Genomic DNA, 65,996 nt, shown 5'->3' with positions numbered 1-65,996 from the left:
AAGGTGGTTGCTTTTGCTTCCTGAAACAAGTACGAGGGCCTAGGATGGGCAATGCCAGGCTGTGCTTCCAGCTCCCCAACAGATGGGCATCTCCACATGCATTGTGTCCCATCTCCACAGCAACAGCAGCAAGGGGAAACCACACAGGGACCCCCTGCCTGCAGCTCCTCACATCCCCCCACCCCACACAAGGCATGTGCTGAGCTGTTGAGACAATGCAGTGATACTCCTGGGGTGTGAAATGATTAAATGTTGGGTTTTGAGGAAAACAAACAAACAAACAAACAAAAAAACCCACAAACGAAGCAAGGAATAATATGAGAACAGTCTTGCAGCAATTGCTGGTGGCCACACTGTGGCCGAGCTGTGCACGGGGCGTGTGCCTGCACAGACACCCAGACCATGCTCACACTGTGTTCAGGTCCTGTGGGAAACAGCTGCCTACTCAGGACATGTGCACACACGTGTGGTTGCCCGTGGTGCCGGGATCCCCAGGACCCAGCACGTGTGTGTGAGCAGCGCCAGGTGGGCAGCAGGGTCCCCAGAACCACCAGGGGTTCTGCTCTGCCCCCAGACCTGCTGGGCTTGATCCCAGGAAGGATCAGGGCATTATGCTCCAGGGGAGTGCTGGGATCCGTGTCCCTTAACCCTGCAAGAACAACCCAGGTGATAAGAAAGTGATTTCCTTGCTCAGAGTCTGCTGCTAGCAAAACCATGCTTCTTGGCCTCCTCCCAATCCTGCCCTTCTGTCTGTGCTTGCTGCCCCTGCCCTCCATTGCCATCATCCCTGTGGCTGGTCCTGCTTCCTTGCTTTTACACACATCCCACTGAGCCACCAGGGATGATCCCAGACCCTGAGATGCTGCTGGTGTGGTGGGTAATCCTGCATCTTCTGGATGAGGACAAATCCTCCCCTGGCAAAGCCAAGGTCTGGCCTCCAAGACAGGCAGGGCTGCTGCTGTCTGGACTCCATGGCAAAGTCCCACTGGTGGTCTCTGGGCAGCCAGGAAGCTGGGATGTGCCACTGTCCTCCAGGGACACCTGAGGTGCCCAGAAATCACAGAAAGTGAGAGGTTGGAAGGGACCTTGAAAGATCATCTCGTCCAACCCCCCAGAGCATCACTGCTCCTGAGGGCTGCATCCCGAGCATCTCTCCCCGCCTGGCACTGCCAGGTCTGCTGGCACTGGTGCACGTGAGAAGATACTTCACCCTCCAGTCAAATCAGCTCAAACAAAGCAGTGTGCTTCGAGGAGTGAGGGAAAGACCCTGCATGGGGAGAGAACCACTTTTGTGGGCACACAAAGACCCTCTTCAATGGCCTGGAAAGATGAGCAGTGTGTGCAGCCAGTGCTGAAAGTAGGGCGGGGACAAAAGCAGTGAGAGCCCTCCAGACAGAAAGGTCTTTGTGAGGCACCACTGCTCCCCAGGCACAGCCTGGGACATGGGGCTGGGCTTCCCAGAGCCAAGTCACCCCAGAGCCACCTGGACAAGGTCTCCATGGATGGCCTAGCACCTGGGAAGCACAGGGATGCCCAGTGGGTCTGGGTCTACTGGTGGTGGGACCCACAGTGACAGCCCCCCTGGGCTCTCACACCCATCCTGGTGGGAGGCCACCTGTGCCCCAGGGCACTGAGCCTCTGTTTTGGGTCTGATACCACATTCACTGTGCAGGAGCTGCCAGAGGTCACAGGTTTCCAGCCCCCTTCATCCTTGGAGTCACCATCAGTGGTATGCAATCTGCTCAGCTCTTCCCACAGCTTCTTCACCTATTAATACCTCAATCAGAGAAGATCTTCCACCAGGGAGGCCACCACCTTCCACCAGCCCATGGAGAGGCATCTGACACAGCTGCAGCCAGCTCCACAAAACTGATGGAAATGATGCCCCAGTCCTGTTCCCTTCCAGGAAAAGGAAGCTACCTATAGAAGGTAGCTCCAGCTCTGGGGCAGCTTGTCTCCCAGCCCCAACCCCTGCAGAGCAGGAAGAGGACTGAGGTTTCCATCAGGAGCGTTCCCCGTTCATCCTCTGAGGAAGGACCACAGGTCTCAGGCAGCTGGAGAAGCCAAGCCTGGAAGCTGATCTCTGCTTGGAGGGCACAGCAGGGTGGACAAGCTCTCCTGCCAACAGCCAGGGCCTCACCCCTTGTTTTCAACTTTATGTAAGCAGGGAACTCAACCCTGCTCTGGGACATGGTGAAATTAGATCCGTACGGAAACAATTAGAAAGGGGAGGGATAAGGAAGAAGCTTTGCTTTGTTGGCACAACTCTCTGCCCAAAGAAGAAAACAGAGCCCATGAGCCATCCCAGATGTATTTCTGCTGGGTGAAAACAACCCCTGAGTGAAGGAAAGGCATGAGTGGAGACTGACTCCCAGGAGATGGGTTCTGGGGGCAGCTCACCCTACACCCAGCTTTGCTTACGGGTGAAACAGTCAGGTCCTGCCTCACCAAGACAAGAGCTTCTCCTCACCAGGGAAGCTCTTCCCACTGGGTTGAAGACCACCCACCCTTACTTCAAAGCCAAGGCAGTGTCAGGATGACCCGCTGGGACCCCTCTGCCAAGACCAGGGCCATACTCCAGAGCCAGGGCTGCCCACTCAATGTGTCACCTCTAACCTGGCACCGTGTTCTCTCTGCAGGACAGGGGAGGAGACAAGGTCATTGATGCAGCTCGAGGTTGCATCAAACACCCAACCACATACGGCCCTGTTCTGGGCCAGCCTCACTGCTCAGCCCAGTGCCTGGCAGAGCCACCATGCTGGATGAAGGTGCCGTAAAAAAACTTGCCCAGCATCCACATTTTTGGTTGTTTCTTGTTTTTCCCTGTTGCCCCACAGAGAGGTTTACATAGGGCTGAGTTCAGAGCATGTCGTGCTGGGATGGGGCTGATGGGAGGGCACGGTGTGGCCACAGCCACGAGCCCAGCGCAACCGCCCGGCGAGCTCCTGGCCCCACCGCAGCTCTGCTGCTCCTCAGGGATGTTTTGTAACTGCAGGGCTTGTTGACAGGGAATGCTCACCACCAGAGCTGCTGGAGAAAAGCACCCCGTGGGCATGGCGTGTTCCAAAATCCCCCAGACCATGAGTCAGCTCACAAAGGTGGAGCCTGGGTGAGTGTCTTCAGGGGTGATTGCAGGGTTACAGCACCAGTGGGAGGTTCCACCCTCTGCTTGGGCCTTGTGAGAAGACCTTTGGTCATTCCTGTGGGTAGGTGTCTGTGGACACATGAGTGGTGCTGGTGCTGCCTCTGCCTGCAGCACAGACCCCTCAGACCATGGGTTCACACCAGCCCCCAGGCCAGCCTTCAGCATCCTCCCCTCTGCTCATTCCTCACCCTCCAGCCACAGGTCCTGCATGAGACCTGGGCCAAATCCTGACCCTGCTCAGGCTGTCGCCAGGGCAGCCGTGCAGGAAAAGAACCAAAGCAAGCAGCTCATTCCTCGGGTGCCCATGCAGAGGCAGCCACACTCTCCAGCTCCCTGCCCTACTCCCCAGCAGGATGAGACTTCAGTATCAGGACCAGACCCTCATCCCTACTAGGGGCAGGAGGTCCAGTGGTCAGACAAGAGCTCTGTCAGGACACAGGGGTGGTGGCCGTGCCCCTCACCCTGGTCAAACCTGGGATCCTGATGCAAGGACACAGTGAACTTGCTCTGCTGGCAACTTTTGCTGTGTCTTTCATCAGCCAAATGCCTGTTCCAGGTCTGCAGCTTTCATCAGCAAAGGTCTTCAGAGCAGGAGTCCCATGAGGTGAATACCTGGAATGTGCTGGGAACAGCTAATCCCGGGTTTGTCCTTCCCCACGGGGGAGGAGGAGCAGGGCAGGTGAGATGGAGCTGCAGTTCCTCCATGCTCCAGCCCTGCTACAGATCACCTGAGGGACCATGCCTGTGCCTACAGCCATCCAAACCAGAGACTGGTGGTTTTTCCCCTTCTCTCTTTCAATGGGAAGGGATCTCTGCCAACCCCCTGGAGTACTGTTGCCCAGTGTGTCCCTGACATTGCTATTTGGTACCTCCAATGGAGCACTCAGGGCCCCTGGTTGGCTGTCCCTGGTTGAAGCATGTTCTCAGCCAGTGCTCAGCAGGGTGGGAAGTGGCATGGGGACAGGGGATCTGGGACCTGCCAACCCTCCTGAGCTCCAGGAAGACATCAAGGAGCTCCTATGCAGCAGCACCGGGCTCAGGCTGAAAACCCTGGCGAGACATGAATGGCTCGAGCCAGCACGGGAGACCAGGAATCCATAACCAGAGGGCAGAGGATCAGACTCAGGGGTAGCCAGAGCCAGCTCAAACCACCCCAGTCTACTCATGAAACACAGCCTGGCACCCACGCAAGGAGATGTGCCCATGTCTGACCCAGGTTGCTTCCTGTGACAGGCAACACCCTGACACGTCCTCACCCCTCCACCTGCAGCCCTGTGCTCACCAACTCTGAGCTCCTCAAGAGCTCACAGCCCACTCCAAAGTGCCCTGAAATACCCCAAACCCTCTCTCTGGGACCAGCAGCCCAGCTTTTGGGCTTCATGGGGTGACCAGAGACACCACCTGCCCCAGGCTGGGCTGCCCAGCAGGGCCATCCGGATCAGTGTCATGACCACTTCAGCTTTTTCAGGTGGCTGTTTCCATTCCCTACCCAGCTCCCCACCAAGTGTGGATTGTTACTGGGCAGGAAATGATGGATTCCTGCTTTATTTCCAAATCTGAACTTTGTTTTTTCTTGCATGCCTTTTGTTTTTGTTGTTCTGGATGTGGAAAGTTCCCAGGGTTTGCCTATCTTGGAGACCAGGCGGGGAAGTGAAAGCAAACAGTGTGCTCAGCAGAGTGCAGGGACCCTGGAGGAGATGGAAGTGTGAAGCACAAACCAACCCTGAGCACTTCCCACGCCTGCCAGCCAGCCCTTGGCCCGGCCTTTTGCAACGATCTGGTGTCTCTCAGTTCCTCATTCCCAACTCACTGTTTCTCAGCCTCAACCAGAGCAATCTGCCCTCAGCCTGATCAATTCTCTGAGTCAATTCTCAGCCTGGCCTGGCCTCATGTGACACACACACAGGAGGAGAAAGCTGAGGTGGCCCCCAGAGAGACACGGACACCGTTGGCCTCTGTCTGCCCCAGGGGACAATCTCCAAACTCCATCTTGCCCTTCCCTCTCTGACCTGCCTTAACACCATACTAGCAGTTCTCCAGCACAAGGACCACCCAAACACCCTTGCACCTTTCTCAGTCCTCGGGACAGTTCCAAGCCTTGCCCTGACACTCATCTGCTGCTTCTCCTCTCCTCCCACCCTTGGTGGACATGTGCTGGTGTGGTCAGGGGAAACATCGGACTCTTTTTAAACAACCAAACATGGTGTCCTGCTTTCACTCGAGCTGCCTGAGGGACCCCTTGACATTGCACTGGAGATCAGGAGAACATTCCTTTCCTTGCTCGGGGGGTGGATGCAAACTTTGGTGCGTCCCCCATTTCTCCAGCAGGTACCTGCCAGGACCACGAGGAGCAAGGGGCTTCCCTGGGAAGTGGAGGAGGATTCAAAAGACAGATCCAAATGGGCAAAATGTAGAAAAAAAGGACTGCAGAGGCAGATGCCTTCTCCCTCCACCAGCCTTTCACAAATGGTGACAATTTAAGATGGGAAATGAAGTGGTGAGGACTAGTCCCAGAGCAGCCTGGGGCGAACTGATGGGTCCTCCTCCCCCATAAAGAACCATCCCGCAGCCTCTGGGACCCTCCATGGGAACTCTTCCATCCAGGCAGCTCTTCCAAGGTCTCGTCCGCCCCATGACCCCTATGGCAGAGCAGGAGGTGGGGGGCACATACCTCATTACCCAGCCCTCCTGGGGAGCTCTGAGCCCCCGAGTCCCACAGCTGTGCCCGAGGCAGCCCGGACCTGGGGCTCGCTGCTCACCAGCCCGGATAATTATAGCTCAGCTGTTTATATACCCCAGCCCTCTGCGGCAGGAAGGAAGGCTGGAGGACTCACTGCACAGCCGGGCTCCCCACCCCTTTCCCACTTCCCCCTCCCACCTGCACCCCTGCCTGCAGATTCGGCACTCCTGAGAAGGCACCGCTGCACCGCCTTGTTTATTCAGAACAGGGTACGGCCCACAGCTTCCCGTTTCTACCACGATCCCACCTGCGGGACCCTGCTCTGCACTCTCCGCTGCTGCTCAGCTCCGGGCACGGCTTCCCCCTTTCTGTGCCATTTGTGGTCACCTCTTGCATCCCTCAAGCTAGCAGCTTCTTGGTCCCACAGGTTACCTGGGGACACGGAGGCTTGACCCTGTCCCTGTGCATGGCTGAGCCCTGGGGTCCTCCCCAGGCTGAGGGCTCCAGCCCATCCCCAGAGCCAGGTGTTGCTCTGAAGCACCCAGGGGTGCAGGGTCACTGCTCTCCTTTCTGCGGGCTTGCTGCAGCCCCCCTGTACCAGCCCTTCCACCTGCCCCTGCATCCCAACACACAGCATGGGCACGGGAGGGCTGAGCAGAGGGAAAGGGAACCCCCTTGGAACCCCAGAGGGGTGCTTAGGACTCTGTCCTGTCCAGGTGGCACTCACAGGGTGCACAGCCCCGGGGGGAAAGGAAGCAGAGCCCCTCGCTCACCCTGTGGGGAGGGCCACACGGGATGGTCCAGCACGGCTTGTCTGGCTGAGGGATGGGGACAGTGACAGGGACAGGGACAGGAACAGGTTGTGCCTGCTCAGCGCTGCCGGGCTGAGCCGGCTGCGGCCGAGCCAGCGCTGTGTTTGTTGGGGCTGTTAGATAACTTAGAAAGCAGAAGCTGGAAGGGTTGGCGGCTGAACAGTTTGTTCTTTCCGACTTCCTCACACTGCTGCTTCAGACCGCGATGCCTGGCGGGGCCCGGCGGCCAGATGCTGAAACCACAGCCCAGATGGGCTGCTGTGTCCCCACTCCCTGTCCCGCAGAGTGCCACCAAAGCCCCTCCAGGAGATCTGTGCCCAGCTCTGCCTTCCCCTCCCCGTGCTCCCTTGCTGCCAGAGAGGGGACCAGGACAGTGGGCAGCCCCTCAGTGGGCTGCACCCAGAGGCTGTGTGCCCCCTGTTATCTGCCCCACACGTCCTGCTTCCACCAGCCTTTCCACTGGAGCCCCACGGATTGCTCAGGCCATGGAGGGCGTGGGTTGGGACACATCCCCGGGGGGGCTGTAAAGGTGAGGGCAGGCTCTGCAGCAGCCATGGGGTTTGTCTCCACCTTGGACAGGGTGTCCTGGAGAGTCGAGCAACCTCAGTCACTTAACACTGGGTGCATGGGCAACCACAGAGATCAGAGACAAGAAAGCTCCAGGCTCATTGCACTTCCAAGTGGTCTCAACAACCTGTCAACCTGCTTGAGATAAGGGCAGGTCCAAGCTCCAGCTCTGCTTTGCATTCCCTCACCAACAGCACAGCCTCCATCGCTTGATAACATCAGCTCACTCGTGACTTCCACCCCTGGAAAACTGCAAATCCTGAGCTTTGTTGCAGCTTTGAGAAGCTCAGAAGGAGCCAGAACTTGCTGCAAGAGAGACGCCCACATTGGCCCTTGGCCAGCTCGAACCTTCCAGACCATTCCTCTGAGCTGGATCCTCCCCAGACCTCTTTGTGAGGGCACTGCAATCCTTCCCGCATCACAAGAGCCAAACAGTCCCAAGCAGCCAGGGCCAAGAAAGATGGGCTGGGTGTTTTGGTTTGTTTTTTGTTTTTTTTCTTCCTTTATCAGGATCTTGCTGAGGTCGGCTGTGTGCTTGGCAAGTGGGTCATGTTTGTGCAGTGGTTTGTAAATGCAATTCCTTATGTAAGTGCTGAGCTTGCTGCTGCTGAGGCTGTGCTGGATGAGCCTCCCCATGCGCATGTACACGGTGCTGCCAGTCCACCCGTGCTGGGATTGGGGAACCAGGGATGTGCACCCCTATGGGTGCTTCAGCACCCTCCTGGCTCCCCATCGGGGTGCATGGTGTGTGCAGCTCCCGGGGTGCTCAGGGCAGTGCTCAGCCTCCGAGGTGGAGCAGCTCTCGCCCCTGCCACAGTGACTGTGCCTGGTCCAGTAACCTATCTCTCAAAGGTCTCTGGCTGATGCTGGGCTTGCAGCCCAGCTGCCTGTTTTTATTACTGATTGTCCTTATCATCCTGAGGAGAGAACAGCGTGTCCCAAGGATCCAGGGGCACAACAGAACCTGCTGCAATTTCTGAGGCTTTTTTGCCCAAGTTCTCGCTCTTGGGACACCAGGATGGCAGCAGAGGGATGTCCAAGAGACAGCAAAAGAGAGGAAGAAAGGGAGGAAAGAAAAAGAAACAGAAAGAAAAACAGAAAGAGGAAGCAAAAGAAAAGGAGAGTGAAATCAAGAGGGAGAGTGAAAGGAAAGGAAAGGAAAGGAAAGGAAAGGAAAGGAAAGGAAAGGAAAGGAAAGGAAAGGAAAGGAAAGGAAAGGAAAGAGGAAAGGAAAGGGAAAGGGGAAATCTCAGTTGTCCCAGGGCCTTCACCCTCAGCATCCTGACCACAGCAGCAGACCTGTGATCCCCCCATGTCTTCACTCTCCTGGCTGGCATTTTCTCCTTTGCCCGTTGATGGAGGAGGAACACAAGCAGCTCCTGGAGGAAGCTCAGCCTTCATTTATTGAAAACTTTGTACATACATGTTGGGAGCACAGTGGTATCGTAGGGCAGATGGAGTGAGCTGCATCTCCAGGACATTAGCTGGTCAAATTAAATTGAATTTTAGCATGCTAATTACCGTACATCAGACAGCATGTGATGGAGCACAGTCTTCATACTACAAACCTGCTGGTCTTGGAGACATTTCTGATATGCCACAAGACACATCAGGGTAGATCTGAGCCAGCCAGCCTGGGGAGGCCTGCCAAGGGTCACCTGGTGCACCCCAGGACATATGCAAACAGGACCAGCATCACTGCACAGCAAGTCCCTAGGACAGGGACTGGACCAGAGCAAGGCTCATTTAAGCTTGGCCCATGCTCTTGGAAACAGGAAGCTAATGGGCAGTTCCTCACCAGGACACATGAACATCCTCCCATGGTGAGATGGGGATGGCTGGGTCACCCTGGGGATGGTAGCACCCCAGATCTGCACTGCAGAGTGCCACCATGCTCAAGGAGACCAAACCACCCCTTGGTTTCCCTTGTGCCCTCCCATGGTGGGGGCCAGACAGGGCAGCTGGGACACCGGCAAGGAAATCTTTACCTTGCTGGGGACAGTCCCCCAGCAGGGTCAGACATGCTTGCTGGAGAGGAGTGGAAAATTCCTCTCCCTGTGCAGGCACTCCCTGCAGCCCGGGTACATTGGCTGTCATCTAGCAGGACTTGGCATGCCCCGGAGTGTTTATCAACACCATTTCGCAAGGGCCATGGCACAGCTTGGCAGGAGCACCCAAGCTGCTTGGGCAACCAGCTCTGCTGAAAGCCACTGCTCTTGGGAAACCATCCTGCAGCTTGGCCCGGACAGTGGGGCACAGCTGGGAGTCCAGTGATGGATGTCACTATGGAAGTGGCCTTCAGCACCTAATGGCCATCAGCATTTGCTCCTCCTTTCTGGCCTCCTGATTTCAAGGCTGAGATTTCTCTGAGCTTCATCTGCTGGCCATGTCAGTCCTGTGGACCCTTTCCCCCTGCTCCTTGCAGCACAGAGATGGTCTGCCCCTGTACTCAGCGCTCAGTGCTGAGTGAGGTGAGGCCACACCTCGAGTACTGTGTCCAGTTCTGGGCCCCTCAGTTTAAGAAGGATATCGAGGTCCTGGAGCAGGTCTAAAGGAGGCAAGTAGGCTGGTGAAGGGACTCAAGCACAGATCCTACGAGGAGAGGCTGAGGGAGCTGGGGGTGTTCAGCCTGGAGAAGAGGAGGCTCAGGGGAGACCTCATCGCTCTCTACAACTCCCTGAAAGGAGGTTGAAGCCAGGGGGGGTTGGTCTCTTTTCCCAGGCAACTCTCAGCAAGACAAGAGGGCACAAAGGGTCTCAAGTTGTGCCAGGGGAGGTTTAGGTTGGATATTAGAAAGAATTTCTTCATGGAGAGGGTGATCAGACATTGGAATGGGCTGCCCAGGGAAGTAGTGGATTCCCCATCCCTGGAGATATTTAAAAAGAGACTGGATGTGGCACTCAGTGCCATGGACTGGGAACTGCAGCAGTAGTGGATCAAGGGTTGGACTTGATGATCTCTGAGGTCCCTTCCAACCTAGCCAATTCTATGATTTTATGTTTCTATGATTCTATGATTCTATTGCTAGGTACCCATCACCCACTACCAAAACTTTGGAGCTTAGCACCAGTCCCACCAGTTTCTTCCAGCCTCCCTACCTACCCATCCTTAGCTGTGTCATTGAGCTGTTAACCTCCACACACTGGGATGCTCCATTTCGTCTGACTCCCCCAGCATGTCCACACAGTACAGCACCATCTTCCAAGGCACTATTCAACTCTTGGCTCCAAAAAGTAGATCCCAGCTCTACTGTCCATTCCTGGTCACATCTGCATCCAGAGCTCCCTGTAATCCTCCTAGCCCCTCTCTGTGGCTTTCGTTTCACCTGGCAGGGTTGTCCAAGGGATTGTCTGCTTCATTCCATGACATGCTGCTCCATCCCCGCAGGGGAAATGGCTGAGGGAGGGGAGTTTCCCCACTCTCTCCAAGGTGTTTGGAAGTATCAGCAGGAACTGCAAGCAGAGCAGCCCTGGTAAGCAGTGTTAGCCCTGCCGTTTCCCAGGATGGTGCTAGAGGTGGCTCCCCCCATGGTGATTGTCATGACTGGCAGGTGGTCACCAGAAGGCTGTTGAGGAGGGACAGCATCAGGAACAACATACACTGATGGAGACATCCTGGAGCCCAGGAAATTTCTTTGTTGTTCCTGAAATCTTAACATGTACCCAAAAACTCTGTACAGGTGGGAAAGGAGTAGCAGGTTTTGGGGTGGGAAACAAGCCCCAGGGGTGAAGAAGCAAAGCATGTTCCCACAGCCCCTCAAAGGGCCCAGCAGCTCCCCTCGGCACCACGGGGCTGAAGGGCAGCAGCCCCCCAGCAGCCAGAGCCCCTCCTAGTGGAGCCCAGGGACCAAGGGTGGTGGCTCCTGGGGCTGGGGACCATCCTGAGAAGGCCAGCAGGCTCCTAAGTTTAGCACTGCACAGACCCCTCCTCAGATCTCCCAGCAGCTGGAGCTGCAGCAGCGCAGGCTTCCTGCCCAGGGGCCAAGGGGCCAGGCTGGCGTAAACACTGCCTGTGCTCAAGGTCTCGGGGTGAACACCGCGTTCTCTGGCTCCGTGCTGCGGGAACAGCTGCAGCCCTGCGGGACAGGGGCTGGGGATGCCAAAGAGCGGTGGCGGAGCGACCTCCCGTGGCACAGCCCCGGCCCCGGGGCGCTCAGCACTGCGGCTGCAGACCCGCACCCATCCCGAGACCCAGCCAAAGGCAGAGGAGAAGGCACCGGCCACGCAGGGACCCCCCTGCTCGGGATGGTGGGTCCGTGAGAGGGGGGGTTCCTGCAGCAGCCGCATTCCCCGCGTGTCCGTGGGAGCGGCGGGAGCAGGGAGCTGGGTGCCCTTACAGCCTGGCTGGAAGGAAGAGCAACCTGCAGCAGCAGGCACGGGCTCGGGGAGCTGAGGGAAGGATTCCTCTTTCCGAGGGCTGTTAGCAGCACTTAAACAAACCACGGAGTGACTAAATCAGATATCGCCTTGTCTGTCTCAGCTGTGGCTTGCTCCAGTTTTTATTTCCAAGAGAAGTAGCCCGGAGTGTGCCGCCGTGCCCGAGGGTCCCGGGGGCTCCAGCTCCTGACTAGGGCTGTGGGGAGCCTGCAGGCACAGCCCCCGCTTCTGCGGCAGCCCCGAGGGGGAGGAGGAGCTGAATCACATCCCCTGCTCCTGTGGGGACCGCAGAGTATGGAGATTCCCAAGAGGAGCGGAGTGCCTTTCCCGCCATGTCCCAAGGGAATGCAGGGTCATTGGTAGGCAGCGGGTGCTCCTCCAAATGCAGTAATGAGCAATAAATGCTCCAAACGAGCAGTAGATGCCTCACGGGTCCCCTTCAGGCTCTGCCGCTTCGCCTCGGACATTGTGCCCCCTCTGCGTGTCCAAGGAGCCACCAAGTGTCACCCGAGGAGCCCCCGAGTGCGAATCCAGGTACCACTGGCTGCCTCCTCCTGCAATGCCAGGACCCGCGATTGACACCCAGAGCCAGGGGCAGGATCCTGTCCCAAAAGCACCTGCCCAGCACCGGCCCTGCTCCCGCAGGCTCCCGAGCAAGCAGCGGATGGAAACGCGGAGCGCAGCATCCCTCAGTAGCGGGTCTGGTTAAGAGCAGGAGCAGGGGAACTTTAAGCTCGGATGGCTTTTGGTGCTTTTTTTCTGGAATCAGCCGGGAAATCAGCATCTCAGTTGCTGCTTTTAAATCCGAACCTTTCACCCTCCCTCCCCTCTCGCCCCACTCCAGCGTGGTTCTACACAAATCCCAGCTTTCTCCAGAAGCCTGAAGTGTAAGATTTAAATTACTTATTGTGCAAAGGAAAGACTCGTGCTGTCGGGCTCTTTTTTTTCTTTTAATTTCCAACAGGATCCAGTACAGCTCTTGCCAGGACATGGCACTGCCGAGCATCAGGAGCCTCTGTGCCCCCTGGAGCTCTTCTGCCCCCTCTGTTCGTGGTTCCCTGGCCAGTTGGTGGTTACAACATCCCCAGGCACAGCCAGTAGAACCACTCCAGCTTTCCCTACATCCTTTCTCATCTCCCATGGCTTTTTTTTTTTTTTAAGCCGTTGGTAATAATGAAACAACTGGGTTAATGGCAGGCATAGATTCCGGGAGCCTGATCCCGAGTCATGTTTTCCTTCTCACCAGCTGGTGTTCCTCAGGATCAAGCAGGGGGATAGGTTTGGATGTAGGAGCTTTTCTCCCTCTTTCCAACCTCCTTCTTCTTGGCTGCTTTTTTTTTTTTTTTTTTTTTTTTTTTTTTTTTAAATCAGGTTGGACTTAAGAGGCTTGTTAGTGTTCATGTGAGGTGGTGGTTGCTCAATTGGTTCTGATAACTGAAAAGCAGCCACAATAATTTTGACCTTAGGCTTCCAGATCTCAGCACTATTTCTAGAGCACCTCCTATCCCCCTTTTTTTTCCCGTTTATTGGATTTTTTTTTTTATTTTGTTTTGTTTTTTTTTTTTGGAAATGAAGCTCCACTGGTCTGCCAGTCTGCCATGAGCTTCAGTAGCTGCTCTTTTGTCTCAGCTCCCAGAGTATGACAGAGCACAAGCTGGTACCTGGGGCAGGGTGGGTACCCAGCCCAGTGAGCGGGGTTGTGGCAGCTCTCACCAAGCACACAGCAGCTGAACTGGGGAGAATTTCAAGGATTTTTTTCTCAAAAGCTGAAAGACAAAGACTAAGGCACTGAGGGAGGGTCTGAATCTACAGACCCAGCAAACCAAAGATGCAACTGGCCCAACACTACCAGATTTCACAAGGCAGGTTTTCACAAGCCCTGACTCAGTTTTTCTCTGTGCTGGCGATTTTGGGTCTCTGTTGAGCGTGTCTGAGCACTGATGCAGGTGTGAGGAAAGGTGAGGGCAGGTACACAAACCCTCCCAACCTGTATCTGTTGCAATCAGAGCACAGTGAGACACTTAGATATTGTGGGGGAAAAGGCAAAGGCTACATAAGGACCCAGATGAGGCCACGGCTGTTCCAGCAATGCCAGGGGAAGGAAAAAGCAACTTTGAACACTGTCAGCCACAAGGGCAGCTTTCCTAGGACAAAGGAAGATAAATCCAAGGTGGAAAGTTTCCTTTCCTTCTCTCCGCCCTCTGCAACAGACAGAGAAAAACAGCTGTGTCTGGTAGGAGTTTTTAAACATGAACTGTTATCAAGATGGCTTAATCCTGGTATGTTCAGCTCAGGTTTTCAGAGGTCAACCCAACACCCTCCCAGCGCATGTACACTGCAGGTTGTTATTATAAACGCTGACTCGTCGACTTCGCAGTCATAAAAGATTCTCACAAGGAATTTATCCCTTCGTCTCCCTTGCTTTTCGCTGACAATATAATTGCCGAGTAAGTGGTTACGAAGAGGCGGCAGAAGGCCAGCTCGAGCGTTGCTTACATACTGGCCTCAAAACGCGCGATGCTCTTCCGCACTATCAGTGACTGCTGTCACTGTTGTCTCGGCGGTTGGGGATTACCCGGTGCTCTTGCATCTCCCGTAGTCACCGACCGAAAGCGCCGGTTTGGGGGGAACCCTCGCACCTCCCCGCCCGCCCCTCGCAGGACAACACACGGCGGTGGGCGGCGGGCGGTTGCTACGGCGACGCGAGCGGCGCGCGCGTTCTGTCGTCACTTCCGCGGGCGGTGCGGGTCAGAGCGGGCCATGGCGCTGTCGCGCGCGGAGCGGTTCGTGGCGCTGGTGCTGCGGGTGCTGTCTCGCGCCTGCCTGGCGCTCCTGGCGCTCGCGACCCCCGCAGCCCCGCGCGCTGTCCCCGCGCCGCGCCGCGCGCTCCTCCTGCTGCCCGCCAGGCGGCTCGCGGCCCGGCTGCGCGCGCGGAAGGTGCGACCACCGGGGCCGGGGGGGGAGGGGAGGGGGAGAGAGAGAGGGAGAGAGAGAGAGAGAGAGAGAGGGGGGGGGGCAGCGGGCGGGGGGCGGCAGGGTCGGTAACCGAGGGTCGCCCCGCGCCATCCCCGCTGCAGGTGACGTGCAGGGAGGTGGTGGAGGCGTACGTGGAGCGGATCCGGGAGGTGAACCCCCTCATCAACGCCGTGGTGAAGGACAGGTGAGCGGGGCGCACGGCGGCATCGCGGCTGCGTCCTGACCGGGGGGGGCAGCGGTTTGGCAGATGCAAAGTGCAGGGGGCAGAAGCAAAGAGCTGAGGGGCGGGGATCGCAGTTCCCCCGACCCCCGCTACCTGCCCGCTCCCCCGGGCTGGAGGCAATCCCCACAGCTGCCCCGGTCGGTGCTGTGCAGGTTCGAGGAGGCCCTGCAGGAAGCCCAGCAGGTCGACAAGCTGCTCGCAGAGAGCCCCGGCGATGAGTACCTGGAGGAGAAGTTCCCGTTGCTGGGGGTGCCCGTCACCGTCAAGGAGGCCTTTGCCCTGCATGGTGGGTTTGCTCCTCTTCAGACTTGTAGCCCGTGAATTGCGACGTGCTACCCGTGCTGGCCCTGACACCTCCCTCCATCTCTCCACCCCGATGCCCCAGGGATGCCCAACACCTCTGGCTTGGTGAACCGCCGCAACGTGGTGGCCACCTCAGATGCAGCAGTGGTGTCCCGACTGAAGCAGGCTGGTGCCATCCCGCTGGGGGTGACCAACTGCAGCGAGTTGTGTATGTGGTATGAGTCCAGCAACAGGGTCTACGGCCGGACCAACAACCCCTATGACCTGCAGAGGATTGCGGGTGGCAGCTCAGGTGAGCTCAGCGTGGTTCTGCACGAGCAGCGGTTTAAAGTGCAGCAAGGAGGGTGTTCCCAAGTCCTCTGTGCCCTGCTTCAGGTTGTTTATGAGCTCCTGCAGAGCTCACAGGGGCAGCTCCATGGACTCTTTGGAGGTGCTGCTGCTTTGCAGGTCCTGAATGCTGTTACAGCCAGTATCACCACAGCTCACTCTGTGTTCAAGCAGCAGTGCTGGTGTGGCACTTCAGCTGGACAATCCCTTTGGCTGACCCTTCCCAGCTGTCCCCCAGATGTGACTAAAGCCGGGGCTGCTTCCACCCCACCTATGAGACAGGGGAAGTGGTTGCTGTGAGATGCTCCTGCTTTGCTGCATGGCTTGCAATCTTGTGGGTCTGTGCTGTGCTTCCCCCCTCACAGGTGGGGAGGGCAGTGTCCTGGCTGCTGCCTGCTCCGTCATCGGCGTGGGCTCCGACATTGGTGGCAGCATCCGGATGCCGGCCTTCTTCAACGGCGTCTTTGGCCATAAACCTACCACGGGTAAGGCAGCCGTGGGGATCTCCTGCCCAGCAGAAGGGCCAGGAGGTGGAACGTGGGTGTGGGAGGAACCTGTTTGAGATGCTGCTGGGTTTGTCTCTGGTGGGATGGCTGCGAGGGGACAGGCAACTTCTTGCACGGGACAAGCCTGCAGCTGAGCCTGGCGGAGGCGGGAGGTTCCTGCCCGGGATTGCATCCTCAGCGTGGGATGGTTTCCTGAGGTCTGGATCTGCTGCCAGGCTGTTTCTAGGCAGCTGGTGTCCCAGCCTCAGTGCTCTTCCTCCTTGCCCCACCCCGTGTCTCCCGGTGCTGTCAGGGTGTCACCCGTCTCTCTTGCTGTGCCTGCAGGGGTGGTGCCCAATGAGGGGCAGTTCCCCAACGCTCAAGGGGTGAGGACCAACTTCCTGTGCACAGGGCCCATGTGCCGCTATGCAGAGGACCTGGAGCCCGTGCTGAGGGTCATGGCTGGCCCTGGGGTCAACAAGTAAGTCCCTTCCACTCCTTCAAGCTGCTGACTTGGTCTCAGCTCCTTCCTGGCTGCAGTCCCATCGGGTGTACACAACAAGGCTGCTCCACTCAGCTTGCTCGTTCCTGGTTTTCTTCCTGCACCCTGCCTCTAGCAGGACTCACAGCCAGCTCTGTCCTTCCCACCCATGGTGCTGGGGACCTGAGCTGCTCCAGCACAGTCTGTCCCTGGAGTTTTCCTCTCTCTGAGCTTTATGTGTGCTTTTCCTGTTGCTGGATGATGATTTTTCCATCCTGTCCCACGGCCCCGCTCAGTCTCTTCCCAGGCCTCTGCTCCCAACCAGCCATTGATGTGCCTGTACCCAGGGGGCAGAGTGGGCAGGGCTGGGTTCTTGCTGTCACCCACAAACAGCTGTTCTCTCTGCTTTTTTTTTTTTTTCTCCATGGCTCTGTGGTGCAATCCCAACCTTGGACATTGCCTGTGCCAGTAATTACAAGGTGCATCTGGAGAGATGATTTCCCCAACAGAAGCAAATACCCAGAGCTAGCTGGGACGGGCAGAGCAGGCGAGCAGCTGGATGGGTTGTGGGCAGCAGCTGTCTTGTGTCTTCAGAGACTCTCCTTGTGGGTAGAACAGAGTGTCATGAGGGTGTGAAAGCAGCTCTGGCAGCCAATGAGCCAGGAACATAGTTGTGAGCAAAGCACTGTTCCTTTCCCAGGCTGAAGCTGAATGAAAAGGTGTCACTGGAGAAAATAAAATTTCACTGCATGGATCATGATGGCGGGTCCATTTTTGTGTCACCTGTGGACAAGGAGATCTTGCAGGCCCAAAAGAAGGTAGGAAGGAAGGGGAGGCTGGCTCTCACTGGAGTGAGCCTTGAGGTTAAACCTGGGGAAAGGATGAAGGAGCTCCCACTGCTCAGGGCATCATGTTGGGGACCCTCTGTGTGGCAGCAGAGAGAAGCTGTTTCTGGGCTCTCTCTTGTCCTCTGCAGAAAAAAAACCTTTCTTGCTCTTCCCTTCAGGTGGTGGAGTACCTCGAAAGCGAGCTGGGGGTCCAGGTTCAGCATGTGGCCATCCACAAGATGAAGTATTCTTTCCAGATCTGGTCAGCCATGATGTCATCCAAGGACAGTGATGGGCAGGTGTGTCAGACTGAGCTGCCGTAGCCACGAGTTTGGGGCCAGCCATGGAGAATGGGGCTCTTCAGACCTGCCCAGGGGTTTCCTCTGTTCTGCTTGTTCCCACAGTCCCCCATTCATCTCTCCCCAAAGCTGCACAGTCTCTTCTCCCTCATTTTCCCAAGAGAAGACAATATGGCTCCCAGCAGAGGGTCAACACAGTTTAGGGTGGGAGGGGCCATTTTTAGCACATTGTCCTTTTTTGTGTGAGTTGTTAAACCAGCTGGGCAGGCAGCATCCTCCATCCTGCCTCTCCTGACTCCATGGGGTGGGATCTGTGCCCGTGAGGGTGCCAGGACCGGGGCAGTGGATTAGCAGCTTTCCAGCAGCAGGCCTGCCTGGTTTTTTTGTCCTTGAGTGGTCACCACTGTCCCATGCTCTGTGCATGAACGGTAGCAAAAATAAATTGTCAAGAGTGTTACAGCTCCTGTATTCCACCACACAGGCAGTGGTGAAAAATAAAGGCCACCTGTAGAGGGAGGACTTTACCCCCCCTGCCCCCCCTGCCTTTCTTTTCCTAATCACAGAGCTGTATGACAGCACTAAATGCCACCAGGAGAAGACATTACCTGGAGTGTGTCTGTTGCAGGAGGCACAACAGTTCACAGACCTGCTGGGGGATCATGGGAAGCCGGTGTGGCCACTCTGGGAGCTGTTCAAGTGGCTCGTGGGGATGTCCTCCCACACTCTCCCAGCTATTGGTAAGGCTGGGGGGAGCACTGGGGCATGCAGAGGTGGTGGTGGGGTGAGTTGTTAAATTAAAATAGTGCCCACCAAGGGACTTGGGAGCCTGCATGGAGCAGCGTCAGGGTGATGTTGATAATGACACTCGGTGCCTTCAAGGCAAAAGTTCAAGGGGGAGTTGGCTGGATCCTGGTTAATGGATTGGAGAGGTGCAGAGAATGGGAGCTGCAGGCAGGGTGTGCTCCTGCTGTGAGTACTGCCAGGGCTGCTGGGGCTCAGAAGGAGCCAGCCAGGGCTCTGCACAGATCCCCTTTCCTAGCAGCAGATACCAGAGTCCCCTAATTAGTGCTGCTGTCTAATGAGCGCCTGAGGCTGCTTCCCAAACTCTGCTCGATCCCACTGGCTGGAAGATCTCCTTGAAGGGATGGGCAAGCTAAAAGCCTTTCCCTTGTCAAAGCTGGGGTGATGTAGTGGTGGGGAGGGGGACTCGGGGGTACCACAATGAGCAGGGGGTTGTGTTTTCCAGCATGCTTAACCTGTCACTCCATCTTCTGTCCCTGCCTGTGCCCTTTCCCTGCAGCCCTGGGGCTGACGGAGAAGGTGATGAAGCTCAATCCTGGTGGGAATGCCAAGCTTGTGAGCATGGGGAAGAGCCTGCAGAAGGAGCTGGAGGCACTGCTGGGGCCAGATGGAGTGCTTCTCTATCCTTCACACCCCACTGTAGCCCCCAGGCACAACTCCCCCATATGCATGCCCTTCAACTTTGCCTACACAGGTGAGCAGCTCTGACTCCTGCTGGGGTACAGGTGGGGGTCTCAGGGGAGTGAGGGGGGGTCTGAGGGATGCCCTCACCCTGGGAGCCAGGGTGCTTTGTCAGTGGGCTTTGCAGCACAGAGGGGTATGATATGGAGCACTCTAGGATATGGAGTGAGGATTAGGGTCCTGCTTTAAAACTGGCAGTGTTTGTACCTGCTGCCCACAGTAGGGCAGGTTTGGTGGGCACGACTGATCCTGGAGGTGGTGGTGTCACCCTGTCCCTGAGGGACATTCTGGGGTAGCTACAGCTGTCCCTGGGGTTTGGAAAGGCCCTTGAGGTCTACTGTATCCTCTGGGGTACAGTCTGGGGCTCTCAACATGGCTTTCCTGCAGCTTGGGCCCCTGGATGCCAGCGATGTCTCTGGAGTGGGACAGCAGAGTGGGGATGTGTCCCCATGGCTGCACTTGCTCTGATGCCACCTCCTCCTCTCTTACAGCCATCTTCAATGTGCTGGGGCTGCCAGTGACACAGTGCCCGCTGGGCCTGAGCTCTGAGGGTTTGCCCCTGGGCATCCAGCTGATCGCAGCCTCCTACAACGACCACCTGACTCTGGCAGTGGCCCGCTACTTGGAAAAGGCCTTTGGAGGATGGGTCTTACCTGGCAAAATTTAGCCTGTGCTCCCAGCCCTGCGGGACAGGGATGGTGGTGCCCTGTGAGGCAGTGGCAGATGCTGATGCCCGATGCCCTCCTGGCACCGTCTGCTGCTTCTGCCCCTAGCCTGGCAGCCAGCGGCGGTGCCTCCAACCCCTGGGCAAGCCAGGATGTGGCTGCTGGAGTCATCTCCCCTTGGCAGCACCAGCCAGGAGCCGGGCCTGCCCTCCCCGTGGCCCTGCAGGCTGCATCCTGCCCACAACAAGCACACCCATCTTGTCCTGGGCACAGGGATGGCTGCTGCTCTGCCACGCTTGCTGCTCTGAAGAGGCTGGGGAAGGTCGGGAAGAGTCGGGAAGGGTATCTGGGGACACAGCACAGGGTCCTCCCCACCTCCTGACCGAAAAGGGGAGAGGGGCAGAGGGTGTTGGTGGCATCCATGGCTCATCCTGCCATTGGGGTGCCCTGGGGTGGGTGGTGCTGGGCTCAGCAGGAGAGCAGGAGCTTGGAGAGCTCTGCAGGCCCTCCACTGTGTACTGAGACTGCTGAAGCATCTCCTGCCTGGGTCGTCCCCTTTTTCCCAGGGGTCACCCACCCAACCTGGTGGTCAGCAGCCCCTGCACCCCCCTCCCAAGTGGGTGCAGCCATAAGTGTAGGCAGCTGCCTGTCCTGGGGCAGGCATAAGGTGTCCTTGGTGAGGGAGGCATTAAAATCCATCCATTTTGCTGCCGGCTGATTGTCCCTGTTGCTGACAGCTGACGCCTCTCTGGCTGCAGGGAGATGTTCCCTCAGCCATGGGATGTGCAGGGCACGGGTGCCAGGGCTGTAGTGCCAATGTTGGCCAGGGGGAAACGTCCCAGTTGCGTCGGGGGGGGGTGTCCTGGCTTCTGTCTGTCCTGCCACGTGTTTCCCCTGGTTCCTGCCTGATCCCTGTGCTGCTGACAGTCCCTGTGGGTGATACACAGGTGGGGAGGTGGGGAGCATCCGTGATGCTGGGGCTGGCATCTCACTGCTCACTCACAGAGGGCACTGCTGAGCCGGCAAGGGTGTCTGGAGGCACCCGAAATGAGGAAGAAGGTAAAATAATGCTGGCCTCAAAAAACCACCGAAGGTGTGCCGTCAGCATCTCCAGCCAGCTCCCAGTGTGGTGGCACAGAGGACGGGGCTCTTCCCAGCTGCAGGGAGCCTGGGAGTGGGACAGCCCCAGCAATGCTTCCAGAGAAGGCTCCGTGAGGCTGAGGGGCTGCTGAGCTGCTGGTAGTGTCTGGTGGAACACGGTGAGCTCAGCCAGTGCTGCTGTGGTGGCTCCAGGCAGTTCCTGGTGCCGTGGGGCTGGATGAGCAGCTGCGAGGACCAAGGTAGGGGGGACCTGGAGGCTCTGGGGTGATGTGGCCGCGGGGGAAGCAGAGGAGAAGGCCGTTTGGTTGCTGCCGGGGTGGCTGCCAAACTGCTTTTTGAGAGACCACAAACAGGAGGGCTTGTTGGTACCCCAGGGTACCCCAGGTACCCCAGGGAGCCAACTTGCTGCTCTGCACTTCTAGGAGTCTGGGAAGAGTCCTAGGAACCCTTTTCCTTTCAGGGAAAATCTCCTGCCTGCTTTGCCTGGCTGGTGGCAGAGCCAGGAGGGCTTGTGCTGGTGTCAGGATGGGAAGATGCCCTAAACCCACAGCCTGCACTTGCCTCTGGCATCCCAGAGGTTTCACCTCAGAACTTGGAGCCCATGGTTTGCAGGTGCCTCTCTCTGCTTGTTTCCAGTTCTGAATGCTTGCAAAGGAACAGAAAACCTGAGGAAAGCAGGTTATACAGACCTGCCAAGGCAGCTGCATTAGTAATGTTAATGCAGAGACTATAAAACAGGAAGAGCAAGAGGCAACAGAAGCAGTGAACCAGCCTTAGGGGTGTCCAGTCCAGACAGGGATGTGGTCACACCTGTCCACCTCAGGAGGTGGCTCTGGGTCACCCTCTTTGCTACAGGAAGCAATCCCACGACCAGGAGGTCAGTGTTGGCCTCACATCCCTTGCACCTCTCTTGCCCAGAGAGAAGGTTACCTCCACAGCCAGCAGGAGCAGGGAAAAGGTTCCCTGGTAGCCAAGCGGTGGGTCAAAGCTGAGGTAAGGAGCTGCTGGCCAGGGTTTGGAGGGAGAAAGGAAGGAAGATGTGTGGAGGTGAAACTGTGATACTGGCTCAGAGTCCCTCTGAGCTGTGCAGGGTTGTGGCCCCGGGTCACACAGCCCCTGGTCCCTTCTCAGGACACCCCAGATGTGGAGCACCCCGACCTGTGCCAGTCTGAGTTGGGGCCAGGCTTGTCCTGGTGACACAGTGACACCTCTCTGCCTGTAAGGCAGGGAGACCCAGCTGGAGGTGGGTGCAGAGGAAAGTCTCAGCGGTACGTGGCAGCTCTCTGCTGTCTCCATGGGCCACCCCATCCCCGAGGGCACCTGCCCCGCTGTCGCCTCCCCGCTCCTGGGGGCAACAGGGAGTCCCAATGTCACGGCTGGACACAGCCTCCCTGTGCAGGGGTGCCTGCCTGCAGCGGCTGCCACTGGCAACAGCTTTGTGGGAAAACAAAAATACTTCCTCTCCTCCCAGGTCCCCGCTGTCATTCGTGTTTGCGGTGGCAGAACCGGTCCGGCAGGCGGGTCCCAGGACGGCAGCGCAGGGCTGCGGCAGGTGGCCGGGGCACGGCGGGATGAGCCCTGCCTTCAGCCTGCTCCTCGCCCTGGCCGGCTGCACTCTGCTCCGGGGTAAGTCCGGGGGTGGCTGCGCTGGAGGGGAAGCGTGGGGGTAACTCCTCCCGAGGAGGTGCCTGCAGGGAGGAGGAGACCAAGTGGCCTTCAAGGTGTGATGGGAAAGACGCCCCCAAGGGCGCCGTCGACCACCTCGAGGTGTCGATGCCGTTCCCAGGTGCTCCACGGTGCGTGAGAGCTTGGTAGAATGCGGATGCTGGGCACGGCCCTGGCAGGGAGTCAGTGTTTGCCTCCCTGGGCCTGAATCTGGGGATGGTACGGTGAGGGGGAGGCCCCACAATGTCTCGGCAAAGCAGGGAGACCCACGCAGCACGGTGACCAGCAGAGCCCCTCTGCTACCCACCCTTCCCAGGAAAGCTGTTGCCTCCGCGGGACGTGAGGCTGGAGGCACAAAATTTCCACGTCCACCTGAGGTGGGAGCCTGGCCCTGATGCACCAAGTGGTGCCATGTACCAGGTGGAGTGGAGGAGAAGGTGAGCAGGGCAGGAGGAGGGGGCAGAGGGGGCTCGTCCCCCTGGCACTGGGCTGCTGTAGATGTAGGAAGGTGCCAAAAGGAAGAAATTTCTCTGTTTTCTCCCGGTGCAGAAACTCTCGCTGGATCAAGGCACATGCCTGCTGGGGGAACAGCACCAGCTCCTCCTGGGCTTGTGAGCTGCATTTTGTCAACATCTATGATATCTACTGGGCAAGGGTGAGAGCAGTGGCCAGAGGCAAGCTGTCCAAGTGGGCCAGTTCCAGCGAGCTGCAGCCCTACAGAGATAGTAAGGACCAAGGAGCTTCTTCAGATGGGCTCCTGCTCTTCCTGGGGGGCAATGGGGATAGAGGTGCTTGGAGAGGTCTGGTGGGATACAGTGGTGAATCATATGAAGATACTTTTAAGAAAAGTGGTAGGAGCCCCAAATGGAGGCAAGGGCTGGGGGCGAAGCTTCTGGAGAAGGAAGGGCTGGGGGAAGAAGGGCTTAATTTTCTTCCTGTTTTTTGTTTGTTTGTTTTTTTCCTCCTCCCTACAGCAGTCGTGGGCCCTCCTACATTGTCCTGGCTGCTCCAGGGCCAAATCCTCAGTGTAAATATCATCACCCCACTCACTCCATACCGAAGCAGAGCTGGCACTTACAGGAGAGTTGACCGAGTGCTGCGGAAGCTGTGGTACCGGCTGCACCTGCACGAAGGGGAGGTGCTGGTCCAGGAGGTAAGTGGTGGGCTGGGCATGGCTCAGAATTCACCAGACTCTCAAAGGCTCTCCTGGAGCAGCAGTGCCAGGTGGTGTTAGGTGCTTTGCACTCCTGATGCTGGGCTGGCAGATCTCTTTACTCTTCTAGCCTGTGTGAATAAGAGAATCCTGTAACAATTTCTATTCAGATGAAAGCATGCAGCAGATTACTGATTTAAAGAGATTTGATGATTTAACAAGATGCTCTGGGACCTTGACACTTCCTGGGGTGAAGAACTTGGTGCTGAGGGGCCAGGAGGGAGTGTTTATGCCCCACACCCCTGGGCAGGTGGGGTGCTGAGGCTGCATGGGGGAGTGGAGCAGTGCACAAACCCCAGCTCCAGCCTCTCTGGCCACACATCCCCTCTGCTTCTAGGTGTCCTGCAAGTGGAGTGGGGAGGGGGCACAGTGTACTGTGGGGCCCTTGAAGACCAGCACCCACTACTGCATCCGGACAGTGGCTGTGGACATGGCCAGGCAGAGCCGGGAGGCTGAGCAGTGCATGGTGACTCCACCAGACCCCACAAGTGAGAACTCTTAGGTCCTGCTTGTGGCACTTCCCCTTAACACCCTGCAGGGAGCTTCCTTAGGGAGATGCTCTCACAATCCACATTGGGCTTGCCCAGCATTTCTTCTGTGAACATCCCAGCCTGCAGTGGGGGCTCTGGGGAGGCAAGCTGGGGCGATGCTGGCTGGGGTCCTTCCGCCTCTCAGCCTGTTGTGACCTCCTGGCAGGCTTTCCCTGGTTCATCGTCCTGCTGAGTGTCATCTTCCCACTGCTGATCCTGGCTGGGCTCTGCTTCATCCAGCTGCAAGTCTTCCCCAGCTCCTCGGAGACACACCTCCCAAAAACACTTGTGAGTGATGCTGGTGGGATGCACCCACCAGCCCATGGATCACACAGGACGGGGTCTTGGGCAGTGTGTAGCCTGCAAGCACAGCCTTGGTGCCTCCTGTTTTAGGTGGTGGCTTTTGCTTGACTGCATGTCCATCTATCACAGCACAGCCCACCACTCTCAGGCCAGTGGGAGCTGACTGCCGGTTGCCTGTTTCCCAGCAGGCTCTCCTGAACCAGGAGCTGAGTGTCACCAGGGAGGTGCCCACCCTTGAGCTCCAGGAAGACTCACTGTCCCTGTTCCTGCCATCCATGTCCACATCCTGCAGGCCACCTGTAGCTGAGGAGCCAGCACCAACAGTCCAGCTGCTTCTCGGAGGAAGCCTTCACCAGGATGCAAGTGGCTACTGTGCCAATGGGTTTGGGCCAGGCTGTCACAAGGGAAGTAACCCCTCCTGTACCCACAGCCAGGCAGGCCATGCCTTAGGTTCCCAGCTCCCATTGCAGCTGGAGAAGAATGGGGAGGCAGATGGGGATGATGTGCTGGAGCAGCCAGCGGGATCGGGCAAAGACAGCTGCACAGGTGACAGGGACTATAGGACATCCCAGGTGGGGCACCCCCAACTTTATTTGAAGTGCCAGTGCCCAGCTCTGGGAGCAGACATCTGCCTTCCTCTGCCTGCACCAGGCAGGAGCTTCATCCAGGAGGGCACACAGGAAGCCCTTGGCCTGGCAGGGCACTGCGTCCTGCTCAGCTCCGTGAAGCTGCACGGCAGCAACGAAGAGGATGGAGGGCAGATTGTCCATGCCCTTCAGCCCTTGCACAGCCATGGGACAGAGCCACAGCCGTGTGACAGCTCCATGCAGCCAGGTGACAGCACCATGCTGCTGGGCCACCTGGAGCGAGCACCACTGAGCATCCCCAGCCCCTGCCAGCTGCCCCTCAGCACCCTGCGGGCAGCTGCCTTCTCGGGCTATGAGCTGTGTCCATGGGCTGACAGGGAGCCATAGCAGGCATGGGCACACTGGGAGCTGCTGCAGGTATCACAGCAGCAGGCAGAGCTGGAGGGGCTGCCCAGAGCTCCCAGCCACGCTGGCTGCTGCTCTGAGCTGCCTGTGCCTCACTGGGGACGGGGCTGGGGCAGGGCCTGGGCTGGCAAGCACACTCCAGGCATGGCTGCCACAGGTGGCTGAGATCAGCATCTTCAGAGCCTCCCTCTGCAGGTTTGGTGCTCTTGAACCAAAGCTAAAGCCCCTAGAGTTGTATCTATTTATGCACCTGTATGTGTGTATATAGAATCACAGACTGGTTTGGGTTGGAAGGGACCTTAAACACCATCTCCCACAAGACCCTACCCAACCTGGCCTTGAGCACTTCCAGAGAAGGGTGATATGCGTGAGTGCAGCATATATTCTAAGGACAATTTATGTATATGCTTTCACATTTATATGTACATATGTAAATCTCTTTAATGAACGAGGAGGGGAGGGGGGAGTTATGTTTGGGTTTTTTCACTTGTCTGGAAATACTGATTGTGCACTGGAGCTGGTTTCGAAATAACACTAATTTATTATAGAAAAGTAGTTCCTGTGCTTGTTCTTTCTGTGTTACATAGCCAGCACTCTCCTGCCTGAGCAGCACCTGGGAAGGGCACTAAGGAAAACCTGGAGTTTCCCTGTGAGCAAATTGCACCCGCAGCTGGTTTGTGTGTTGCTGTCATGGCTCTTCAGCAGCCGCTGGATACTTTTATCATTCCTTCTGCCAGCGCTGGGGTAATTTCCTCGGGAGGAGCCCTGCCCTGCGGTTGTCTCTCTGGGATGTGTTGCCGAGGCTGTGCTGCAGCCAGGGCAGAGAGGGGAAACTCTGCCCCGGATCCCCCCGAGTGCCTCAGGCGAGTTCCTCACTGGCAGCAGGGACTCAGCCCGGCCCAGGTGATGTCCCTGTTCTGTGTGAAACAGGGCTCTTCGGGCAGGGTGGAGGAGAAATGAAGCCCAAAAAGGCCATCAAAACTGTTTAGAGATAGAGTTTTGAGCCTTTGAACAGCAAAGGTATTTATTTTCGGATCCGGGAAAATACTTCACACTGCTTCAGTGGAAAGTTACAGGAATTAATCCCGTCAGGAGTTAACCCTGTCAGGGTCTTTCTCTGTTTCACAAAAAAAAAAAAAAAAAAAAAAAAAAAGGCATCTGACATTTTAAGATGGCATTTGAGCAGCTGAAGTTTGGGGGTGGATGTGAGAGAGGGTTTTTTTTTTTTTTGCTTCACCTCACAGCTGCAATGGTCCCTGCGGGGGTGAGGTCCTGGTGTGCCCCAGGGAGCTCTGCACAGCTCAGAGCAGAGCCTGGACGGGGGGCACCCAGCTTCGGACCACCTGCCCGGGCTGGCAAGACCCTGCCCCAGCCCAGCCCCTGCAGCAGGATGCTCTGCTGGGTCCTCAGCCACCCATCACACCCCAAAGCGTGGAGCTTGCCCACTGTTCCTCGGGCCGTGCCCTGAGGTGTTTGGTGCGGGGGTTGGCGGCAGCAGCTCTGACTCACCCTGATGGATGGCTCAGTCCTGGCTGCTCCCCGAGCTGCTGGGGGACTTCACAGCTTCTACCCCTACCAGATCAAAGCAATGAGAGGAATGCAGATGAAAACAGCTCTCTATTAGAAATAGCAGGTTTAGGGCTACGCAAGAGGGTATTTCTTACTACTAATACTCAGAGAACTAAGCTGCTGGCCTCGAAAAGTATCAGAACGTGGAAAACTGCTGAGCGGGGCCAAATGGGACTCTTGCAACTGCCATATGGGAAACGTGGCACAAAAACCATGAGGGAAGACATAGGAGCTCCTGAAATGAGGGGGGGACTTAAATTCTAATATTTTGCAGGCTGCCAGAACCAAGGAAGATCTCTATGAGACAGCCATGGCAGGCAGAGATGGGCTGCAACACCCCCATGGCTGCAACACCATGCTCTGCCTGCTCTGTCGCTGGGCCAGCAGGTCAGGAGGTGGCTGGAGTCACTGGAGAGCCCACCAGGATGCAGGTGGGTGGGCACTCTGGAAGCTCCAAAAGTTGGAGACTCCAGTGTAATTTGTTTGGAGCTTGTTCAGAGGGAGGGCTGCAGGGCTGATGGGAACTCATTGGTTCAGCATGTGCAAGGCTGGGGTGGGTGACAGGTATATATCACAGGGAGGGGACGTCCTGGGTGTCAGAGACTGGGGACTGGAGCTCATCATGTGCTAAATTCCCAGAGGGTTTCCATGCTGGGGAAGCATGGAGGGGCAGCACCCTCCAGGCCCACACCCTGACAGGACACAAGCAATGCATATTAAAATAGAGTTTATTGCTGCTCTTAGTTTAAAACCAAAAACAATCCAAAACCCATTAATAACAAAACCAGTCCCCAAACCCGGTGCTTTCAGAGGCAGGCTTGCAAGGACACATCTTTTAGTGCAAAGAGGGAAGTGGCAGTGAGGGCTGAAGGGGGGGTCTGCCCCTCTCCCCACAGAACCCACCATGCTCACTGTACAGTATTTTTTGCCCATGGGCCTGACTGGGGAGGGCTGGCTGAATCCTTGTGCACTGGCTGGTGGTATTGGATGGGGGACAATGGGACGTCATGGCTGTGCAGAGGAGGCTTTGACTCCTCCTGCATCAGTGGCACTGGATGGGAAGGCTCAACACTGAGCCAGAGAGCAACAACCCTGCCCACATATCTCATGCAGGCACGGAGCTTTGCAAATGGCCTGTGAATGGGAATCAGACAGATGTCCTGGCCCCTGCCTCCCTCTCCCAGTCAGGAACCTGAAGTGCTGGTGGGGACCGGGGAGGGGGTGGTGGACATGGGGGAGCTGCACATGGCAGCATCACCTGCAATGACCTGCAAGGCAGGGAGAGAGGGATGCCCTGACCATCAGCTCCCCCATCCTCAGCCCCTCTCAAGTCACTGCACTCCTCCTTCCCTTCCCACAGCAGGTCCCAGCATTCTCATAGCAGGCATCATCCCCATCATCTTCCTGTCCCCATGTCTGATGGGGAGTTAGCCATGCTAAAGCTCTATAGCAGGGAGAACAATTTGTCACTACAATAACTATCAGGAGCAGAGCCTTTTGGGGTCTTCAGATGGAACCCGGATGTCTCGGTGGAGGAGGGGATTTACCCACAGACAGGTTGTGCAGAAGGGGGACGAGGTGAATTCAAAAGGCTCCAGCCCTGGTGAAGTGCTGGGACTCCCCGGGATGCCCCTTCCTCAGCATGGGGGCTGACAGTGGAGCAGCTCCAGGAGAGTGGGCAGGTTCCACCACTGCTGCAGGAGGTAAGCACTTGGCTTTTCCCATGGCACATGTTCCCAGGCTGTGAGATCGGTGCTTTGGGAGTGAGGATGAAGCCACGCAGGGACAGCCCTCGGGAGCAGCGCTGCCATGGCAAGGGGGGGCTGCTGCCAGCCTGCAGAGGAGGAGCAGGGGGCTGTGAAGCAAGGCATGATTTCTGAAAGGCGGGGGAGTAGCACTGCCATAAACCCCCTCCAGCCCCTCCCTTGCCGGGGTCTGGGGGTGCCAGAGCTGTGGAGGTGGAGGTTCTGGGCTGGGGCCATGCCGCCAGCGTGTCCCACAGTGGTGCTAGGTCATCTTCCTGGCCACGCTGGCATAGGTGTGCTCGATCTCCTCATCTGCAGGACACGTGTGGCTGAACTCATCGCAGGCATAGGCGTTGTTGAGGTAGCGCCAGACACCCGTCATGTCCCCTGGGATCTCGAAGTCACGGTACTTCTTGGCTGCGATCTAGAGAGGGCAGGAGGACAAGCCTGGGAAATGGAGAAGATTCGGTCTCTGGCTTGGCAGAGGAACCCCACAGCTCCTGTCCCTGTATCACCCCACCCATTACTCCCTCTTGGGGTGGGTGCCCTGACCCTGGCTGGGAAGCTGCTGTTACCTTGATGATGTGCAGTTTGGGCAGGAGGTTGCAGTCAGCCAGCGTCAGGTGGTCTCCATCCAGGAATTTCCTCTGGGAGATGGTGATGTCCTCCACACTGTCCTGGTCAATCTCCTCAGGGAGAGGGGTGTTCAGATAGACATCCAGCCGCTGAAACTCCCGCAGCAAGGCCTTCTCAAGATCTGGATGGGCAGGGAAATAAATACTGTCAGCCCAGTGACCCGGGCTCTGCCTCCAGAGAGGTTTTGGGGGGGGCAGGCAGCAGGAGCCCTGGTGCCAGGATTTGCCCATAGACAAAAGCATCTCTCCCCCAGCCCAGAGTGGCAGGGCACAGCCCTGCAGCCCCCGCACACCCTTCTTACTGATATTGGCTTCCTTGCGTGGGTTCTTGATGTATGCTGAGAACTTAGCAAAGATGTCGCTCCCCACGTCAAAGGACTCCTTGTACTTGGGGCTCAGGTGTGGGTACCTTTAGAGAGACAACTGTGTCAGTGCGGGCAGGGATGGAGGCAGAGGTTCAGTGGTCCCCAGCTGTGTTATCTCCTGGGCCATGGTGCCTAGAACTGGTGCTGGAGGATGCAGGTGATGTTCAGCTGGCTGTGGGAGACTTGAGTGACTGCACCCACCAGCCCGGGATCTGCGTTATCTTGGAGAAAGTCACAAAGCAGAAATTACAAGGTCTGGGGAGGCTGGAGGCAGCAGATCTGTGCCTGCAGCCCAGCTGGAGGACACACGTTGTCCTGCAGTGGGGTCTGGGGAAGCCCCCCTGTCTTCCTCAGGGACAAACTCGTGTTTGCTGATGTGTCCCAGGGCGGCTGCAAGGGCAGACACCTTAAGGAGCAGATGGAGAATGCTTTTGAAGCTTCCTCTTTTGCTGGCAGTGGGGACCCTTACAGCTGCAGAGCATGGGGTGGGGTGGGTTGGGAGGTGTGGGCTGTGTCAGGGGGGCAGCCCCCTGGCCAGCTGCGATGCTGCATTCGAGCAAAGGCGTTGGCTTTGGCTGAGCTGAGAGCACTGATGTGAGGGGACAAAGGGAGGGATCTTGCATTCCCCTTCTGCCTCAACACCAACTGCCACAGCCAGCTGCAAACCCACAAGCTCCCGGGTGGTCCCTGCTCCCCCCAGTCCTGCCCACACCAAGGAACTGCTGCTTTTCCTCCCTTTGTTCCCCATCCCCTCACAGCCCCACCCAACATCTCCCAGGGGGGATGCAGCCCCCTGGCATCACACCCCCTGCCTCAGCAGAGCACAGCCAGAGGGGTGGCTGGGCAGCCAGCCCCCTCCCCGAGCTGCTCTCAGGCACCTCCTCACACCCTGCCTTGGTTTCCCAACCTGCCGAGCAGTACACAACAGCAGCCTGCCTGATGGCCCCAAAAGGAGGAAGGAAAAAGCTTGAAATTACATGGGTGGACACAGGGTCTGCTCCAGGAACTCCTCAATCTTAATGAAGTCTGTTTTCAGCTCCTTGTTGAACAGCAAGAAGGGTGGGTTGGTGCCCGGTGCTAAGTCTTTCAGCTCTTCAGGTTTCCTGGAGTGCAGAAAATGAGCGTGGTCACAGCCTGCAGCCTGTCCCACCCTGCTGCTGGCACAGGGCTGGGCTGTGGTGCCTCTCACCTGGCCATGTCCACTGTGGTGACATTGAACTTGACCCCTTTGAGCCACAGCACCATGAAGAGGCGCTGGCAGAAGGGGCAGTTTCCGATGTTTTCTCCATCCAGACCAGCCTGCCGGGAAAGCAGAGAAACGAGGATTTAATCCACTGGCCAGGCTGGTCCAGCCCAGATGGGGAGATGATGGAGTGGGTGTCAGGAGGAAGGCACATGGGGCTCTTAGCCCAGCACCCCAGCTTGGGTGCACGATCCCTGCCCCAGCCATTGCTCTGGAAAACATCAGGGAGCAATCTCAGATCCTTCCCAGAAATGTGAGATAAAGCCAGGAGGAAGAGGGGAAGGACGCAGGGGAAGGAGGCTGAGGGTGACTGCTGAGGGCTGGGGAGGAAGGGAGGGTCCACTTGGCTGGAGAGGTTGGTGAGAAGGGAAATGTGCTCATGTTTGCCAGGAAAAGAGCAGTTTGTTTTCCTGTGCTGTCTCTGGGTTTGTTTGCATTTCATGAACCCAGACATCAGTTCGCTGGGCTAAAGATGCCCGAAAAGCACCCAAGCAGCTGCCCTTGGCCTCATGGAGAAGGGGCCACGGGTGGTGGGGTTGTGCAGTGGTAGCCCCGTGCTGGCATCCCACCCAGCATCAGTGGGGAACAGAGCCACTGTCAGCCCCTAAAGCTCCCCCCATGTGCAGGCAGCCCTTCCAACTCCTCTGCATGGACATAGCCATGGTGTCTCAGCACTCAGGGGGCTGCTCTGTGACCAGGATGGGATCAAACAGCAGTGGGGACATGAGAGAGCTTGGAAAACCTGCCTCAGCTCCAGCAGGATCTCACCCAGATGATGCCCATCCAGCAATCCCAAGGGAAAGCATCAGCAGGCAGGGTGAAGCCCATTTCCTTGCTTTGTAGTAGCTAAAAACATCCTTCACAAAAAGGCCTGAAACTCCTTTTGAGAACAGGGCAGGTTCCCCCAGTGCATGAAAGCTGGCATGGGCGCTGCACAGAGAAGGAAGTTGTGCCATGGTAGGAGAGGTAAAATGGCTCACAGGAAACTCAACTTCTCTAAGAAAATTAGCTGGTTCCTCAGCTGCACGTGAACCATGGTCCACAGCACACGTGGCAGCCCCGGCATGGCAGGGAGGAGCAGCATAGCTCACACCAGCTCCTTCACAGATGCTGAGGCCTGTGCCTGGTAAGTGCTACCAGCCTGCACCTACAGGTGTTCAGAAACCTGTGGGCTCTCTGCTCAGCTCCTCCAGGAGAAACACCTCAAACTCATCCTAAGGGAGGTGACGGTTTGCTTTTCCACTATGCCAACATCTTTCAGCTCTTCCAGAGGAAGAAAAATTACTTTTAACCAGTATTTCCTATGCTCTGCTACCATGAAATGATGCTCCTGAGAAAGGAAACGGAAACTTAGAAAGTATTGGTATGCATGCTGGCACAGCATCTCCAGGGACGGGCAGGGGTTTATACCCAACTCTGAGGCCTCCTAGGGCTGCAGGATGCATCAAAACCCAAAGTTACCGAGCAGTTCCTGTGGTTTCCCCCTCAGTGAAACAGTCAAAAAATGTGGCGGGTGGAGGGATCTCTGCAGGTTTGGGGCACAGCTCAGTGCCCAGCAGGACCTGACCCCAGTCCCTACAGCCACCCCAAAAGTCAGGACACAATCTGGGGGGCAGCTGAATGCCTCTAGGGGCTGGGGAGCAGAGCCTGGAGAGACCCTCAGCCAGGGGGACAATGTTGGCAGGTTGAGACATTGCCAGCCCTTTGGGCAATGCAGAAGTTTTGCACCTTCCTCATCCTCTCTGAGTTAACATCAGCACTTGCCAAGGGAGCTCTGGCTCCCTCCGTGACTTTTGGCTGTGGTGGGTCACAGCGGCAGCTGTGTCCCAGGCCCAGGTAGTGTGGGACAATGCCCACTGCAGCAGGGACCTTGGTCAGGCTGGGTCTTGGGTGGCAAGAGGAGGCACAGCATCAATTTGTCTGTGAATAGAGGCGTCAGAAGGGTTTTTTCATGCTAAATTAAGGCATAGGGGAAGTCCTGATGCCACTGCTGCTTTGTTTTCTGTTTGCCTTCCCCCTGGAAACCCCCTTGACTGTGCTGCTGCCATTGCAGTCACTTCAGAGTCACCTTTTCTTCCCGACAGCCTGAGGAAAAAGGGGTGCTAAGTAGGGAATCCAAGACTCAACTTGCTTTCATCAAGAAAATATGCTTATCTGGATTTGGCTCAGCCGAGCTCAGTGCCCAGTAAGCACCACCATGGCCACAGCTGTGGCAAGGGGATGGGGGACACCCCTCCCACAAAGCCCAGATCATCTTTTCCAACACATATTTCTGACTTAATTTTCCAACGTGTATTTTCAGGGAAGCCTCTGGCCAGGCACCACCACCCTTTGGGTCACCAAGCTGCTCTAGGAGGAGAGGAGCGAAGGTCACAGAGCTGAGCAGCTGTGGGGACACTCTGGGGGCACCACCTCAATGTGACGGCACAGGGAGGGAGAGGCATCGTTCTCCTCCAGCCACTGTCACTTGGTAGTGTGTCCTGGGCCCTGCTGGCATCACTGTTGGCACAGCAGTTACCAGCTCCAGCTCCTCACTCTCTACACCCTGCATGTCAACTGCAGATATTTTAAACTCAAGTGCTAAACTGTTCCAGGGGAAGTGTTTGGAAAATTTCTTAATGGGGGAAAAAACACAACATTTACAGCAAATAATACCCTGGGGTGCAAAGCCACCCCATCCTGCCCACACTTGAGCACCCCTGTGGCTCCTCAGGCTCTCTCTGCGCCCTTTCACAACCCCAGCTGGCATGAGAAGCTGAAGTGGCAGCTCTCAGCCCTCCTGCTCGCTGTTCCCAGGCTGGGGGTCCTCTTACCTGGGTTTCGAGAGAGCTATGTATGCCCACTCAGTTGTCATACCCGCTGTCAGCCCCGCCGTTCCCCGGGGGTACGTGACCACCCCAAGAACAGAGCATCTTCTGGGATGCTGGGTGTGACCCCTCAGCAGTTCCCGTGCCACTGCCCAGTCCCCTGTTCTGGGCACCCTTCACAGTGAACAATCCCAAACTTGGCACCCATCTTCAGCCTTCCAAAACGTGAAGACACTCCTAAATTTATTCAGCCTGCACCCAGCTGCAGCCAGGTGAGGATGAGCCTGCCGGGAACCACCAGCGAGCAACCGCCCGCCCCGAACCCACCTTCACGAAGAGCTCGATCTCCGGCTCCTTGGCGGCTTTGTGCTGCCGACTCTCCATCCCGGCAGCCTGGGGAGGGACAGCTGGCTGCTCACTGCTGTGCTGAGTTGGTCCGTCGTCTGCAGAGCACCGTCGGGGGAGGTTTTCAGAGGGCTGGCGGCTCGAGGAACTCGGCTGCGCCCGCACCTCACGCAGGGCTGGGGTTTGCCCTTTCCTTCCTTTTTGAAGCGGGGAGGAGCGATGGGGTGTGCGCCGGGACCCGCGGGCGGGGGGGGGGAAACTGTGGGGCCTCCCAGTCGTGACTCAGCACGGGTCTATCTGGAGATGTTCGTGGGTCTCCTCCGGTCTATCGCAGCCGCCCAGGCGCTTCTCCAGAGCCATGGCCCGGTGACCCGGGCGCTCCCAGCTGGGAGCAGGGCGGGGGGAGAGGGGGTTGTTTGCAGAGGAAGTGTCTTGCCCAAAGCTCTTCATGCTGCTCCAGGCTGGTCGTGCCCCTTCCCTGTCCTCCCACCCTGGTCTCGCCCCTTCCCTATCCTCCCACCCTTGTTCCTGGACACCGGTGTCCCAGAGCTCATCACTTCTGCGTCTCTTAGGGGTGAACCAAGATTCCTGGTGTCTTCACTTCTGCTTCTGCATCACAACACGTGGGCTCTTCTCCCTGCCCACTACCCCAGAGCCCCCCACTTGGGCTCCTCCGAGCACCCCCTGCAGCAAGGAGCGGGGCTGAGCAGAGTGAGGGTTCTGGGAAGGAGAGGGGACAGCTTGGCTCCCTGCCACCAGCTCTCTGCAGCCAGCTGAGCGCTGCCAGGGCACTGGAGGATTGCAAAACAGCCACGGGGGAAGGCAAGGAGGCTGGAGCATGTTGGTGCGCGGCAGGGAACCCCATAGCATCACTGCCAGCAGCGCAGCCAGGGCGGTGCGTGTCAGGGTGATGGGAAGGGATGGCTCCAGGGTTGCCCCCCCGTTCCTGGAATCCGGGTTGGTTTTTTTTACAGGAAAGATGACCAGCTTGCTTTCCTCCCCAGGATGGGAGGGAGACATTTGCAGTCAGATGGTCCTGGCTGCCATCCCAGGGGAGACAGCTTCCCAGCACCCATGAGCTTAATTCCTCTCTTGGGTAAGTCCTGTCTCACTCCGTGGGACTCTGTAGCTGTTACGGAGCTTTGCACAAAAAAGGGGATCCCAATTGCTTAGCTCAGCTCCCTCCCAGCTCGGGTAAGCTCAGGTTTTCCTTAAAAAATAATCAAACTCTGGTAAGAAAGCATCCACTCCAAGGCACTTAGGCTGGGCATTGATTTTGCAGGCTCTGGGGGTGGGGGTCTCCCCAGAGCAGAGGTTACTCCTGGTCCTGTTGCACAAGAGGGACTGGCAGGCATTTCTCTATTTACCCCATTAGAGATTTTGGAGAACTTGAAACTCCACCCGATGGGACAGGAAGCTCCACCTGATGTTCTGCTGAGGGTTGAATTCACACTCTGTGAGCAACCGTCACACTCCCCACACCCAGACCCCTGTGATGTGTGGTGGTCCCTTCTGCCACCTTGGTCCTCTTTGCTGCCCCTGCCCGAGTGATGCTGATGAGGGAGGGGAAAGGCACAAGGACACTATGGTGCCCTTCTCATGATGTCAGAGGATGTGATGTGCAACCATGTGGAGGCTGTGGGGCAGAAGGGTACCAGCAAAGAGGCCCCTGCCCACAGTATTAGATTCAAGGAAGGCATTTGTGCTTTCTGCAGGAACAGCTGGCTCGGAAGGCAGCACAGGCAGCCCTTCCCTTCCTCTTCAAAGGGTGAATGGCTGGACATATGTCAAGATGGAGATTACAGCACCCATGGTGTATCCAGGTTCTGCTGCATGGTACCCGTGAGAAAGTGGTGGGCACATTGGAAACCTTGACAAGCCCCATCCCTCTGCTCAGGGGGAATGGAGGTGGGAGGGAAGGGGCTGCTGGTTTCTCCACCAGTGATGCCAAGGCATGGAACCCACCCACCCACCATGGAGTGCCTTGGAAAACATGTCCCTCCCTCGCCGGGGGAGGTGTCCCTGTGCTGAGAGTGTCCAGAGCAGCCCCTTGCCCTGCAGACAAAGAGCAGGCACAGAGGCACCCGCCCACCCCCAGCACTTTGGCAGGGCAGAGAATGAGCCATTGTCCTGTGGGATGCCAGCCCCAGCACCAGCTGCTGCTGAGGACCGGACCAGCCAACAAAGCAGAGCCAGCAGTGGCTGCACCATGGCCATGCTTGTGGAACCAGCAGCAGCCCTGGTCCTCCTGTGCCTGGCTGTGGGGCTGGAGGCCAGTCCGGAGCTCTCCGGTGAGTCGGGTCGATGAGGGATTTTGGGGACCAGCATGAGGGGAGGGCAAAGCCACAGCCGGGTTGGTGAGGTGAGGACAGGAAGGGTACTAGCCAGTGCAAGCCAGAAGGAGCGTGGAAAAAACCAAAAACTGGGTTTTTTTATCCCCACAGTAGGGCTGGGATCTGAAAACAGCCCATGCACATCCTGGGTGGTGTGTGGAGCTGAAGGGTTCTGGAGCATTCAGGGCTCTCCTGGGAGGTCTTGCTGCTCTGAGGTGAGGAAAGAGATGGGCTTCAGCCCTGCCCAGAGCTGGTGGCTACAGTCCCCAGATAAAGCCACCCATGAGCTGTGGAACTGCTGGGTGCACTGCCACGAGGCACAGCAAAGGCCAGATCCTCTCCCAAGAGCACCATTATGAGCCTTATGAGGTGTAGTAGAGGCAGAAATTTGGAATCCTCCATGCCCCAGTGCTTGAGACAGTCAGGATGGGTGCTGGCAGGCTGGGCACTCAGGGGGCTGCCATTCCTCTCTGCTAGAAATCACCACGCATACCTTCCACTGTGCGCTGCCAGGCCCGGGACGCACCAGAGCCCAGCAGGATGCTGCCGAGGGCAGCAGGATGTGATTTCGTCTGGGCAGAGCTAACTGCAGAACCACAACACCAGAGACTGAGTCAGTCGCACCAGCAGGCAACCGGAATTGCTAAAAAAAATCTGCCTGCAGCCTCCTTGCTGCGGTTCACAAAAAAAAAAAGCCACCTCCATCTTCGCAACTGCTCACTGCTCCAAAATGGTGGGATGGAGAAACCTCTGTCCCTGTGGCACTGCTTGAGCCTTGGTTTTGAAATACAAATGACGGGTGCAAAAGGGTTAGCGGCAGCAGGGAAGATGAAAGGAGCCCTTTGTGCAGCTGAGCCTGGCACCAGTTTGCAGCTGGGAGCCAGCATTTCCACACGTGCCCTGCCCTAGACCCCAGCACTGGGCTGGGGTGCAAGTCTCCCCATAGTGGGGATTGGGGCTGTGACCCACCTGCACAGCCCAGGGTCCTGCCTGGCAGCTACCTTGTCCCCAGTGCTTCCCCTCTGGTTTTGTTTTATTCAAACACCTGGTGCAAACTGAGTCCTACACATCACTTTTTCTCAGCTTTTCCTTTTTCCTCAACACCCTCCAGCAACTAGTGCCTGCTCAGAGAACCCCTAGAAGCTTGCAGAGCTTTTGCAGAAATGGCTTCCTCGCTGGCCCAGCACACCTGGTGCCAATCACAACTGATAGCTGCCTGTTAAACCTTCTTAAAGGCTGGGCAGGACAGCCCCACCTTACAGTCTTTTATTAGGAAAGCCACAAATTGGTGATTTGGGCCACAAACCAGGCAGGATTAAAAGAGAGAGAAATACCCTGTGCTGGAAATTCAGTGAGAAAAGGGTCCTGCTCTGGTCCTGTTTGCTCCATAACTGCCCCAGCTCAGGGTGTCCTCACTGCCACCGGCTGATGGGACCCTAAATACTGCCAGTGCTGTGGTTCCAATGCCTCCTCCAGATGACTCTGCCCATGCTGTCCCCTCCCAGGGTACCTGCGCAAGGTGCTGAGGAACCACACCACCCACACCTGTGATGGTGAGCAGCTCCTCATCATCTGCCCTCACAAGACCACTATCAGCATCCTCAGTGCCTTCTACGGGCGTCGTGTGCCTAGCCCCAACCTCTGCCCCAGCCCTGGCAGTGCTCCCAGGAGAGCACCCAGTGTTCCTCCACCACCGCACACCTGGTAAGGGCAGGGATCCACACTTCGAGGAGGCTGCAGCCATCGGGGCCGGGACACGGCCTCGGGGTCCTTTTCCCGGAGCGTTTTTGGGAGATAAGAGTGGAGGGAGGTCTCCTGCGGTGGGTGCTAGGGTGGGGCAGGAGGTTTTGGAGCCATCCCGCAGGGCCCAGCGGGCTTGGTGGAGGCCGAGGCTGGGGCTGGGAGCGCAGCCGGGTTTGGTAAGCGGGACGGGGCTGCAGGGATGGGGTGGGAATACGAATGCTAATGCTATGCTAATACTAGCTGTGGTGTTGCTGCTGCTGCTGCAAATCTCGGCCATGCACCTCTGGAGAACAGAGCTGGGGCCCTCCCTGCCACGCTGGTGGCAACAACCCTCCCCATCTGGTGGCCACGCGTGGGCATTACACGGGGCGCTGTGTGAGTGCACGGGACTGTGTCGGTGTGCATGGCTACACGGGTGTTGTGTCGCGGTGCTGGCAGAGCAGGCACCCAGCCCCGCAGGGATGCAGGGGAGGAACTGATTCAGGAATAACACATGAAGAAGGTGACTGCGGCGGGCGGGGCGTGTGAGCAGCCCCAGGACACCTCTGGGGGGCAGCAGGACATTTCCCTGAGCCTGGTGACAGCGCCGAGGGAGACGAGGGGACAAGTGCCTCAGGACTCCCCGACCATCTTCTGCTGCTCCACAGAAGCTGCAGGATGAGTGCCAGGACCAGCAATGGTGCCAGTTCTCAGTGCACAGCCAGGTCTTTGGGCCGGACCCGTGCCCTGGGACGCACAAGTACCTCATTGCATCCTACAAGTGCCGGCCAGGTGAGGTGGAGCAGGGTCTGGGCAGTGCTGCATGGGGTCTCCCCTGGCCCCGGCTGCTTGGGAAGGGACAGAGAGAGCAGCCAAATTGTTTCCGTGTCTCGCAGACCTCCAGCCCTGCCCTTGGCAGCTCTCAGATTCTTGCTGGAGCTAAGGGAGGAGGGGGCTGCAGGTGATTCCAGGATGCATTGGGGTGCTCTGCCATGTCACTCCCCAGGGAACCATCGGGTCAAGACCGTGTGTGAGAACAACAAGCTAAAGCTGCAGTGCCGACCAAAATCTGTCCTGGCCATTTATTCTGCAAATTACGGACGATTCCTGCGGGGCAAACCGGAGTGTGATGCCCTGAACACCGGGGCGCCCCATATAGGTATGCAGGAACAGTTAAAGCCAGAACTGGGGCCAGGGACTTTGCAGACAACACAGCACAAAGATGCTGTCAGGCTGTACCTTGCCCCATCTGGCTGGTGCCCGGGGGCAAGGGTCTGCCCGTGGGTCCATGACCCGTGTCTCTGCAGAGTGCTTGGCTCCGGACGCCCTGCGGAGAGTCTCCAAGAAGTGCCACCGCAAGACGAACTGCACCGTGGCTGCTGACCAGGCCACCTTTGGGGATCCGTGCCTCCCCGGCATGAAGAAACAGCTGCGAGTCTCCTACACTTGTGGTGAGAGCCCCCGCAGGACGGGGAGCACCGTGCCCACCCTGTACCAGACCAGCAGGATCAGAGGGCTGCTGGGGATGAGCAGGGTGGTGATGCTCTGCATGTGCTCTCCCTGCAGTGCCCAAGCAGCTGCTGGAGGAGGTGGGCCCTGAAACCTCAGACCCCTTCCTGCTCTCAGACTACATGCATGGTAATGGGGAGGGGGAGGCTATGACAAAAGCAGTGTGGAGTTGTGTCCATGCCCCAACAGGTGAACTGCCCCTTCCCTGGCCTGTGTGTGCCCCTGGTGCCCCCATCTGGCATGAGCCCTGCAGCTCCATCCAGCATTGCTTCCCCTGGGTGAAGCCAAGGGTCAGTGTCCCTGTCTGTGGTCTGCTGGGAGCAGTGGAGAGGAGGACCCACAGGGAAGAGCAGCACTTGTGCAGGAAGGACAGAGTATGGGGTGGGGAAGGAGGCAGCCAGTGGGGTGCTGGGGACCACCTCGTCTCAGCCTGCATCCCCTTGTTTGCTGCAGGTGGCTGGTACAAAGGGCCCAGGTTCTCCAAGCTCCGGGAAGACCGGATGATTTTTACTAGCTCTCTGGAAGTTTTTGCCCACCTCTGGGGTACGTGCCCTCACCAGCTCTCATGCAGCACCCAGGGGAGTGGGATGGACTTGGGAGGGTGGCTCAGGTCCTGTGATGGCCCCTATTCACCCAAGGTTTGGCTCAGAGGCAGCCAGACCCCTCCAGCAGGCACACAAGTGAGGACAGCTGGTACCCATGCTGGTCTGAGGGGGGGGGGCTCAGAGGTTGAACAAGCCTCCAGATCCCTGTGCTGCTGCAGTTCTGCCCACAGATCTTCAGTCTCTGACTGTTACCCACTGGGTCTCTTTCCTTCCTGCTCTGTCTGCAGGGGCACTGACAGCCAGCACCTCTGCAGGCAAACACCTCCCTTACCAGGGGAAGTCAGTGTGGGATGATTCCTCCCACCGTGCTGCCTACCCTGCCTCCCACTGCAGGTTTCCCATGGGGCAAGGGGCATTTTGGGACACTGGTGGGTGCTGGTGAGGCTCTGGGTGATGCTTCCTGAGGCAGGGTCTGTGTTGCCCCTGCAGACTGGGTGCTGAGGGCACCTCTGCTCCCCTCCTCTTCCTCCCATGCCCAACAGAGAGGTTTTTAGGCTCTGGTACCTCACAGGCTGTGGAGGCCGCTGTACCCTGCTGTCTCTCTTTGCCCCACAGGTATCCCAGAGAAAGTTGGCCTCTACTTTCTTTGTGGGGTCTCCGGAGGCCTCATGCTCCTACTGTGCATCATCAGCCCCAAAACAACCTTCCTCCAGGAGGTGGGGGAGGGTCTCAAAGACCCAGAGCTGAGCAGGACCAAGCTGCGGGATGACCAGGACGAAGATCTTCCTGATGACAGCTCCTCGGACTCCTCCTTCCGCCGCCTTACCCGCACCTACCGGGCCACTGACAGCATCTTTGGCCCCGAGCTGACAGCAGCCATGGAGGGAGCAGTGGAGCACCAGGGCCATGGCGGGGAGGAGATCTGGATGCCTAAGGAATCGAGCCCATACGCCATCCACAAGATTAAATCAGCTACTAAATAAGAACTGGAATGAAAGGGCCAGACAGCAGCAAGGTTGGAAACAAAGTGCGATCCAAAACTGGGGAGTCAAAAGAGTTTGGGTTCCTCAGTGTGCATGGGCATCCTGAGTGGCAACAAGGCCCTGACAGGACCTTTGTGGCCATCAACCCACCTGGAAACCCCAAACCTAGAGGCAAGATGTAGCCACTGGACATGATAAGGAGCTGCGGGATGGCTGGGGGTCCACTGGCTCCTTTGCCACAAACATGCTGCTAACCCTAAGCTAACCTCCCTGCCCTTGGCTCAGCGCCGCTGGCTCTACTCCTTAACCCTGCTGGGCCACACTGAGCCCACCCTAAGCCCTCTCAGGCTGTTTGGTCCTGTTTGCTCTTGGGTGCTGGCAACCAGCCCTGGTGCTCTACACACCCCTAAACCCTTGGGCAGCGTGCTGGCAACAGAAATGGCCAAGGTGGGCGAGGATACTGGGGGTGAGGGTGGAAGAGTATGGTGAGCATTGCTCCCCCAGCACACCCGAGCCCTGCTGTGTATCTTGCAGGTGCTGTCCTGGGGGAGCTGCACCCAGGGTGCCAGCAGCTCAGTGCCATGCTGGATCCCACCTCCCCGATGGTGTTTGTCCCCTGCTTTGCTCTGTGCTTTTATTCATGCTTCTCCTGCAGACAGGACAGCCCCAGGGTTACCTCACAGGGGCTTTTCTCAGTAAATAAATGCAACAGCTCAGAGACAGCGTGTCCCTCCCTGACCTCTGCCATTAATAGGGGAAGAAGTTTCGGGGGAAGGAAGCAGTGAAGCTCAGCTTGCCCCACGTGGATCAGCTCTTTCTTTACCTTCCACCGGTGTTCTGGTGCTGGGCCACACAGAGCAACAAGTTTGGCTTGTTTTAGCATGGGAAAGGATGAGAGTTTAGCCTGGGGAAGGGGGGAAAAGCACTCTGCTTGGATCCCATGAACCCAGGAGCTTCTCTGCCCTGACTCCTTCTCTGGAGCTCCAGGCTCTGTCTGGAGCCCCAGGGCAAACATCCCCCATTGCTGTGCAGAGGGGCTGCTGGGTCCAGGGGCTGCTCCACTTCTGAAGGCAGCACGGGCTCTGCAGTGCTGTGGGAAGGAGCTGGATGGAAGCTACAATCCAGCTCCTCTCACAACACAGACACTCCAGGCACAGACACTCTTGAGTGAGCACATGCCAGGGTCTGTTTTTCTATCTGCTACTGCACATGAAGTGCCTGGGCTGAGTGAAGCAAGAGGGGGCTGTGATGGGCACCAGGATCAGCATCCAGCCTGACCCAGGGAGTTTGCTGAGGGATGACAGAGCCTGAGGAGTGTCTGGCGGGCTCTCACCTCAAACCAGCCCCCAGCATCCTTGCATGATGGCAGCACTGAGAGCACAGACATTCCTCCAGCTTGGACTGGAGCAGCACCGGCAGCACCAACTTCTTGCTCCTTCCTCCTGTACCCCCTGACAGGCAGGGGGGATTTCTGCACGTGTGGTCCCAGCCCCTGCAGTGAGGCCAGGCTTCCCAAGAGCCTCTCAAGTGCCAGCATGGGACTGGAAAAGCTGGTTCCCCCCTGCCAAGCCTGGGCAGGCCAGGCAGACACAGACCTGCCCCTAAGTGGGCAGCTCACCCAAAACCCTCCAGGCAGACTTGGATGGGGGTTTTGGCTGGGGAATCTTATCCCACAGGCCAACACACTCTGTTTCCATCCACAGTGGGATGCAGCCCAGCTTTGTCTCCCTGGTGGGTATGAATCTGACTCGTGTTTTTGGCTGGAGCGTGTGCTGCGCCAACACGTACAAGGGGAGGCAGACACTCGAATCCCAGGAGGATCTCACACTGATGGTGAGCAAAACCTGGGGAGCTCCCAAGCCAGGGGCAGTAGTGGCAGCACGAGGGGACGTGGGGCTAGAGAGGACAAGTGGCCGAGGAGGAAACGGAACGAGCTGGAACCACAGCAGCCCCAACCAGTTTGGGGAACTGAAGGTACTTCAGATCTGCTGGACCCACGTTTAAAGCCCCACCAGCCCTGCAAGCACCCCGTGGCCATGCTGTGCCCCAGAGCCGTTCCACTGTGGCTGTGGGCACAAGGAGTCCCACACACACCTCTCCAAACTGATGTAACTTGGCTGTGAGCCACCCACGCTATCCCACGAACACGGCAGACTGAAGGAGCCTTCCCGTGGCTGCAGGGCCATGTCTCCTGGGCAGAGACCAGGACAGGACTCCCTCCAGGCCGAGACACTTCCCCAGGATCAGATCTCTGGTGAGAGACCAACACCACCCGTAGCCTTGCAGTGAGTTACAACGCCCGTTTGTTCCTCGTTAGCTCCGGCGTTGCCTGAAGTAACGGGGCGATCCGCAACACATCGCTCCGTTAAGCGGCGCTGGGACACGTTAAACCCCTGCCCGCAGCCACTGCCGAGCCCGGGGGCGGCTCCCACACACCCTCAGCCCCACCGCCTCCCAAGGTCGGCCGCCATGACACCTTCCCATCGGCCCCCGCGGCACGCTGTTAAAGGGCTCGGCTCCACCAATCACCGCCCGCCTGGGCCGGAGCGCCCCGCCCCCCTCCGCAGTGCCGCCTTCCTATTGGCCGCCGAGGATGAATTTTAAATCCTGCCGTCCGGCCCCTTAGCAACCGCATCCTTGCCCTCCCGCTGATTGGCCACCTTCTGTCCCCGCCCCTCCCTCTGATTGGGCAGCGCTCGGCCAGTGCTCTCCAGCCGCTGCCGAGCTGCTACTTTCAAAAGCGCCGGGGCCGGGGGCGCAGCGCACCGGGGCGGGTGAGCGGCACCGGGGCGGGTGAGCGGCACCGGGGCGGGTGAGCGGCACCGGGACCCCAACCCCCACATCCCTGAGCCCTGCGGGGGAGGGGGGCTCGCGGCTTGGGTGGGGGGCTGCTGGGTGGGGAGTACTTTGAATGCTTGGACCTTTCGTCCCCCGAGGGTGTCGACCGCTCACCCCCGCCCCGTAAATTCGGTATCACCCTCTCTATAGGCTCTGTATCACCCTATGGGCCTCTTCATCACTGCCCCGGGGAAGGCCAGATCCCTGTCTCGGGGCCTCCCGTTCTCCTGGGGGGCGGGGGTACTCCTGGGCCCCCCGCCGGTGCTTCGGAAGGGGCAGGAGCACGTGCATCCTTCCCCGGTGTGCGGGAGGCTGGGAGCTGCCCTTCCCCTCTCCCAGCAGGGTGCTTGTGGTGGGGTTGCCATGTGCAGCCATGTGCAGCCCCCCGGTCTTTCCCTGCAACCTCCCCTGGGCTGCCTCGGGGAAGCAGTCTGGATTCTGTTCTCGCTGTGCTACCCACAGAGGAAGGACAAGTGTTCAGTAGCTCTGTCCCTGGGCAGTCAGCGTGTCCCTGGGGGTAGGCAGCTGCTAACATCCAGCCTTGCTCTGCTCCTAGCTTGCTGGTAGAGCCAAAGGAGAAGATGCCATTGCCACGCAATGCCAAGATGGTGAGCACCAAGCAGCCCCGAGCAGCCAAGGTGGGCCCTTCTGCAGAGAATGCCAGCCCTGAGAAGGTGAGTCCTGAGCCAGGCAAGGGGTGTGTGGCCCTCCTGGGAGGCAGCTGCCCCCCATCTCCTAACAGCCTCTGTTGCAGGAGGAGAGCTGTCAGGCCAAGAGGTCTCCATCCTCACCCCAAGGTGGGCCCAAGAAGAGGTCGGCGTTTGGGGACATCACCAATGTGAGTGGTTCTGTGGGGACTGGGGCTTTGGAGCTCTCTGTGAGCTCCCCCCATGGGGGTGGGGCTGAGTATCCCCTGCAGCACAGAATGGGGGTCTGCAGTGTCCTGTCAAGGGGAGGAGAGTTCTCCACGTGGGAAACATCTTGCTTCCCTTTGGACACCCCATGCTCACCCAAACAGGCTCACAAGAACCAAGTGTTGGCACAGAAAAAGGAGGCTGTGAAAGTGGCACCACACAAGGCACAGAGGGCCCATGCTGCCCTGGCAGTGGCCAAGAACAATGAGATCAACCTGAAAAAGTGAGTAGCTGGGGAAAACAGGGGACAAGGACTGGGGCAGTGGGCATTCTACAAGGTCAACACCTGAAAACCTGTCCCATGGGGAAGAGCAAGCAGTGGTGGAGCCTTCCTCTGGGCAGTGGAGATCTGGAGCCAGGTGGAGAGAGCACCCAGGAGATAAAATGGCATTAAGTTGTGCCAGAGGAGGTCTAGATGGGGATATTAATGAAAATTTCCTCACCAAAATGGTTATCAAACATTGGAACAGGCTCCCTAGGGAAATGGAGTCTGTGCCTGAAGTTGTTTAGAGGGAGATGGAGATGTGGCATTTGGGAGCATGGTTTAGTGGTGGATTTGACAGTGCTGAGTTTAAAGTTAGACTCTATGATCTTAAAGGTTTTTTTCAGCCCATATTTTAAGGGTGGTTTAGCCCCTTTCTGAAGCAGCCAGGAGATGTGGCCCTCTTCCATCAGTAATTTACACTCTTGTCCTTCTTAGGTCAATGAAGAAAACTTCTCCAAAAGAGGCTCCTGCAGAGCCCAGGCAGGATCCTGTGCCAGAGGAGCCAGTGCCTGTGCAGGTACTGAAGCCTCAGAAGAGCAGGGCAGGGGTCCTGGGCTGCAGCTGGCTCCCAGTCTCTTCCTGAGGATGCTGGTGATGCCAGGGCACCAGGCAGTGCTTTGGACCTCAGAGATATTGGGGCCACAGTATGATGAGAAGCTGGGAAGGGTGTAAACCTTGGCACCTTCTTTCTTCAGAAGAGCTCCTGTGGGAAGGAGCAGGGTGCTGGCTGGAAGGTGTTGGGGGCAGATGGGGAAAGGGATGCAGGGTGCAGCAGCCTTGCCCTGAAAGGGTCACCAGCACATGCAGAACTTGGGGCTTTCCCCTCACCCCTGCCTCCTTTGTCCCCCCAGCTCCCTGCAGTGGAGGACATCGACAAGGGACAGCTGGGAGACCCCTATGCCAACGCAGAGTACGCCAAGGAGATCTTTGAGTACATGAGGGGAAGAGAGGTGGGTGATGCCTGGGGTGGGAAGTGGGCTCCTCTGAGGGTGGTGATGGTGGTGTCTGGAGAGTCCCTGACAGCTGCTTCCTTGGCAGGAGAAATTCATTCTCCCCAACTACATGGAGAACCAGACAGACATCAGTGGGGACATGCGTGCCATCCTGGTGGACTGGATGGTGGATGTGCAGGTACATGGGCACAGGGAGGGGCACAGCTTTCTGCAGAGCAATCCCCACCCTGCCTTTGGGGTGGGACCTCGGTGTCCTTGGTGCAGAGCTGATCTTCTCACTCTGCAGGCTGGGAATGAGCCTGCATCCCTCCCAGCCTGGCTTGTGGAAGCCTCTGACGCTTGTGAGGGAACCTGGGGGACACAGGTGGGTCTAGCTTCTGCCTGACACCCCCTCATGCCCCTCCCTGCCCACATCCTTGCAGGAGAACTTTGAGCTGAACCATGAGACGCTGTACCTGGCTGTGAAGCTGGTGGACCACTACTTGGTGGAGGTGGTGAGCACGAGAGACAAGCTGCAGCTCATTGGCTCCACTGCCATCCTCATTGCCTCCAAATTTGAGGTGACTCCTCATGTGCCATCTTGGGGTGCTGGGGCAGAGGGGGCTGAGCCTCTCTGGTCCTCATGGGTTATTGAAGAGGATCAGAGTCCTGTGATGCCAGGCCACAGCCCTTAGAGTTGCTGGGGCAGCATGCCTGCCATCATGTCACCCTTTCCTATCCCAAGGGCTGTGAGTGCAGTCTTGGTGGGCTGGATCCCATCTCCTGGTGTCACTGGAGACCTGGCTCCCCTCTGCTTTGCAGAGACCACCAAGACACCCGAGTTCACCTTGTGCAATCAAGGTTTGGGGTTATAGCCAGGAGCTGGGGCAGTGTAGACAACACATGAATGTGCTGACAGCCCTCTAGGGGTCTGGCAGGGCAGGAGCCCTTAGGGGGCCTGCAGACTGGTGGGACTTCCTGTGCACTGTGAGGGTGCTGAGCAGTCCTGCCCCAGCAGGAGCGCTGCCCACCCTGCGTGGATGATTTCCTCTACATCTGTGATGATGCCTACAAGCGGGAAGAGCTCATTGCTATGGAGATCAGCATCCTCAACACCCTCAAGTTTGACATCAACATCCCCATCGCATACCAGTTCCTGCGACGCTTTGCCAAGGTGGGCTCTGTGGGTTAGGGGGGAGATGTCAATGTGTCCGCAGGCACCCCCTGTGTGGGCTCCCTGGGGTGGCCGTGGGCATCCCTGGGGCTCCCCTTGGCAGTAAGGAGGGGAGCCAGAAGCCCACCAGGATAGAGGGGTCTGTGGCAGGAAGGGGTGTGGGGTCTGTGTCCCAGGGGCAGTGTACTAGATCTCAAAAAAGGTTGTGTGGGGAGTGAGCAGCATTGCTTGGAAGGCTGAGGCTCTCCCTGCCTGCCTGGCTGCAGTGTGCCCGTGCCACCATGGAGACTCTGACACTGGCCCGCTTCCTCTGCGAGATGACCCTGCAGGAGTATGACTATGCCCGGGAGAGCCCCTCTAAGCTGGCTGCCAGCTGTCTGCTGCTGGCTCTCATCATGAAGAATCTTGGTGGCTGGGTAAGTGCCTGCCCAACCTGCTTTCCCCCCTGTGAGGCACCCCAAAACACACAGTGGGCGTGGGAGTGGATGGACTGGTGTGTGGGGGTGATGCTCTGGGCTGTGCTCAGGTTTGGGGGGGCTGTAGAAGGAAAGTTGATGGCACAGCCATTGCAGAGGATCCAAGTCAGCCCCACTGTCCTTGTACAGACCCCCACGCTGGAGTACTACAGTGGGTACAGCTCCCAGGACCTGCATCCCCTGGTGAAGAGGCTGAATTTCCTGCTCACATACCAGCCCCGTGACAAACTGAAGGCCGTGCGCACCAAGTACTCAAACCGGTGAGCATCACGGGGCTCTGCTCCTCTGGGGAGGGTGGCACCACCAGTTTGCACCCCGGGATGTTGCAGTGAGCCTGAGGGGTGGGGTCAGGGCTGTGGCTGAGCTCTAAGACAATGTGGTTCCTTCCAGGGTTTTCTTTGAGGTTGCCAAAGTCACCCCCATGGACATGCTCAAGCTGGAGGAGATACTGAAGAGCTGCTAGCCCTGTCTCTGTAAATAGCCTGTAAATAGCTTGGTGTTCTCTGGCAGAGGAGCACCATGTACAGAAATAATAGCAATTTCAACTGAAGGGGAAAAAAAAAAAGTACTGTAGAGTTGTTAATAAACTATTGTGTTTCTTATGTGCTGGTGGTGGCTGCTGGGACAGGTAGTGGATGGTGGTGAAGATGATGCTGTGATTCCCCTTTTGTTGGGACAGAACAGGGCGATTTGCACGATGGGGAGTGAGAAGAGTTTAAGGGCAGGAAGCTGAGAGGTGAGTGCTGGAAGAGGTCAGGTCCCCATCACCCTCCCTGAAACATAGACACTACACAAGGAGCAGCAATGAGTATCTTTTCTCCAAATATTTACACAGCTTAAATATACCCACATGGGGAAGAAGGGGGACCTTTGCTTTGGCCCCAGCATGGGCACACATTTGGCAGCCCAAGCTCCTATAGTGACCCTGCTGTGGGCTGGACTGGGGGTCATGCTGCATGGGGCCAGACCTCCACTTTAGTGTTTCCAGCCTCATGGGCTTAGGGAGAAGCAGCAGCTCCAGGGATGCCAAAGGACAAACAGATAAAGAAGCGAGGCAAGCAGGGGGCTTCCACACACAGGGAGCACAGCAGGGACCTTGATCCCATTGCCCAGCCTCTGGTCTACAGGGGCAGCACCAGCACAGGGACCAGGCTACTGCCCCTGGCCAGCCTAGGGTGGGCTGCTGAGCTCCTTAATGGCCTGGAGGATTCTCTTCATGTGGCCCACTTTGGTGATCCCCAGGTCCTGCAGGAAGGGGAGAAGGGACCTGATGTGCTCATAGGGGCCCGCCCTGGGCTGTGGCTGGCATATAAGGTGCAGGACAAGGCTGCTGAGCCCAGCTCCCTGTGCTTGCCCTGCCAGAGCATGGTCCTTCTAAGAAGCCTTCTGTCCTCTGGCAAGCACGTCCCCATGCAGAAGGCAGGGTGTGGTTGATCCTAACTTGGGCAGGCATACAGAGGCTTGCAAGCTGGGGTGGAGGCCAGGGCCACCCCTCTCCCCTGCTTCTACCCCCTGGGCACAAACTAAGCAAGTGGTGCAAGCTCAGTCCTGTGGGGCTGTAGGGCCAGCACCTGCCTTTCCCCTGCCATGAGGGATGGAGGGAGGACACCATGTTCCCCAGGGCCAGGGGTCTCTCACAGGGCACAGGGCGGGGGGGTTGTACCTTCAGGTCTCTCCTCTCCAGCAGGATCAACTCAGAGCCCTGGATGTCATGCCGGACAAAAAATTCTCTGTACTCCCCTAAACCAAGCGCTTCCAGCCAAGCTGCCACCTCCTCGGAGCCCCACTTGTCTGCTAGCAGGGAGGAAAAGCAGAGAGGTGTCCTTGGCCTGTGGAGGCAGCCAGGTGCAGCAGGACAGGCAGCAGGCAGCCAAAGGCAGCAGTGGTGGCAGGCAGCAGACACCATCCCCCCTCTCACCCCAGCAAGGCCCAGGACCTGGGCAGAGCTCCTCCTTTCCTAAGCTTACTTACAGAGCATCTGAGCTTCTCTCCCTCCATCAGGCCCCCAGCCCTGGGGTAGGCACTTACCCAAAGGGCTTTATCAGAGCCCCTTTCTCCCCCTTGTCGTGGTGGTGGCTGGGAGGCTCCATGTGTCCATTAGCAGAAAAACTAAGCTCTAAGGGGCTGTTGGTGGTGACAAAGGTGACATCCCCTGGCAGCCAGGCCATGCCCTGTCCTGCTGCCCAGAACAAAAGCCTGTCGAAAGGGTTAGCACAGGGTGGTCCCTGCCCATGGAGGCCATGCCTGTCTCCCTCCCTGGCATTACCTGGGAGCGTGCTGTTGGTCTTCTGCTTCTGCATCTTGTCCTTGTCCTTCCTGGGCTTGGGAATGTTGAGGCGAAGCTTGAAGCTGCCCTTGTTGGCACCACCAGTGCTTTCCTGCAAGAAACCAGGTTCAGCGTGCCCTCCTGGGGGCCACCCGGTGGGCTATGCCCCCCAGCTCCTTCTGAGCCCACCTCCTCAGTGGGGTGGGCAATGGGTCCCAGCCAGTGGATGTCCAGCAGCCTCTGCAGCTCCTGGCCCAGCAGGCTCAGGGGGCCGTGCAGTGTCTCCTCCTCCTCCTGCAGCGAGTCTGGCTGTGGGGAACAGGGACATTCCCAGCCCTCCTGACAAACCCAGAGGTGCTGGCTGAGGGCACAGGTCCCTCTGCTGCATGCAATCTGGCCCCCTACTCACTCACCACCTTCCCTTCCAGGAACGACCTGGTCTCTGTGTACAGCTCCTTGATGCTCAGCACCACCTCGACAGCTGCATTCCTGCTGAGAAACTGGGGAGCATGGTGGAGAGGTGACCCCTCTTGAGTGGCAAAGCCCTGGGTGGTGGGTAAAGGTTGCCTTGCACTCCCATCTCACCTCTGAGGTGCCAGTAGGTTTGTTGGAGAGGGCTTCGCTCAGTGCCAGGGAGCTGGTGTTGACAGCGTGTGCCAGCTCCTGCTCCACAGCTTTGTGAGCCTTGGCTGTCTCATGGATCCTGCAGGAGAGACTGGAGCTGCTGGGCTGGACTGAAGCACAGGACTGAAAGGCCCCTTTAGCTCCACGTGGCCACAACACATCCTCCTGTGCCCACCCTGTTCCCCGTCCTGTGGCCTGACCTGGCAATGAGGGTCTCTGCAGCCCGGGAGGCCTGCTGCAAGAGGCTGCTCTCCTCCTCTGTCAGGTACTCCATGGACTGCTGGGAGCTGAGCCGAGGCCGGACAGCTGCTCGGTAGCTCTCCCCCTTCTGCTTGTCCTCCCAGGACTTGAGGGTGCTTTCAAATGCCTGTAGGGGATGGAGATGCCCCCCCCGCAGGCTGTCACACCTCCCTGTGCCCTGGCATGGCCCCACCATGCAGGCCACACCACCAAGCTCACCCGGTCCCTCGTCAGCATCTGGGCTCGGTTCTTGTGCTGGATCTTGATGACACCGGGTGGCTGGATCCAGGCTTCTCCATCCACCTGCACAGGGACACCCTCATCCCCACGGATGGTGATCTTCACCACACGACACTGTGGGTTGAACAGCCTGGGGTTGGCATCATGCTGGCACTACACCACCACCTTTGTGCTGGTGCCAGCCAGGAGCCCCGATGACCTGCCCCAAAAGCTTTGTGACACCATGCAGGGTCCTGCAGGTCTCTTGCCCCTACCTGTGCGATGCGATGGTGCTGGAGATTGATGACCCGTGACACGGCCATCTGGATGCTGCCAAAGACAGCCACCACCTCCAGCTTTTTGTCATCAAAGGATGGAGCCCCGAAGTTCTGTAGAGGACCAGTACAAGTGAGACTCTCCCCAAATCAAGGTCATTTTGGGACCCAGCTTTTCTCCTCTGTGTGCCCAAGGCAGGGACACCCCCCAGGTTCCCTGGGATCAGGGGAAGGACGCTGTGCCCCCAACAGCACTGGCACTCACATTATCCTCCTTGGTGCCTCCCCAGAAGTTGATGCCCCCAGCATAGCTGGGGATGTTGAGGACAGCAATGCCCTGCAGGCTGGGCAGTGAGATGGGCACCCCGTCACACTGCAAGAGAGTTGAGAGAGGAGGTATTGCCATCCCACCACCCCATCCCTGTCCCTCCTGGCCCCATACCTCCAGCTGCACCCGCTGCTCCAGGTTCTTGTATGTGCGCTGCAGGAGCTCCTTGGTGCCCAGCACCCCGTACCACATCATGTTCTTGGTGCGGCTGCTGCAGGGCAAAGTGGGACAGGTGAGAGGGGCTGTGCCCACCCAACCACCTCCCCTCGACTGCTGCAGGCAGATTTCCTAGGGAAATCTAGAGGGGTCCATCCAACCTGCACTTCTTGGGGTGCTCATCCCGTTTGTTGTTGAATTCCAGGGAGATCTTTGCATCCAGGCCAATGCCAAAGTAATTATTCATGACACATTTCTCTGAGAAGTGGCTGAAAGCAGCAGAGAGGGCAGATGAGTTGGAGGCAGCTCAGCAACGGTGGGCCTGGGGCAGGCAGGACCCCAGACTCACAGGGTGCAGGGGTCTTCAGGGAACTGCAAGCTGCCAAAAGTGTCTGGCCGGTCCAGGATGATGGAGGAAGATGCAGAGGTCACCGTCTCCCGGCGGAAACCTGGCCAGGAGGAAGCAGAGGCAGCTGCCAAACTGCCTCTTACCCTGAGCCCACCCCAGGATCCCTCAAGCCCTGTGCCCCACTGGCATCTTACTGAGCCTCTCCTCCTCCTTGCTGAGCTCCTCTGAGCTGTCCTTCTTGATGGGGACCATGGTCCCCTGGTAGGCTTGAGTCTGCTTGTTCTGTTCATCCACAGCTGGATGCAAAGAGGGGTATGAGCACAGCCCCACAGCTTTGTGCCCCTCCCCCAGGTCTGCCCTGTGGTATCAGCCCAGGCAGAGCCCAGGGTGACACCTCTGCCATGCACTAGGGACCCTCCTCGGAGCAAGGCTGATACTGCCCTGCTGCCACCCCAAGGATTCATATGGGCAAACCAAGACATAGGTCCAGCACCAACCTTTGTTGGGTCCACAGCCCATGCCAGGCTGCTGCAGTGCCACCTGAGCTGACAGCTCCCTCACCTTTCTCTGTCTGCTCGATGATTTGCCGCAGGGCTTTCTTCAGGCTGTTTGCCCGCAGCATGAGCTGCTCCTTTGATTTGAAGATGCGAGGCACAGGACTGGGATTGAAGCTGTCACCTTTCTCCTGGTCCTTGGTGTCTGCAGGGGTGGACTGTGCCATTCCCTCAGGGACCACAATGGCCTGAGCCTCTTCGTTCAGCTCCCGCACCAGGGAGTCCAGTTTCTCGTTCAGCATGGCGCACTGTGGGGCACCCACCAGGCTCAGCATCCTGGGACAAGCTGCCTAGTGCCAGTTCTGGGTGCTTCCCTGGGCACCCTGAACTCAGCACACCCCAGTGCAAATACAGCAAGGACATGATCCACCAGGGCCGACCCCCAGCAGACCCCAGCCCTACAGCTACCTGCAACCCACCTTCCGTGCCATGAGCTCAGCCTCCTGCTTGTTCTCCGTTGCCCTCTTGTAAGCCCGGCCAACTTCGGCCACAAAGTCATTGACAGTGCCACAGAGGAACCTTCCAAGGAAAGGAGAAGGTGACTGAGAAGGGACTCAGCACAGCCCCTCAGGCACAGACCCAGCCCAGGGACTGTGGGGGATAATGCCTTCCTGAACCCCAGGGGCAGTGCTATCAGCTGCTGGTGTCCATACAGGGGACAGCCTGGCACAGTGGGCCCAGCACCCCTGGGGACATGTCCTGAGCCCATCAGAGGGGCTCCAGCACACCCATCTACAGCCCACTCCTTACTTTGCAGAGGAGATCACCACCGAGTGCTTGTCTGACTCCAGGATCTTGGCCAGGTGGAAGGCAACAGAGTCAGCGTAGTGGGAGATCTGGGCCTGGGGGTCAGAGGAGGACAGCTGGAGCCAGCTCCACCTCACCCCGATGCCTCCTCCCAAGTGCTGGTGCTGGGCTGCCAGACTCATTTCACCACACACAGAGGCTGCCAGACCCCTCGTAGCCTCAGTCTCCTGGGACCCCCAGCATGACCTGTCTCTGTGTGATCCTCCCCCACATCAGCTGATGAGGTGATTGGGGACCTGCCCCCCAGTCTGCCTTCCCCATCTCATGTTCTCTGTCCCCAGGAGTGCCCACCTGGATGTTGAAGTCCCCATTCTCCTCCTCCTTCAGGACTGGGGGGGACGGTTTGGGGGCCTCATAGGTCAGTACGCTCCACCTGCCAAGCAGAGACCACGGCTGCCTACCACCTCCTGGCACAGGGACATGTGGGAAGGGGACAAGGACAGTCTGCCTGAGGTGCTGAGGCCAGGGGAAAGCAGAGAGACACGTGCCCCAGGTTATGCTCACCGGTCCAGCATCTTGGTGGTGGCCCTTTCCAGCTTCTCCAGGATCTGCAGCAGCTGTGTGTCATCATCACACAGGCTGCCCCAGCCCAGCACCCGTGCCAGGTCATTGCCGGTCCCCAGGGGCAGGACACCCAGCTGGCACTGCACGTGGGGGACAAGGGGCTCAGAGCAGCTCCCGAGGCACCCACAACACTCCAACCCAGTCATGCCCGGGGGGGCTGCCAGCTGGGGTGGCCATGCTGGGCATCGGGCACCCCCGCTCACCTGCTTGTGGAGGCCAAGGGCATCAATCTCGGAGAGCACCCATCCCACGCTGCCATCCCCCCCGCACACCAGGATCCGGAAGGTGGAGAACTTCTGGAAGAGGCGCAGCCTGGAGGGGACAGGAGATAGGGGCGAGGGCTGTGCCAGGTGCTCACCAGGACCCCCCTGGGGCCACCCCAAAGCTGCCAATCTGACACCTACCCCAGGTGTGGGCCCCCATTCATGAGGTCGAAGACCTGGGCTGGGTTGAGGAACTGCTTGAACTTGCGCAGAAACTTGACACCCTGGTTGTCCCCACTCTTGGAGTTGACAAAGGCGAGGAGAGGGCTGGAGCAGGTTGAGGGGCAAGTGGCCTTCCAGAAACCTGCAGCAAGCCCAAGTGCGTGAGCCTCAGCCCTGTTCCCAGCCCTCAGGAACACTAGTGGAGACATCTTAGGAGAGCAGAAGCCGTGTGGACACCAAATTGTGCTATGCCTGACCTGCAGGTTGCAGGGGACCAGCAGGAGGGACAGTGAGCTGCTTGCTCTGGGCATAGTGAGGGATGAAGGAAAGGGAAGAGATGGCAGTGAGGATGGGAATGGAGTGGGATGAGGATAGGGATGGACAAGGCTGGTGCTAGAGCACATCCAAGTTAGGTCCCTGCTCCATCACTGCCTCTGAAGACACAGAGTGTGTCACAGAGCTGACTTGTGTCTTGCCACTCCAAAAGGGGCAGCAGCAGCAGGCACACAGCAGGACCACTCCCCACTGTGCCAACAGCCCAGATAGGACCTAGCCAGGAAAGCCACAAGAGAACAGGGCACAGTCTGGTGTGCCCACAGGGGACCAATGGGAGCCCCAGAGGGGTGCAGTGTCACCCCCAGCTCTGGCAAGACGGGGACAAATGATGCAGGAGCTTTGGGAGGCCTCAGGAGGCCTGGCAGCCATCACTGTGCTTTTAGAGAAATGGGATGGGGAATGAAATGTGCCTGAGGCAGAGGAGGATCAATAGCTGGCCCGAAGCCCACACCCATCTTGGGCACTTCTTGGCCATCCCAGGCCAGGGGCCGGTGTGGGCTGGCTCCTTCCCTTGGCAGAGCCAGCAATGTTGCGGCAGGGAAAGCACCAGCACTGGAGACCTTGTGGGGTGTGACCAGGAGCCCCAGTGTCCCCACCACACATGGAGCAGTGCAGCTATGCCCAGCATAGGCATAGCTGGGTCTCCATCCCAAGCTGGCGAGCAGAGCCGATCAGCAAAGCAAAGCAAAGCAAAGCAAAGCACGGGGACTGCTGAGTCAGAGTGTGGGCTGTGCCGAGCAGCCCGCTGCCAACCACCCCTGGAGGGGGACAGGGCACCAGCAGCCAAGGCCTTGCCAAGGCTTCCCATGGCAGCAGTGCCTCGTTGGGCTCAGCAGAGGCCACAGTTGCCATCACCACAGCCACACCGGCCTCGACTGACCGGGTCACTGTGAGAGGCACGGGGCAGAGATGTGACCGGGGACCCAGACGTGAGAGGCTGCAGCCGGAGGAGAAGCCGCGTGATGGTTACCCTGACAGCATCCTGATGAGTAATGAGAGGCAGATGAGCCACCGGCTGAGCTGAGCAGAGAAAATCATTAAAGAACAAGGAAAGAAATATCCGGGGGAGAAGAACAGATTTTGCTCAGTGGAGGCCAGCTGGGCCCCTCCAGAGAGAGTGAAGGAGATGGCAGGAAGGGGGGGGATGTCCCCTGGGATGCACATTACTCCTCTCCCCAGCATCCCACAACCACCTGTTCTGGCACCCAGCAATACCAAAGAAACAGCTGAGGTTCAGACACTGAGAAGAAACCCAAGCAAGGGCCTCATCCTACCCTGAAAAGTGCTGAACCATTGGGGTACAACCCTACCTGGGGGCTCAGGGCTGCTGCTTCTGACTCCAGCGTGGGGGGACAATGACCAGGACCATCACAAGAGACAGCCTGGCAGGAGTGACTGAAGCCACACATGGGGAAGAAGTGCCATCCCAAAGCATGGCACCGCCATGGCCAAGGGGCAGAGTGCAAGGCAACAAGCACCAAAGGTGCACCAGGGATCTTGATCCTGGAGCCTACTGATGGTGGTGTTCCTGATGTCACACAGGAAAGCAGGCACAGTGCCACAAACCAAAGCTTGCAGAGCTCAGGGCCCTGTTCCACACAACCTGTCCCTTCCTCCCACACCCCAGCCCTGTCCCCTCCACAAGTCACCATCAGAATCAATGCTGTTCAAGGCTGTTGGTGGGATGATGGACACTTTGTACTGGCCCAGGGGGCACCTCTTGCCAAAGAGCTCTTTGCAGGCGCTGTGAACCTGGGGACACATGCATAAGCAAAGCTGGAGGAAACAGCACCAAGGTCCCCAGCCTCAGTTTCCCCAGTGATGCACCCAGGAGGGGCAGCACTGTCTGTGCCATGGTGAGGGGGACAGGGATGGATGCATCCTTACGATGGCCTTGCACCAGAGACACCGCCAGTCCTGCAGCCTCCGGACGCTGCCGCAGGTCCGGTCACAGACAGCACAGCGCGCGCTGACGGGCAGGTTACCTTCCAGCCACTGGTGGGGCATGGCCACCTGCAGGGAGGGGCAGTGGAAATGGGCTCAACACAGGCCACCACCTTCCCCAGGCATCGTGGAAGAGGTGGGCAGGGGTTGATGCCCCACAGCAGGCCAAGCCCCAGAGCCCTCCCATGCCCTCTTGTCCCTGTCTGCCTGGGCCCGTGAAGCCGCCAGTGCTCAGGGCAGGTCAGGGATGTCCCCAGAAAACGTTTGTGGTGGCCCCGCTTGGAGAGCAATAAGGGATCCTGATGCCAGGTGACAGGAGTGATGTCCCCAGGCCATGTCCCCACAAAGACAAGACCAGAGGCCACAGTGCAGGGGACAGCTGGGTGCCTGTTCCTGATTTGGGCACAAGGCCAGCACTGGTGGTTGCTCTGTCCTGATAGGGTTCCCACGGGGACTTTCCTGCTTACCCCATCCTCGTCCTCGATGATATCAGTGCCAATGGAGGCCAGGGTGGTCCACTTGCAGTTGTTGGTGGCCCTCACAGCGCAGCGCTTGTGTGCCTTGAATTTGCACACTGTGCATGGGGGAGGAGAAGGTGAAGAGTCCCCACAGAAGGCACAGCCCTGGTCCTCAGCCCCTCCACGGCTGGTGACACTGCTGTTCCCGGTGGGCAACACCACGCACCCCTCCTGCTCCAGGCCAGGTCCCCAGCCCCATACCACCCGCAGGGGGACGCGGGCACTGACCTTCACAGGAGAGGCCGTGAGAGGTGACCCCCGGCAAGGCTTCACGGCACACGTTGCAGAACGTGGGGCGGGCGTGGGAGCAGGCGTACCAGTTGTGCATGCCCGAGAAATGCTCCATGTTGAACTGTGTGGCCTGCTGAAGGCACAGCCCTGCCCCATCAGTCCCCTGGTACCCCCAGCTGGCCCTCCCTCCCCCTTACCCCCCTGAATCCTCCCAGCCCCACTCCTGGCTCCTGTTCCACCTCCCCATGGGGCTGTGCCAAAGGCAGCAACTCCCCTCTGGCAGCCAAAGCCACCACTAGCTCCTGAGGGGCACCCCCTCACCAGCACTCCCACATCACCTCATGGATCTCCCACTTCTGGACAGATTTCAGGGCACCAATCCAGTCCTCCATCTCCTTCCGATTCTCCGCACATAGAATGAGCTTCCGAAAAGGCGTGATCACCTGCAACAGCCACTGTCCCCATGTCCCCTTGCGAGGCCACCCCATGGCCAGCAGCCCCCAGCAAACCCTGGCACACAGCCACCAGTGCCACCTTCAGCAGCACAAGGCCACGCTGCCACGTCCCCACAGCTCTGTGGGGAGGGAGTCTGGTTCCTCACCGTGAAGCTGTTGTTGATGTTCTTGGTGCTGGTCTCAGCCACGCTGGCATCAGACAGGTCCACCTCATCAAAGATCAGGGACTGTGAAGGAGAAACCAGAGACCCAGTCCACCAGAGAGGATTTTGGGCTCCTCCCCAGGCTTAAAGGCCCAAGACCCCTCAGCTGGGCATGCTGAAAGCCCCAACAGTCTACCTTGGCATCCTTGGCATAATAGAGCGTCCTGCCCCGCAGTTTGAAGTATCTCCTCTTCCACCTCTGGAATGAGCTTGTCTGTTTCAGCAACAGCCCCTCCTTCACACTCTTCTGCAGAGACCACAGGACCATGAGTTCCAGCAACCCCTAGGACTCCCAAAACCATCCTCCGTCTCTCCAGTGATGCTGGTCCCTGGATCCCCAGGAGCTAAGTGATGCCCAGAGAACAGGCAGGACACTCTGGGGTTCACCCTGTGTTGGATGTATTCAGGTAAATGATGCCCACCGCCCGCCACACCCTGGGCAGTGGGCGTTTGATGGGATTGGAGGATGCTCGAGTTGGAGGTCTCCAGCAGCTACCTCCAGTGACTTCCTCACCATCCCTGGAGCAGCGCCCAGGAGAGCTGCAACCTGCTGCAGCTCCCGGGAGCCAAGAGCAGAGCTGGTGCCAGGAGAGTTCCCTTGGAGGAGACACCGATGGCCCAGAGCCACCAGGACTGCACCTTGGAGGTGGCACTGACCAGGCACTTCAGCCTCAGACTCTTTGCTAGGCTGGGGACCAAAGGGCTTGGGGGTATGGCAGCCCTGCCTCACACCCACAGGCCTCATGAGGGGACAACCAGAGGCCAAGGGACACCCGTGGCAGGCAGAGCATCCCCCTGCACATCCCTGCACCCTGGACGTGTCCTCTGCCCTCCCAGATCCTCAGCACCTGCCAATGTTTACCCTCCGCACCGTGATGTTTACAAGTCTCAATTAATTAGTGTTTGCAACACAGCCATGAGCCTGTGCTGAGCAGGGTGGCAGAGATGCTCTGGCACTGCCTAATCTTTGACTGTATCTTCTTTAAACAACACCAGCAGCCCCATTCAGCTGCTCCTCTGCAATTAGCCACAACAGTGGTCGTATCAGAACTCAGTGCATGACGACAAGGCACATTTAACACATTTACCAACAAATTAGCACCGAGGGCACCATGAGACAAGGATGGCTCCAGGGGTCCTCACTCCTGATAAGAGTTGGCACCCAGGTCCCATGGCTCCAAATGAGATGGCCAGAGTACCAGGAGTGGCATAAGCCTGCAAGGTCACAAAGAAACCCAGTGGCTCAGTGGTTTGGACCCTTGCTTTTGGCACTTGGGAAGAGAGGGTACTTGGAAGGCAGCTGATGGCCACGGCCACCAGCAGACCCAGCCACACAGTAGGAAGCTGTGCTGCAGCGGGCACCCTTGAGGAAGCCCATCATTTCCCTTCTCAGACAGGAAAGGGGTGGGAAGGGCAAAGACTGAAACTTGGGGTGACCAGGTGGGACATGCTGAGGTGGCATCGACCCTGCCATGCCACCTTCCTTGCAGCCCCAGCCAGGGCTCCAGGACCACCACAACACAATCTACTATAGTAAGTGGTTCTGAGGTATCCTATAGCTCCCAGGAGCAGGAGCTGCACACCCACAGCACAGGGCAGTAGCTGCCTATGTCCATAGCAATGTGCAACCTGGCTGGCCACCAGCCTGGGAGGTTCACCCCCACCTAGAGTCCTGGACAAGCAGGGCAGGAAAGTGAAGGCAAACACAAAACCACCCTAGGTCTGCTGAGAAACTGCCACCTCCAACTCAGTCAGAGCTGGCAGAGGGCAAGCAGCACCAGGACCTCAGAGGGGACACAGCTAAAAATAGCCCCAGGAGGATGGCTCACCATCAGCCATTGTGCCCACCAGCACCGAGCTTGTCCCCCAGAGGCCATTGCACCACAGGCTGTCCACGTCCAGCACTGGCAAAGGGTCTTGAAGTGTGGGCCAGGGGAGCTTGCCTCCCTCCGGCACAGTTTTCCAGCAGGGCTTCTTCCCAGACAGGGTGCACTCCAAAATGCCAGGTCTTCCCTCAGCCCTAAGGTAGAGCCCCAGGATGCTGCCTGGAACCTCCACCCTGTTCTCCCAGCTCTTCCATCCGTAGTAAGAGCCCATAGTGCATCCAGGTTTTACCATGATTTGGGCAAGAGAGTTTTCCTGCTGGGATAAGCTTGAACAGTGAAGGAGCTGCTGGAGAGGAGCAGGAAGGCTAGGTTACTCAGGAATGCCAGTATACATGGCTGGTGGGCACCACACTGGCTCCTCATGACATACAGCCCTATGGCCTTCCTGATGGGATCTGCTTGGCCCTCTGGCAGCACGATGCCTCACCCAGGGAGGAAGAAAGGGGACTGAACACCCACCAATGCACCCACCTGCATTGCACCAGCACCATTCTGGGCAGCCACCCTCCTCCAAACACCACAGCCCACCAGGCACATGCTGGGATCTGGTTGGGTCAGAGCTCATCCCCATCCCAAGCTGGTGGGCACCAGGATGGCAGGGAAGAGCTGACAGCCCTGCAGAGAGCACAGCCACGAGGCTGCCAGTGCTGCTGCATCTGCTGGGCACTCTGCGGGCTGGAGTCCATTGGAAACCTTATCAGGTGCTCTTATATGGTAGAGCTCTTCTGGGACCAAGCATATGGGGGGCTCAGTGCCTGGGGGCGCCATGGACCCACAGGCTCAACAGAATCTGTGGTCTCCAAGGACATATCCTGCTATCACTGCAGGACCCCAGATCCCCCGTCCTAGTGCTGGGGGGATCCTTGAAAGGAGATTATTGCACTAGTCCTGACATGTCAGTATGCATGAGGTGCAGCTCAGGCCACTGAAAAGTGACAGAGGATTAACAGGGAGAAGAGGAATGAGGGAAGGAGCCCCCAGAAGAAGGGTGATCCCCCCCCTACACCTCATTCTCCAGCAGTCACAGCCTTCAGATGTTTTTTAGATAGGATCTCGTGCTTCCCTACCTACAGCCAGATCAGTCACCAAGCATCCCGCCGGCAGGCACCATATGCCAATCTCCCTGCCCCTCCAGACCAGCCACTGTCGCAGCTCTCCCACTCTGCCCCACCGCGGACAGGCGAGAGAAGCACTTGCATAATGGAAAAAGTGAGCGGGAAGAGGGCAGAAAGTCTGAGAAACCTCACAAACATCCTGCTGGTGACGCTGGGGCTATCTACACCCCAGGCACTGGCTCGGTGAGCCCTGCTTAACGAAAGAAAGCCCGGCCTCCTCCCCTGTCCTGCTGCTGCCTCCTCAGCAGGGACTGTCCCTGACAGCCTCAGCTTCCTCTCCAGGCTGCCCCAGCACTCCCCAAACAAGAGATGCTCCTGTCCCTCACCAACATCAAGCCAGGACAAAGCACTGCCCGGGAGCCACCCTCCTGCTTCTGGAAGGAGGTTTCCAGGCCTTGCCCTAGGGACCCTACTTTGTTTTACTTTTCATTTGTTCAGGGTTTGGCACTTGACAGGCAGCCCTTCCTGCAGCCCCACCAGCCCTCCCACAGCTGCCCCAACACTCCTACACCCACAGGCACCACTGGCCCCATCCCTGGGGCACCCCAAGCCTGCGGATTCCTTCAGCAAGGACCCAGGAGCATTCATACCTCAGGGTACAACTAACCCCACTGATTTCTCCCTGGGAGGATGATGGAGGGTCTCCCAGCAACAGGAATTTGGGAATACGACTCTCCTTTCTAAATGGCAGACAAGCCATGTCCTTGCCCACTGTGGCTGTGCCCATCGTGCCCACCCCATGGACAATGCTCCTATCTCCCCCTTCGACACCTGCAGCCCCTTGGCTCTGCTGCAAGCACCCCGGGTCCAGTCACTCGCTGCAGCTCCTTGCATCTGGAGTAGAAGGGAAGAGAGCTGATGGATTGCTGCCTGCCTCTGCTCAGCTGCCAGAAGAGCCCGTGCCGAGGCAGCGCTGGGAGCTGAGCGCCCGGCCCACGCAGGCAAGATGTGCCCCCCCTAACCCTGTTTGCCAGCCCCTCAAATGTCTTGATGCGCCCCAAAGCTGGCAACTCCTCCTTCCCCATCACCCCTTCCCTCCGTGCCCAGCCCCACGGGCATCAGTGCCCGGGAACAGCACGGCACCCCACTTTGCCCTTCCACTTCCGAAACCTGCTGCAGGCAACCAACAGCCACTAGCCGCGGTGAGGAGGAGGAGGAGGAGGGGGCAGCAGCAAGCTCCCATCCATCCTGGGGCCATTCAGCCCGGCAGGGGCACCTGTGCCTGGCAGCTGTCATTGTCACCGAGCACAATAGCCTCTCCGCCTCCGAACCGAAGCGGCACAAAGCGCCCCACGGGACGCCCCAGCAATTACAGCCTGGAGAAAGCCCAAACTGGGGGTGTGGGGTGTGGACTGAGGAGATGTGATTGATGGGGAGGTTTGAGGAGGGGATGGCAGAACGGGCAACTTGGGGAGCTGGGGGGGGGGAGGGAGGAGATGTGCTGGGAAAAGGGAGCAGCGATCAGTGTGAGAGAGCAGTGGGGTGGGGGTCCCAGCCCATCCCCAACAGAGCAGGCTCCTATAGACCCCCTCCAGCACCTCAGCCAACACCAACAGCCAGAAAATAGGCCAGACCACTCCTCTCCCTCCCCCCACTAACCAGGTTCTCTCTCAGGAGCTGCAGTCCTGGCACTAGACTCTCCCTCACTCATTAACTGTGTGCTAATTACATACCTTCCCCAGTCTCTGGGGTGCAAGTAATGGTTCCCCCCATCCCAGCCCTGCATGGGTGCACAAGCGTGTGGAAGCAGCTCAGAAAGGTGCCTGTCACTGCCCACCCCTCCGGCTGCAGCTGTGGCCACGGGCAGAGGGTCGGGCAGCACGTGTAAGCCACAGCTGAGAGCCAGGGACAGCCCGACCTGAGCAGCAGAACCCCCAAATCCTCATCTCTATAGGGAAGAAAGGAGCCCATCTGGCGAGGAGCCAGGCTGGTAAACGTGATCCTGCCCGCCTGAACCAAAGCAAAGGGATCCTCGGGGAAAACCCTGAACCCCGACACTGAAAACACTTATGTTTTTAAGGAGGGGGATGCACGCACGGCTTGCTCTCAAGCCCCATCCAGCACCAACCCTGCCCTCCCTCCTCCCCTCTCCCAGCTCCTGAGCCATTAACTCAGCCGCTTCCTTTCCTCCACCCCATCCATCACGCCGCCCGCCTGCCCGGCACGCTGCGCGGCATCACCTCCCGCATGGCTAATTGCCGACGCCGGGCAAGATGCAGGCAGGGACAGGCAGCTCAGCCTCTCCCCACGCCGCAGCCTGTCAGCCGTCAGTCCGGACCTGCTGCTACCACGGAGGATCTTCAGCACCAGGACTGGGGGCTCGGGACGTGCTCGTGTCCCTGCGCTGCTGCTGCTGCAGGACACGGGCACAGCCCGACCACCCGCCCTTTTCTCTCGGCTTTCCTGGCACTGACTACTCCCTGCAATAATCCCTGTCCTCCACAGCACGGCAATCCTCTCCAGCACGGCAAACGCTGCGTGGCAAACTCCAGCAGCTACTGCTGCCCCTCCGGGAGGGTACTGAGGACTCAAACACGGCGCTGAGCATCCCCAGGACCCTGCACATCTGCCTGGGTTCCCACCGTGTTCCCCCGTCCCCCCCCCTCAGCACTCGGCACAGCCCACAGCACCTGCCAGGTCGGGGTGTGCAAAGGTGTCACCCTGCTCCAAAGGAGGGGAAACTGAGGCATGTTCCTTGAGCATCCAGGGGGATTCGTCAAGAGTCCCCCGCACCATTTGTCCCAGAAATGTCTCCTGCCAAGTGGGGAAACCCTGGGTGCTGGGTTGACTCCCACATCCCTGGGCAAACACCCTTTAAGCCCCTTGTGCCCCCCACTGCACCAGGCTTGGCACAACAGCCAGGCCAGCGAGAGGGGAGCTCACCCCTGCCCCGTGCTGTCACCAGACCCCACTCACCGCCTGGTCCTGAGAGCACCCAGCACCAGAGCCTGCTCCACAGATGCATCCTCCCCTGCAGCGTTTTCTCAGCTGCCTACCTTCCCCGGTGCCACCAAACCCACACCGAGGGGCAGCTGGGGCTGTAATCTGGCTACAGGGGGAGTTCTGGCATGGCAGCAGGGCGAAGGACCCCCCCCTGCATGCAGCCCCCGTGGGCCCCCCGGCTCTGCAGGCACCACCTTGACTCACACCACCGCCTCCTTCCCACAGCCTGGAGGTGGATGCACAGGGACCGCTCACTAGCACGTCATGCAGAGCATCCTCCGTGCCTCGTGCCTGGACCCCCCTTCCCAAAACGTCCCTTAAAATACCTCCTCCTCTTCCTGCTTCCTACCTGGCCATGCAGCCCAGGTTATTTCTCCTTGCATTTCAGGCAGGAGCTGCCTGGCCATTTCACCATGTTTCCCCTCCCTGGACATCTATGGCCACCCACTCCCATTTGGTCAGAAGGTGCAGCACCTCATGTACTTGTAGGTCCTACCAAAATAGCTTCCTGTGAACAGGCTGCACACACACACACAAGCTTCCCTCATGCCGACAGCCAAGAGGCAAGAGTGTCAGACCCAGCATCAAAAGTGTCCCCATCCTCTCAGCAAGCCACCCCGGGGGACTGGATGTAGGCAAAACTGCAGGAGCGGGGCCTGCAGCGGAGGTGGCCCAGCCAGATTAATCTGGGGTGCAGGGAAAGATGCTGGCTCCATTTTGCCACCCACCAGTCCCCACACACACATTGGGGTGCAGGATCCCAGGAGCCTACAGCACCACGATCACCCTAAATTTCACTCCCTCAGCAGCTGTAGGGCAGACCCTTCCCAAAAGAACCTCCTTACCCTAAAGGCAGGTGGAGCAAAACTCCAGGGACACAAACATGGAATGAATGAAGATGGTTGAGGATGGCAGAGCCAGGAATGGGAGAGATTCTATCCCCAGAGAGTGGGGTAAAATCAGTGCTCTACAGCCCCACAGGACCAGTGCTGACTGCCACTGTGGAGTCTGCACGCTTTCCATGTGGCTTGCTGTAGGGCACAGGGGCCCAAACCCCTCCTGGCACTGCCCCAGGGACTGGCTGGACTGGGTCCACAAGTGCCTGGCACTGAGTTCCATCCTGATTGGGCAATGCCCCTGTCCCTGTTCTCAGCCGGGACCCCGCCTGCCAGCCAGCCCCTCACCCTGGTCCTCTGTGCCCCTGACCTTGCTCCTCATCTGCCCCGAGGTGGACACCTTCCTGATGAGCTTGTGGGAACTGTCCTCCTGCTCGCCCTCGCTGTCCGACGACTCCTCACCACACGCCTCAGGCGAGATGGGTGCCAGCTTGTCCGAGTCCAGGGATGACACCGATTCCCGGGTCTTCCTCAGGAACAGGTCCCCGGGCACCAGCTTCTCAGCCATCTTCCCACCCAGCTTGGTTCAGGGTTCCACCGCCTCCTGTGAGTGCCCTGGAAGGACAAGGACGCACAGGCGTGGAGGAAGAGCCTAGAAAGGTGGTGCGCGGCTCTTGTCTCTCTATGGCTTGGCCAGCTGGGAGGTGCAATCCTGGAAATCAGGGCAGACGGTGCTTTCTCGGCCAGAGACTCCACTCAAGGTGTCTTCCTTGCAGGCAAAGTTTTCCCTCTTTGCGTTTTTTCGGTGTCCCAACTCTTCCTCACCCTGCCTAGCATCCCAGCGCCGTCCCTCAGTATCCCGTGGGAGGC

The 65,996-nt window shown here is 58.3% G+C and overlaps 6 protein-coding genes across 12 annotated transcripts; 4 read left to right on the top strand and 2 right to left on the bottom strand.

Annotated features, from left to right (window-relative positions):
- The first annotated feature begins 14,340 nt into the window (after positions 1-14,340).
- FAAH2 (fatty acid amide hydrolase 2) lies at positions 14,341-20,372 on the top strand. Its single transcript, XM_030449446.1, has 11 exons — positions 14,341-14,517; positions 14,658-14,740; positions 14,932-15,065; positions 15,165-15,374; positions 15,775-15,894; positions 16,240-16,375; positions 17,076-17,193; positions 17,382-17,501; positions 18,127-18,238; positions 18,802-18,996; positions 19,475-20,372. Exons 1-11 carry the CDS (start codon positions 14,341-14,343, stop codon positions 19,648-19,650), a joined length of 1,581 nt encoding a protein of 526 aa, XP_030305306.1. The 3' UTR covers positions 19,651-20,372.
- A 134-nt stretch (positions 20,373-20,506) lies between these two features.
- Positions 20,507-25,998, top strand: LOC115598225 (interleukin-22 receptor subunit alpha-2-like). Of its 6 annotated transcripts, none has more exons than XM_030449444.1 (8): positions 20,513-20,988; positions 22,221-22,375; positions 22,731-22,851; positions 22,964-23,139; positions 23,389-23,567; positions 23,965-24,115; positions 24,324-24,445; positions 24,646-25,990. In XM_030449444.1, exons 2-8 carry the CDS (start codon positions 22,321-22,323, stop codon positions 25,432-25,434), a joined length of 1,593 nt encoding a protein of 530 aa, XP_030305304.1. In that variant the 5' UTR covers positions 20,513-20,988; positions 22,221-22,320; the 3' UTR covers positions 25,435-25,990. The 6 variants fall into 6 exon arrangements, with proteins under 6 accessions (XP_030305301.1, XP_030305304.1, XP_030305302.1 ...); XM_030449442.1 differs by lacking the exon at positions 20,513-20,988 and having other exon boundaries at positions 21,146-22,375; positions 24,646-25,006; positions 25,112-25,990; XM_030449441.1 differs by having other exon boundaries at positions 20,507-22,375; positions 24,649-25,998.
- A 1,822-nt stretch (positions 25,999-27,820) lies between these two features.
- LOC103534124 (chloride intracellular channel protein 2) lies at positions 27,821-34,570 on the bottom strand. 2 transcript variants are annotated; one of them, XM_008500050.2, is made up of 6 exons: positions 34,144-34,569; positions 30,956-31,065; positions 30,744-30,869; positions 29,704-29,810; positions 29,342-29,523; positions 27,821-29,190 (listed from the first exon to the last, which is right to left on the bottom strand). In XM_008500050.2, the coding sequence occupies exons 1-6, from the start codon at positions 34,198-34,200 to the stop codon at positions 29,029-29,031; spliced, it is 744 nt and encodes a 247-aa protein (XP_008498272.1). In that variant the 5' UTR covers positions 34,201-34,569; the 3' UTR covers positions 27,821-29,028. The 2 variants fall into 2 exon arrangements, with proteins under 2 accessions (XP_008498272.1, XP_030305307.1); XM_030449447.1 differs by having other exon boundaries at positions 29,059-29,213; positions 34,144-34,570.
- A 242-nt stretch (positions 34,571-34,812) lies between these two features.
- LOC103534123 (protein eva-1 homolog C) lies at positions 34,813-41,958 on the top strand. Its single transcript, XM_008500049.2, is given in 12 exon segments — positions 34,813-35,056; positions 35,136-35,257; positions 35,877-36,014; positions 36,223-36,452; positions 38,000-38,152; positions 38,155-38,198; positions 38,885-39,008; positions 39,223-39,375; positions 39,524-39,667; positions 39,783-39,854; positions 40,179-40,268; positions 40,886-41,958. Coding segments are annotated over 9 exon segments (1,302 nt in total). The 5' UTR covers positions 34,813-35,056; positions 35,136-35,257; positions 35,877-36,014; positions 36,223-36,298; the 3' UTR covers positions 41,254-41,958.
- Positions 41,959-44,647: 2,689 nt separating this feature from the next.
- CCNB3 (cyclin B3) lies at positions 44,648-48,429 on the top strand. Its single transcript, XM_008500093.2, has 11 exons — positions 44,648-44,765; positions 44,846-44,929; positions 45,110-45,228; positions 45,706-45,787; positions 46,122-46,220; positions 46,309-46,401; positions 46,646-46,783; positions 47,221-47,376; positions 47,643-47,792; positions 47,982-48,112; positions 48,243-48,429. Exons 1-11 carry the CDS (start codon positions 44,673-44,675, stop codon positions 48,313-48,315), a joined length of 1,218 nt encoding a protein of 405 aa, XP_008498315.1. The 5' UTR covers positions 44,648-44,672; the 3' UTR covers positions 48,316-48,429.
- Positions 48,430-48,675: 246 nt separating this feature from the next.
- On the bottom strand, positions 48,676-65,694 carry DGKK (diacylglycerol kinase kappa). Its single transcript, XM_030448910.1, has 29 exons — positions 65,497-65,694; positions 58,483-58,593; positions 58,290-58,370; positions 58,027-58,131; positions 57,686-57,818; positions 57,407-57,513; positions 56,883-57,008; positions 56,645-56,747; positions 54,639-54,801; positions 54,438-54,546; positions 54,175-54,314; positions 53,962-54,043; positions 53,614-53,705; positions 53,283-53,382; positions 52,871-53,111; positions 52,504-52,605; positions 52,310-52,409; positions 52,122-52,229; positions 51,919-52,015; positions 51,742-51,849; positions 51,477-51,590; positions 51,202-51,336; positions 50,943-51,109; positions 50,704-50,821; positions 50,532-50,618; positions 50,308-50,427; positions 50,119-50,230; positions 49,516-49,646; positions 48,676-49,097 (listed from the first exon to the last, which is right to left on the bottom strand). Exons 1-29 carry the CDS (start codon positions 65,692-65,694, stop codon positions 49,023-49,025), a joined length of 3,465 nt encoding a protein of 1,154 aa, XP_030304770.1. The 3' UTR covers positions 48,676-49,022.
- Between the last annotated feature and the right edge of the window lie 302 nt (positions 65,695-65,996).

This window comes from Calypte anna, chromosome 4, assembly GCF_003957555.1.
Source record: "Calypte anna isolate BGI_N300 chromosome 4, bCalAnn1_v1.p, whole genome shotgun sequence".
Classification (NCBI taxonomy): domain Eukaryota; kingdom Metazoa; phylum Chordata; class Aves; order Apodiformes; family Trochilidae; genus Calypte; species Calypte anna.
The sequence above is the reverse complement of the archived record's forward strand: the minus strand, read 5'-3'. Positions and strand labels throughout refer to the sequence as shown.

Excerpts from the sequence above, each read along its gene's own strand:
- FAAH2 (XM_030449446.1), top strand. The coding sequence starts at position 14,341 with ATGGCGCTGTCGCGCGCGGAGCGGTTCGTGGCGCTGGTGCTGCGGGTG. Across the intron at positions 14,518-14,657 it reads CCCGGCTGCGCGCGCGGAAG|GTGACGTGCAGGGAGGTGGT; the intron begins GTGCGACCACCG and ends TCCCCGCTGCAG. Across the intron at positions 18,997-19,474 it reads CTTCAACTTTGCCTACACAG|CCATCTTCAATGTGCTGGGG; the intron begins GTGAGCAGCTCT and ends CCTCTCTTACAG.
- CCNB3 (XM_008500093.2), top strand. The coding sequence starts at position 44,673 with ATGCCATTGCCACGCAATGCCAAGATGGTGAGCACCAAGCAGCCCCGA. Across the intron at positions 44,930-45,109 it reads CGTTTGGGGACATCACCAAT|GCTCACAAGAACCAAGTGTT; the intron begins GTGAGTGGTTCT and ends TCACCCAAACAG. Across the intron at positions 45,229-45,705 it reads AATGAGATCAACCTGAAAAA|GTCAATGAAGAAAACTTCTC; the intron begins GTGAGTAGCTGG and ends TGTCCTTCTTAG.
- DGKK (XM_030448910.1), bottom strand. The coding sequence starts at position 65,694 with ATGGCTGAGAAGCTGGTGCCCGGGGACCTGTTCCTGAGGAAGACCCGG. Across the intron at positions 54,547-54,638 it reads AATGGGGGCCCACACCTGGG|GCTGCGCCTCTTCCAGAAGT; the intron begins GTAGGTGTCAGA and ends TGTCCCCTCCAG. Across the intron at positions 52,410-52,503 it reads CAAGGAGGAGGAGAGGCTCA|GTTTCCGCCGGGAGACGGTG; the intron begins GTAAGATGCCAG and ends CCTCCTGGCCAG.
- LOC103534124 (XM_008500050.2), bottom strand. The coding sequence starts at position 34,200 with ATGGAGAGTCGGCAGCACAAAGCCGCCAAGGAGCCGGAGATCGAGCTC. Across the intron at positions 30,870-30,955 it reads ACCACAGTGGACATGGCCAG|GAAACCTGAAGAGCTGAAAG; the intron begins GTGAGAGGCACC and ends TCTGCACTCCAG. Across the intron at positions 29,191-29,341 it reads CCAAACTGCACATCATCAAG|ATCGCAGCCAAGAAGTACCG; the intron begins GTAACAGCAGCT and ends TGCCCTCTCTAG.
- LOC115598225 (XM_030449440.1), top strand. The coding sequence starts at position 22,117 with ATGTCACGGCTGGACACAGCCTCCCTGTGCAGGGGTGCCTGCCTGCAG. Across the intron at positions 22,852-22,963 it reads CAGGTGGAGTGGAGGAGAAG|AAACTCTCGCTGGATCAAGG; the intron begins GTGAGCAGGGCA and ends CTCCCGGTGCAG. Across the intron at positions 23,140-23,388 it reads GCTGCAGCCCTACAGAGATA|CAGTCGTGGGCCCTCCTACA; the intron begins GTAAGGACCAAG and ends TCCTCCCTACAG.